This window comes from Pongo pygmaeus, chromosome 2 (assembly GCF_028885625.2).
Source record: "Pongo pygmaeus isolate AG05252 chromosome 2, NHGRI_mPonPyg2-v2.0_pri, whole genome shotgun sequence".
In the NCBI taxonomy this organism is placed as follows: domain Eukaryota; kingdom Metazoa; phylum Chordata; class Mammalia; order Primates; family Hominidae; genus Pongo; species Pongo pygmaeus.
In genome coordinates, this window is record NC_085930.1 from 152981339 (window position 1) to 153053427 (window position 72089).

The window sequence follows — 72089 nt, forward strand, 5'->3', positions numbered from 1 at the left end:
AGGAAATTCTGAGTTGTACCGTTACATGAGCAAGAAGTGAACTTTTGTTGTATTAATTCCTTAAAACTTTGGATTATTTCCAAACCAAAGCTTTTTTTTTTTTTTTTTGTAGCTTTGTAACCCTATCTATGAAAGAAACTATCACCTTTAACTGGAACATTTCTGTTACAAACATTTTAAAATACGTAGCAGAGGGTTGAAAATTAATGAGTGGGTGGTGAGTAAGCAGGTATTAGGCAATGAAAAGATGGATGCAGACTTATAGTATGTAGTATGGAAACATGTGACAAAACAGTTGCCTACAATAATTCAAATGGCAGGGAAAGTGTCCACCAGGCCTATAGCTCTATGGGAAGAGGTTGGAAAAGAGATTGCTAGTAAGGTGTGTTGGTTATCCCTTTTAAGGTATTATGAGAAAGAGGTGAGCTCAGGCAAAATTTGACGGGTTTGAGAATAGATACTAAAGAAAGAAACAAACAAACAAAAAATACCAAGACAGCTAAAAATTTGGGGCCTTTTAGAGTTGGATGAGCTTATTGCTTTTTAACCCCATATATTAAGAGTTAACACTTTTTAAAAGGCATTGAGCAAGACAAGCCTATTAAAACTTCGCAGTTAAACAAATGAACTAAAATCTAAATTAATATAGTTTCCTTCCCTTCTAAACCTATTATTTAGATGATCTTTAGGGAACTGCCTTTTTGTTGAGAGAGAAAGGCCTAAAAAAAGAATAACGAGATTAAATTTGTAAATTATGCCTCAGAAAAACATTTGAATGTAGTTATAGGTACATAAAATTGGCTAGATGCAACAATTCACAATATTTGAGGAGATTGTAAAACATCCTTAGGAACTCAAACTCACATCAGAAAGAGTTATGCAGTGATACCTATACAGCATGTAATGAGATCGTGTTCCACAATGTCTACTGTATCCATGGAGAATAATGAACAATGAAGAAACTTGTGCACAGTTGAGCTAGGGGGTCACATACAGTAATGGATAAGAGAAGAATCAGGTTCTAATCAAGGAAATACTACCAGGATATAGAGTTTTCAAAATGCTTGCCTACTGGCTAATGAGTAATAACTACTGTGTGTCATCTCCCTTTTCACCTGTCTCATAGTGGGAATTTTTACTTCAGAATAGAGTTGGTCAAACAACAAAAAGAAGACTCAAATGAGCAACTTAAAGAATGGAAAATAACTAAATTTACTGAGGTGATTAAAATTATTACAAAATTATAAGTATAAATGTATGCAAGGACTCTTGAAAATTTGCATAAAATGGAAAATTTCCTAAGGAAATGTAAATTACCAAAAATAATTCAAGAAGCAGTAGAATATCTGACTAAATAAATACTATTTAGAATGTTTTTAAGAATACCTGACTAAATCAATACTATTTAGAACATTTTTACTAGTAGTCCAAGTTCTACTCCTCATAACTGTATCAGTGCAACATGAATTTACTATCAAAGTCTATCAAATTTTCAAGGAAGATATAACTTCTATTTTTGAGAAAATGTTCTAGAGCAGAGGTCCCCAACCCCCTGGAACCTATAGGTCTGTGGTCTGTTGGGAACTAGCAGGAGGTGAGCTGCAGGCAAGTGAGCATTACCTCCTGAGCATCGCCTCCTGTCAGATCAGCAACGGCATTAGATTCTCATAGGAGCAGGAACCCTATTGTGAACTGCTCATGCGGGGATCTAGGATGTGCGCTCCTTATGAGAATCTACTTAATGCCTGATGATCTGAGGGGGACAGTTTCATGCTGAAACCACCTCCGCTCCAGTTCGTGGAAAAGTTGTCTTCCACAAAACGTGTCCCTGGTGCCAAAAGGCTGGAGGCCATTGTTATAGAGCATAGTAATATACAGAAAACTTTCCAACTCAGTGAGGCTAGCATTACCCAAATTCCAAAGTCTAACAAAGTTCTCATCCTTCCCCCGTGTACACATAGAAATACTGTGAGACAATAGCACTAATGAATAATACTGGAACACCCTAAATATTAGAAGAACAAATTCAAAGTTATATTAAAGAAAAATTGAACATGACCAATTAGGTTGTATTTCAGGAATGTAAAGATAGTACATTATTTAAAAATATGCTAATCTCCTCTCCTGAAAGATTAATAAAGGAAAATAAACATTATTATCTTATTATGTGATGAATAAGATTAAATACTCATTCCAGATTAAAAAACAAAAACAACAAACATCAAACTCCTGGGAATAGAAAGAAATCTTTTTCATCTGATGTAGAGTATATATCTACAAAAAGTTAGAAAGAGGACAAAGATGCCTGCTATTAACTGCTAACATTTGAAATTATGTAACAATTTGTAATTAATGTAAAAAAGTTAATTGTTGATATTGAAAAGAGAGAAAAAACTGTCACTACTTACAGTGATTATGATCATTAGACTAGAAAATTCAAGAGAATCAACTGAAACACTTAGATTAAAAATGCAAAAAGTTTACTGGGTCAATTTACAACAATCATTCATTTTCTTATACACCAGTGATAACAACTGAAAGCTATAAGAAAATAAAATGCAGCTAAGAACAGCAAAATAGCAATAATAAAAATTCGAAAATACCAAGAAACAAATCTTTTAAAATATATTTAAGAATACGATTTTCCAAATGAAACTTTACTGAGTTATATAAAAGGAAATCTTAATTAATAAGTAATATATACATAAGTAGAAAAATTAAAATAATATTGCAGAATTTTGAACGGATATGGAAAGTTAGAAAAAGTCTCTCTCATCCTAAGAACAAGAAAAAGCCAGAAAATCTACAAAATCATAATTTTTCTCAAAACCATGAGTTCAAGAATGAGACTCAAATGAGATTCAGGACAGCTAGCAAGCCAGAAATCTAAGGAAAGAAAGGCATCTCCAGGAAACATGAAGATGTCACCACTGTCTCACTTGTAGAACGAGGAAAACAGGTCCACCATAAAAAATAGGTAAGATGTTTTCAGCTAAGCTTTCAAAAAATTCCTACACATTAAGTATGAGTTTGCATGCACTTGGAGGCTCTTCTTAGAGTATTTCACGGGGTTTTCAAGAGGAACAGTACTTCTAGGGTAGGAGACTAGAGAAAGCTTACTTTAGTGGGGGCAGGTTTGTATAAAGGTAGTGGCTGCTGCTGTGAGAAAAGCATGAAGCAATTCATTGTCCTTTTCTCCTAGGGAACAAAAGCCTTAAGCCCCTAGAGAAGGGTTGCAAACAAAGATGACCCCAGGCACAAGTGAAATCTCACTGCTGTTTGGGAATAATAATGATTATTATTAATCTTCCCTCTTTAAGGGAAGGGCAGAAAAATGTCTTGGGCCTATAAATAGCCTATCACTAGGGAAAGAACAAGATCACTTAGAAAACCTCATCCTTAAGACCCAGGATATGTCAGAAAACAAACAAACGAAGACAATTTTTAAAAGATTAGACTATACAGAGACACCAGGGATATGTGTACACAGAGCAAACAGCGTCTTCCTACATGGTGAGAAGATGACTATCTGCAAGCCTAGAAGACAGGCCTTAGAGGAAAAACACCCTGTTAACACCTTGATCTTGACCTCTAGCCTGCAAAACTGTGAGAAAATATGTTTCTGTTATTAAAGCCCATCTAGCCTATGGTATTTTTTTATGGCAGCCATAGCAAGCTAATATAATTCATAATTCAAAATATATTATAGACCTAAATATAAAGCCTATACTGGAGAACTTCTAAAAGAAAATATAGTAGAAAATATATATGACTCTGAGTTAGGCAAAAATTTCTTAGAGAAGACACCAAAAGCATGATTCATAAAAGAACATATTGATAAATTGGACTTCATAAAGTTAAGAACCTGAGAGGTCTTTGATAGGCACTGTTAAGAAAGTGCAAAGGTAAGCCGCAGACTGGAGAAAATATACACATCTGATAGAGAACTCTATCCAGAATATGGAAATAATTTTCAAAACCAAATTTAAAAAGCCAATGAAAATGGACAAATTATTTGAACAGATATTTTTCCCAAGGAGATATGTGAATGGCAAATAAATACATAAAACATGTTTAACATCATTAGCCACAAAGGGAATTGAAACCACGATGTACTATCACTACACACTTATTAGAATAGCTAAAGCAACAAAACAAATCAAAAAACCAAATCAACAATTCCAAGAGTTGGCAAAGACGCAGAGCTACTAGAACTTTCATAAGCTGCTGGTGAGGATGCAAAATAATATAGCCCCTTTGAAAAACAGTTTAGCATTTTTAAAAAAGTTAAACATACACTTACCATATAATTTAGCATTCCCACTCCTGGATATTTACCTAAAATAAATAAAAACTTATATTTACATGAAAATCTTATAGTGAATATTTTTAGCAGTTTTGTTTCTCATCCAAAGTGAAAACAACTCAAGTGTCTTTCAACTGGTAACTGGCAAACTGTAATGTATCCATGTAACAGAATACTACTCAGCAGTAAAAAAGGATCCATGTTCTAGTACCTTCATCCTCAATCAGATGAATCTCAAATACCTTATGCTAAGTGAAAGATGCCAGCCTCTAAAGGCTACATAGTGTATGATTCCATTTATTTGACTCTATGGAGGAGGCAAAACTATGGAAACAGAAGGGAAGATGAGTAGTTGCCAGAGCCAGGGTTCTGGGGCAAGGGTTGACTATGAAATGACATGAGGGATGTTTTCCATGTTGATGGATCTATTCTGGATCTTGATTATTGTAGTGGTACCATGACTGCATACATTTGTCAAAACCTGTGCACTAACAACATAAATTTTACTTCTTGTAGTAAATAATACCTCATTAACTTGGCTTCAAAAGATAGGATTTGAAGAAAGAATAAGATAATAATTGAGTTAGCTTGGAGAGGGGCAATTCTTTCCAAAGCAGGGCACAAAGATAGCAACTATATAGAAAAAGGGCAGGTTTGAATACATAAAATTTAAACTTCTGCATTACAAAATACACTAAATATAAAGTTAATTTGTTTTATTATACTGGAAATATATTTACAACATATTCAACTGCCAACAGGTTGCTATCCAGAATATCTACAGTTTCTATAAAACAGTAAGAAAAATAAAAATTATGCAGTTGAAAAATGTCACAAACATGCATTTTAGTTCATCGAAGTAGATAAATAAAAAGCTAATATAATTAATTAGAAAAAAGTAAATTAAAAATGACATATCTTTACACATTAGATTGGCACAAGCTGTTGATGTTGCCAGGCAAGCAGGCTCTCTCATACACTCTGTAGGAGTGCAGTATGGTGGAGCCTATTAGGAAAGCAATTTTACAATATCTATCAAAAGTTTAGCATTAACTATTAAAGTTTAGCATAATCTATTAAAAGTTTAGCATTTAACAAGTTCACTACCAAAATTTTACCTTATAGATGTTTTTGTTTTTAATTTTTGTGGGTACATAGTAGCTGTATATAGTTATGGGATACTTGAGATATTTTGATACAGACATGCAGTGCATAATATCACATCATGGAAAATTCGGTATCCGTAACCTCAAGCATTTATCCTTTCTGTTACAAACACTCCAATTATACTCTCTTAGTTATTTTTAAATGTACGATTAAATTATTATTGACTACAGCCACTCTGTGTGCTGTCAAATACTAGATCTTATTCATTCATTCAAAAGCTATGTTTTTGTATCAATTAATCATCCTCACCACCCTCCCCGTTACCTTTCCCAGATTTGTAACCATCCCTCTGTTATCTATCTCCATGAGTTCAATCGTTTTTATTTTTGGATTCCACAAATAAATGAGAATATATAATGTTTGTCTTTCTGTGCCTGGCTTACTTAACATAATGACCTCCAGTTCCATCCAGGTAGTTGCAAATGACAGGACCTCGTTCTTTTTTTCTGGTTAAATAGTACTCCATTGCGCATATGTACCACATTTTCTTTACCCATGCATCTGTTGATGGACACTTAGGTTGCTTCTAAATCTAAGCTATTGTGAACAGTACTGCAACAGACATGGGAGTGCAGATATCTCTTCAGCATACTGATTTTTCTTTCTTTTACATATATTTTCTTTCTTTTACAATCCCATTTTACAATGGGATTGCTGGATCGTATAGCAGCTCTATTTTTAGTTTTTTGAGGAACCTTCAAACTGTTCTGCATCATAGTTGCACTAATTTACATTCCCACCAACAGTATATGAAGGGTCCCTTTTCTCCACATCCTCACCAACATTTATTATTGCCCGTCTTTTGGATAAAAGCCATTTTAGCCTTACAGATTTTCTTTTAATATTGTACCATATGTTTAATAATAAATATTTTTTAAACGAACTAAACAACTGTCAACAGGGGAAATGTTAAGTAAATAACTATGTATAACTATTCTGTACAACCAGTTAAAAGATAGAATAAAGGTATATGTATTTACATAGAAATTTTGGTGAATCACATTATTAAGGGAAAAATAAATTGTATTTTAATATATAGATTTTCATTTCTTTCGTGTTAAAAAATTAATCAAATGTGTATGTATTATCATATAAATCAAACAATTTTTGTCAACTTAGAGGTTACCAACTCCTGTGGGGATAGGGTGAATGAAGAGGAATGTTGAGGTTTTGTCCTATAAATTTTTCTATTGCTTGAACTGTTACATTGAGAAATTACTTATAACCTATGTAGTTGAAAAAAGAGAACAGAAAATGGGGAAAATAAATTGTAAAATATATATTGTGCTATGCTGCATAATGCCTGTGTTTTGAAATGCTTTTTTAAAAAAATTTATAGTTGTCCAAATATTTTGTTCAAATATTTTGATCTGGTAGAGTTTGAGTTGTGATCACTGAAAGCATCACAACTTATTACTAGCAATGTGTGCTTCAGTGTGTCATTATTTACAACCTTTACGTAGGAAATAGTTTGTCTCTACAGGAATTATTTCTGCTTCCTTCTCTTGGGACTCTTTACTAGGTAATGCAAACATTCTCATTGGGATATGTGATAAATATGATATTATGTAGCTAGTTCCTGATAATGCCTGTTTTACCACAGGGAAAATTCAGAGCCAGATTTGAGTGTATGGGTTTTCTTTTTCCATCAATGTGAAACCAAGAAGGAAATATGACATGCTCGTATATAATAACTCTTTACAATATAGACAGCCTGTCACGTAGGATTTGAAGCACTTTGCATGTCAGTGTTTTGTTTCTTCAGTGTCAGTCACTCAGCAGTTTAGGCTTCCATCTGATGGGAAGGTTTCACTATTAATCTCAATCACATCCTTACTCTGCTCAGAAATGTTCCACCATCAATCACTCATTACATCTCCTTATTTTCTTGAAGGATGGTGTTATTACACAACTTGCCTCAGGCCATAGAAGATATCAGATGTAATGCCTAGAGAGAAATACCAATTCCTACCAAACTTGTTGATACAAGCGCCAAACTATTTATAGTTTGCTCCCTCTAAGGAATCTCTCTCTTTTGCAGATCTAAGTTCAGATTTGCTACTCAAAGTATGGATGTGTCTTCTAATTCTAGAAAAATTTATTGTCTGTATGTTTTATAAGGACCATTGAGGGTTGAGGGATTCTTCCTATTTAAGGAGTCAAAGAAACTGGGTACTGAACTCTGAAAATGGATCTCAAGAGTGATAGATACCAGGGCTGTTCATAAATATTCAATTTCTCTCCTCTTCCCAGCATATGAAAGGGTTACATGATCGAATCCAGTTGCAATTATACATGGATATATGGAGAGCAGGGATTGCCGCTAGGATGAGGATGGACAGTAGGAGGGCTAGGACGCCTCCTAGCTTGTTGGGGACAGATCGTAGGATTGCATAGGCAAATAGGAAGTATCATTCGGGTTTAATGTGGGGTGGGGTGTTTAGGGGGTTGGCTAAGATGTAGTTGTCTGGGTCACCTAGGAGGTCCGGTGAAAATAATACTAGTATTATTAGGGTAAGAAGGAAGAGGAATAGACCTAGGATGTCTTTAGTTGTGTAGTAGGGGTGAAAAGTAATTTTGTCAGAGTGAGAGGAGATTCCTAAGGGGTTGTTTGATCCTGTCTCGTGTAGAAATAGTAGGTGTAGAGTTGTTAGAGCTGTGATAACAAAAGGTAGGATGAAGTGGAAAGTGAAGAATCGTGTAAGGGTGGGGCTGCTTACTGAGTAGCCACCTCAGACTCATTGGACCAGATCTGCTCCGATGTATGGGATTGCGGACAGTAAATTTGTAATTACTGTGGCCCCTCAGAAAGATATTTGGCCTCGTGGGAGGACGTAGCCCATGAAGGCTGTTGCTATGGTTGTGAATAGGAGGATAATACCAACGTTTCAGGTTTCTAAGTAGAGAAATGAGCCATAATATAAGCCCCGGCCAATATGTAGGAAGAGGCAGATAAAGAACATTGAGGCGCCGTTAGCGTGGAGGTAGCGAATGATCCAGCCGTAATTCACGTCTCGGGTAATATGGGCAATTGATGAGAAGGCGGTGGAGGCGTCTGGTGAGTAATGTATGGCTGGGAATAGTCCTGTGATAATCTGAATGGCTAAGCAGGCGCCGAGAATTGAGCTGAAGTTTCATCATGTGGAGATGTTGGATGGAGTGGGGAGGTCAATAAACGAGTGGTTAATTAATTTTATTAGTGGGTTGTTCTTGCGTGTTGGGGTCATTAGTGTTCTTGTAGTTGAAATACAACGATGTTTTTTCATATCATTAGTCATAGTTATAGCCTATGCAAGAATAATGACATATGCTTTATTTTTGTTAAGTGTAATTTTAGTAATGGGGTTTGTGGGGTTTTCTTCCAAACCTTCTCCTATTTACAGGGGTTTAGTATTGATTATTAGTGGTGCAGTTGGGTGTGTTATTATTTTAAATTGTGGGGGAGGTTATATAGGTTTAATGGTCTTTTAAATTTATTTAGGAGGTATGATGTTGTTTTTGGGTACATTACGGCGATGGCTATTGAGGAGTACCCTGAGACATGGGGGTCAGGGGTTGAGGTTTTGGTAAGTGTTTTAGTTGGATTGGCAATGGAGGTGGGGTTAGTGTTATGGGTGAAGGAGTATGATGGGGTAGTGGTGGTGGTAAATTTTAATAGTGTGGGAAGTTGAGTGATTTATGAGGGGGAAGGGCCGGGGTTGATTCGGGAAGATCCTATTGGTGCGGGGGCTTTATATGACTATGGGCGTTGATTAGTAGTAGTTACTGGTTGGACGTTGTTTGTTGGTGTATATATTGTAATTGAGATTGCTCGGGGTAATAAATAGGTTACGTAATTAGAAGGAGGGCCAGGAAGAGTGGGATGAGGAAAGAGAGGAAGTAGAGTTTAATTATGCCTTTTTGAGCTGAGGTAATGGTGGAGGCTGAGGTTTGGTATTGTGAAATAGTCTCGGGTATTAGTTTTTCTAGTCAGGCTAGGTCTAGAAGGAGTAGGGATAGATTCTGGCTTATGAGAAGGCCTAGGTGGGGGACCGTGCGGTGAATAATGTTGGGGTAGAATCCAAGTATATTGGAGAAATAAAATATAGGCAGGGGGGCTTTTAGTTTGAGTTTGCTGGTTAGGTAGTTTAGGTCTAGGGCTACTAGGAGGCCTAAGAAGGTAATGCTTAGGGCTGCGAGTTTTAGGTGGGGTGGGATTGTTGTTTGGGGGAGGGATATGGGGAAAATGTTGTTGGCGATTAGGAATCCTGCGAATAAGCTTCCCGTTGTGAGGCGTTTGATGGGGTTTAGTAGGGTGGGATTGTTTTCGTTGATGGCAGTTAGGGCTGGGAAGCGAGGTTGACCCGTAAGGGTGAAGAGGATTATTCGAGTGCTGTAGGCGCTTGTTAGGGAAGTGGCAATTAGAGTAATAGACAGGGCTCAGGCGTTGGTATATGACATGTTTGCGGTTTCGATGATAAGGTCTTTGGAGTAGAAACCCGTGAGGAAAGGTATTCCTGCGAGGGCTAGGCTGCCAATGGTGATAGATACCAGGGCTGTTCATAAATATTCAATTTCTCTCCTCTTCCCAGCATATGAAAGGGTTACATGATCGAATCCAATTGCAATTATACATGTCTAAACAACTCGTGTTAATCTTTGATATGTGAAGAAAGTGATGAGTATTTCTTCCAGGGGCAGTTTTAAGGAGCTATTATGTACTTTGCTGTATTTCCCACCCCCAGCTCCCATAAGAGTTATGGGCACTGTTCCAGACAGTGGCTCCTTCATCAGCCTGTGTCCTAGAGTCAAAATAGCATGAGGCAGAGCCACAAGTGTGATGACATGTGACAGGATGAGGAAAAATCTTCACAAACTGATGTTGTAAGCCTTTGAAATTTTTGGATTGTTTATAGCATAAACCAGCCCATTGTAATAACATTTTCCTAATATCATTTTCCCCTAGTCTGAAATACCAAAATTTCATAATGAACATTCTAAGCTAAAAACTTTATAATTGCCTTTAACAATTTTTGTTTTATAAGTTGGTGTAATGTAACATTGATGTTCTTAAAATTTGTGTGTTCAGAATCTTCTATTTAAGATGACATTTAGTATTTCAGTTTTCTGACTAGGGGATTTTCATACTGAGAAATAAAATTAGTTATTATTTTATTGGTGCATATTTCTCTTAAAAGTTAAACTGTGACTTTTTATTTTTTACTCATTCCTGGGAAACCTAACTAGGAATCACTGCAGGCATTATCTTTGTTATTCCTTCAATGAAAATTCTAATTGTTTCCCCATATGATGTTTGCTATTACTAAAAGTAATAACTATTATTCATTGAATGTCTGTGTTCTAAGCTTAATTTTTGGTTGTTTACATATGTTATTTAATTCAATCCTCATAATATCTATGCATGGTAGATGACAAACAGGCTCAGAGAGATTAAGTAACTGAAGTGTCCAGGAATGTTAGGAGAAGACAGCTAAAAATCTGAGAAAGAATGTTGAGGTAAAACACAGACCAAGAGAGTGGTATTTAGAAATCCAGTGGAAGGAATCCATTTTAGGAAGTGCTCCAGTGTGCAAAATGTTGCCGATAGTTGCAGAAAGGTGAGGAATAAAAAATGACCAATGACAACATGGGAGCCATTTTGACCTTGACAAGAAAAGCCTTGGGGTAATGCTGGGACAAATCTGCCTGGAGAGAATAGGAAGGAGACGAATTAAAGATGGCAAGAGCAGACAGTTCTTTCAAGGGGTTTGCTATAACCAAAAATAGAGAAATAGGACAGCAGCTGGAGAGAGAAATTATGCAGGGAATTTTTTATTTCAAAACATACACAGGAGAAATAATAACATAAGTGTATTTTCAAGAATGATCCAGCAGAGATCTCTGTAATTCTTATTGCAGAGATCTTTCACCTCCCTGCTTAGCTGTATTCCTAGGTGTTTATTCTTTGTGTGCCTATTATGAATGGGATTGCATTCCTGATTTGACTCTCAGCTTTGATGTTGTTAGTGTATAGAAATGCTACTTATTTTTGCCTACTAATTTTGTATCCTGAAACTTTGCTGAAGTTGTTTATCAGATATAGGAGCTTTGGGGCAGAGACTATGGAGTTTTCTAGGTATAGAATCATATTGTCTGCAAAAGAGATACTTTGAATTCGTTTCTTCCTATTTTGATGGCTTTTATTTCTTTCTCTTGCCTGATTGCTCCGGGTAGGACTTCCAGTACTATGTTGAACAGGAGTGGTGAGAGTGGGCATTCTTGTCTTATTCCAGTTTTCAAAAGGGAATTCTTCCAGCTTTTGCCTGTTTAGTATGATGTTGGCTGTGAGTTTGTCATAGATTGGCTCTTATTATTTTGAAGGAAGTTCTTTCAATGCTAGTTTGTTGAGGGTTTTTAACATGAAGGGATGTTGTGAGAGCTGCAGGGCAAGTTATGTCTTCTGAAAGAACCCAGGGTTCAATTAGAGCTAGAAGATGAGGAACACACTGAGAGATGAGGTTTAGGATAGACATAGGAATTTTTCTGATGACCTACTGTGAATCCTGGAGATCAGAGAGTAAGAATTTCAGGTCCTGGGGCAGGATGGGAGATGAGAGCACAATGCAGAGCCGTTGGGAATTAGAGTCTGGCCTAAATAGGAATAACAGCATAATGAGATTAGACTTGGTGGGCATAATCTTGGGGCAGGATGGGAGATGAGAGCACAATGCAGAGCCGTTGGGAATTACAGTCTGGCCTAAATAGGAATAACAGCATAATGAGATTAGACTTGGTGGCTAGGAGAGGGGCACTGCAATTTTGAACACACTGGCCTTCTTTTGACCCCTACAGGAGAAAGGTGGGAGGCCTTGACAGGCGTGTTCTTAGTGCATGGGACTCACTCAGCACTTCCGCTTGCTCTTGACCTTTGCTGAAAGGGAAACCCAAATGACTAAGTGTGTGGGGAAAGAAAAGGTTCAGATTCACTTTACACTTTGGAGAAATTAAAACATGAGAATAAATTATTCTCTATCCCATTAGACTTACAAAAATTAGAAGTTAGATAATATTAGATATTTAAGAAAATGGGAAGAAATAGGACATTTCATGTCCTCATGGTCAGAAGGCAAACTGTTGGAGCCATTCTGAAGAGCAACCTGGCTGTAATTAGACAAATTAATATGCTTATATCCTACCCTAACAATCGAATTCCAGGGCATATCTGTCAGAGGAAAAGTTTGGCTGATCTATGAGTTTAGCTGGCCTATGAAAAGATATTCACTATAGCAGTCACTTGTAGTAGTAAAAGTTGGAGGCGCCCTAGACATTCAGTAGGGGTGAGAATAAGAAAAATATTGTGTATGCACATGACGGAACTCAACATGTTTGTATCAGAAGAAATGAGCAAGATTTAGACACAGCACATGAATCTGTTTTAAAGATGCAGTGCTGGGTGTGAAAAAAAATGAACTGATATTTAGAATACAATTTGGTATAAATTAAGTGTCACATATAAGAATACCATATATTTCAGGAGATGTGCATACAATAAAGATGTGAGTTAAATATATTACAGTGGTCCAAGGGGGAGAATGGGGCTGGAGGGAGGGATGAAAGTGAAAACAAGCACATTCAAATAAAATAGAAGAGGGATTTATAAAGATGATAATAGCCCAGGATAGAAGGACTCTGGTTAACTCAACTATACACCTGAAGTTTTAAAAAGAAAAAGAAATTCTTAATGATCCAGGTTTTACTTATTAAACCAGTTTTAGATTATGCATTTTGTTGCCAATAGATTAACTTCATAGATTTAAACAAAGAACAAAAATTTAAAAGTCAGCTGGTTGAAACTAAGCATTTCTCATTACCGTTCTACTTCCACATAAATTATTTTTGCATTAAGAGTTTATATCAACATCATAAAGGTGTAAGCAATGAGCTTCTGTAAAACAGTGAGCAATTCAAGAATGAGGACAATGTTAACCATCAGTGGATCTTTAATGCTAACGAAGGTACATCCATAATAAGTTTTGCTGATCAAAATTAATTTTACACATAGAGGAAATAAGAGGCAAAGCAATCTTTATTAAATGGCAGAGAATTAAATCATTTGTGTGATGTTACAGAGGCTGCCAAGGTAGCAAGAGCAATCACTAAGTTGTATGGTTATTGGTTTCTTGGGCAAGAGGAGTGTGTCCCATGCAGTTCCTATCTATAGTTAATACTGCAACCTTATACCTACTGTAAAGCTTGAGTAGGGTCCGTTTAGTAATTTACATAGTAGTAGATTACATAGGCAAATGTGTGTCATAGTAGTTTGCTGCACAGACCATCCTATCACCTAGGTATTAAGCCCAGCATCCATTAGCTATTCTTCCTGATACTCTCCCTTCCCCTACCTATCTCCAACATGCCTCAGTGTGTGTTGTTCCACCTATGTGTCCATGTGTTCTCATTGTTCAGCTCCCACTTGCACGTGAGAACATGCGGTGTTTGGCTTTGTTCCTGCATTAGTTTGCTGAGGATAATGACTTCCGAGTCCATCCATGATCCTGCAAAGAACATGATCTCTTTCCTTTTTATGGCTGCGTAGTGTTCCATAGTATATATGTACCACATTTTCTTTATCCAGTCTATCATTGATAGGTATTTAGGTTGATTCCATGTCTTTGCTATTGTGGACAGAGTTGCAATGAACATACACATGCATGTATCTTTATAATAGTATGATTTATATTTCTTTGGGTATATACTCAGTAATGGGATTGCTGGGTCAAATGGTATTTCTACTTCTAGGTATTTGAGGAATGGCTACACTGTCTTCCACAATGGTTGAACTAATTTACATTCCCACCAACCGTGTAGAAACATTCCTTTTTCTCTGCAACTTTGCCAGCATCTGTTGTTTGTTGACTTTTTAATAGTAGCTATTCTGACTGGCATGAGATGATATCTCATTGTGGTTTTGATTTGCATTTCTCTAATGATCAGTGATGTTGAGCTTTTTTTCATTTGTTTGTTGGTCACATAAATGTCTTCTTTTGAGAAGTGTCTGCTCATATCCTTTGCCCATTTTTTAATGGGCTTGTTTGTTTTTCGCTTGTAAATTGGTTTAAGTTTCTTGTAGACTCTTGATATTAGACCTTTGTCAGATGGATAGATTGCAAAAATTTTCTCCCATTCTGTAGGTTGTCTGTTCACTCTGATGATAGTTTCTTTTGCTGTGCAGAAACTGTTTAATTTAATTAGATCCCATTTGTCAATTTTGGCTTTTGCTGAAATTGCTTTTGGCGTTTTTGTCATGAAATCTTTGTCCATGCCTATGTCCTTAATGGTATTATCTAGATTTTCTTCAAGGGTTTTTATAGCTTTGGGTTTTACATTTAAGTCTTCAATCCATCTTGAGTTAATTTTTGTATAAGGCATAAGGAAGGGGTCCAGTTTCAATTTTCTGCATATGGCTAGCCAGCTCTTGCAGCACCATTTATTAAATAGAGAGTCCTTTCCCCATTGGTTGTTTTGTCAGTTTGTCGAAGATCAGATGGTTGCAAGTGTGTGGTCTTATTTCTGAGTTCTGTATTCTGTTCCATTGGTCTATGTGTCTCTGTATCATGTACCATGTACTATGTACCAGGACCATGCTGTTTAGGTTACTGTAGCCTTGGAGTATAGTCTGAAGTCATGTAGCATGATGCCTCTAGCTTTGTTCTTTTTGCTTAGAATTGTCTTGGCTATTAGGGCTCTTTTTTGGTTCATATACATTTTAAAATAGTTTTTTCTAGCTCTGTGAAGAATGTCAATGGTAATTTAATGGGAATAGCAATTAATCTATAAACCACTTTGGGCAGTATGGCCATTTTCATGGTATTGACTCTTCCTATCCTGGAGCATGGAATGTTTTTTCACTTGTTGGTGTCCTCTCTGATTTTTTTGAGCAGTGGTTTGTAGTTCTCCTTGAAGAGGTCCTTCACTTCCCTTGTTAGCTGTATTCCTAGGTTTTTTGGGTTTTTTAAAACTATTTTTGTGTCAAATGTGAAGATTTGGCTCTCTGCTTACCTGTTGTTGGTGTATAGGAATGCTAGCAATTTTTGCACATTAATTTTATATACTGAGCCTTTGCTGAAGTTGCTTAAGCTTAAGAAGATTTGGGCTGAGGTGATGGGGTTTTCTAGATATAGGATTATGTCACCTGCAAACAAAGATAATTTTACTTCCTCTTTCCTATTTGAATACCCTTGATTTTTTTCTCTTGCCTGATTGCCCTGGCCAGAATTTCCAATACTTTGTTGAACAGAAGTGGTGGGAGAGTGCATCCTTGTCTTGTGCCAGTTTTCAAGGGGAATGCTTCCAGCATTTGACCATTCAGTGTGATATTGTTTTACCATTTTTATAGTTTTGTTCGCATATTGCATCTTTATTATTATCTCTGCTAACTATAGCTTAAAAATACAATACATCATATTTTGCAAATGGTGTGTCATTATTTCTCTTCTATTTTATTTATGATAGTTCTTTGAATGAATTTATTTTATCATGTTTTTCACATGTACCTATAACAATTCAAATAATGTAGAGACCTCTGTTCCCATGCATACACTTCCATGCCACCAACCCAAAATATAACCAATATTAACAATTTGTTGCATAGTCTTCTATATTTTATATTTTTATAAGAGTATTTACACAGATGTAGGTATTTTTCTTTTTAAAAATAAAATGTAATCATGTAATCATGAAAATAATTTATGCTTATTTTGAAAAACATACTAAGAAATAATCACTATTAAAATTTTCTGTATTTTATTTTTTATTCTTAACCTTTTATGTTCTAGAAATGCTGAACAATAGAACAATAAGATACATGATATTGCATTTTTAAAATGGAATATCGTGAAATATTAAAAAGTCATGCAGATATTTTCTTTTTAATTATTTAAAACACAATTTTAGATAGTTATTTCATATATATACAAATACATGCATTTTTAACCAATTTCCTATCATCAGACATCTTATTCATTGTAGAATAACATTGAGTAACAAATGTGATAGAAGCGTTTGTATTTTATTATTGCTTTTAATGAGAAGACCTCTAGTGCTTTATTATTGGTATACTATTAACTAGTGGATTTAGATGTTCTTTATCATGCTCCATAATTACTTTCTATTTCCACTTTGCTAAGTTCTTGATGTCCAGTTCATTAAAATAAAAGGTTTATTTGAGAATTTTAAAATGTTATTTCTATTTGTGCTGAACTGATCAATTGCTTTATTTTAAAAAATGATTTGTTGTCTCTAATAGATTTTCCACTTGTAAACCTATTTGTATTTGAAAGTCTTACCAAGTTCAAATTCTTCTGCCACAACACATCATCTGAAGAATTTAGAATCCCATCAGATTATATTAAAAGTTAAAAACTTAACTGTTGGCATGAAATAGTGATTCAGCTATTAGAATTTGTATTTACCATGAACTGGAAAAGCCTACTGTGCTTCATTTGGAATAACCCCTCTCTGAACTGCAGTCAGAAAGTGCCACCAGGCAAAAACCTCATTCTTTTTTCTTCTCTCAGGGATAACATTCCTACCTTGTATATTTTCTAATATCTGTAGAATTATTTGGTATAATTTTATCTAAATTTTTAGTTGGTTTTGGTGGGAAGCAAGCTGATTTGAATTACTACCTTGTGGCCAGAGTGGAAATCTAACAGACATATTCCTTAAGTAAAATGTAGATAAACTTTATCACAATACTGTTCATTTCATTCATGATTAGTGGATATCTATTGTATTTGGGCACTTGTTAGGAGTTCTTGATGCAGGTTCTATTATATTGTATACAAAATGAAAACATTCTCACAGTTCTAGATTATTCATTTTACTATTTTTATCAGAAAAGATCTTAAAAGAAACATTACAGCTAATTTTTACATAAAGGAAAAACTCAGCATCAATTAAAATTAATATAAGCTGAAATAATCTGTTGTATACTCATCAATATTTAAATAATCAAGATTAACCCAACTAATAGGTAGAGCTTAGGTAGCTATATAAGGGTGCATTTTTCAGCTCACTTATACTAATGGTGTCTTTGGGTTGGTGTTATTATTAATATTTAATCTTTTTTACATTAAAATTGAGAAATTTATTGATTTGTTTTACAGATAGTAAGCAGCATTAAAGAAATATACAGCTTAAAATAGTTAAAATGACCCTAAAATTTTAATGACAATTTTACATTTATGGCTAAATGAAAATAAATAGTTTTTAATAATTAATTCACTTAAAAATGTTTGCTTAATAATTCATCAAAATTAAAAAGACACAAGGATAACTGGGGTCTGGGCACCTTGTAAAATAAAGTAATGCCCCTTTATCCTTCTCAAAAAAGTTGTGATCCTAATAAAACAGTGGTTTTGTTCTCCCCACACAGGCCACCTTTCCATTCTGTCACTTCTCAGTGACAATGTATCAATTCTCAGTATCACTGGTTTGTATGAATTCAAATTTTGGTTCCACTAAAAATATTTTCAATAGACAGTCAGAGGAATATGATCTATTTACCCTCTACTTAGAGAGGGTAAATATGACCTATTTATCATCTACTCAGAATCAGTATCGTAACATATTTTGGTGAGGTCAAATGTTCTCACATAATTATAAATATTAAAAGGTAAAATTTTTAATATTTAAATTTTAAGAGACGTTACATTAAAGCCCTTCTATGGATGAGAATAACCAATCACACACACAAAAAAATCAAACACAAATAATTTATGCTTCAAAGACAATTCTTTTAGAGTAAATTTTTTTTCCCTACATTAGAAGTTACAGATGATAGAGTCTTCTCTGAGAACCTGTACAGGGCCAATCATACGAAAAACAGTTTTCTTAGGCTGGCATCTTTCCTGCAGTAAGACCACGTGTTTGTGATGAGAACAAATGTGGTTGACAAAAGTGACAAGTCCTGACTAATAACCAAGCAAGGAAGTTTCATTTTAACTGACAACTCAGAATACTTATACTGCAGTTTCTTGTGAGATTTAATCATGAACTGACAAAAATTTAGCCTCTGCCAGTGTAACCTAAGGAATCTGACATTTGAAAGAATCTAATTGATATCTTCAATACCTCACTATTTAAAATGATCCCATATCTTAATTCAGATCCTGTGAATGTGAGTCTTTAGACCACCCTGTCTTATTTTCCCCAGCCAACTGCTTTTGTTAAATTTTGCTTTAACCTTATGCTTGCTGTTTTTATAAAGGGTGGTCTGAATGGAATTTTTGTGTTTTCTAATCACATAATTGAAGTGATGTGTTCTGATGTGCCTTCTGCGTGTTTTCATGTCGTAAATTCCTGCTTGAGTTTAGTTCCAGGAAGTAACACAGACTGCAGAGACAAATCTGTGTACTTTTGTTTGTTAGATAATGAAAAGAATGTAGTTCAACATGTTATTCTTTGTGTTCTAACTGGCAGAAAATTTGGGGCTCAGTTCAGTGCCCAACCAAACTGTCACCCACTGCAAGAAAAGAATAATATCTACTTGCCTTTGGCCCATTTGTATGATTAAAACTATGTTGTATTCCTAATTGGTCTGCTACTGCAGGCTTCATTTTTGACATCATCTCATTTTTTTTTTTCTTAAATCAAGCTATCCATTTGTAAGCTACTAATTTCTTTCAGGCATTTTCCCCATAAACTTTTTGTAAAGCATCAGTGATTTCACCATTCTTCCACCCAAGATTCACTATAAATTTGATGATTTCTCTTACTTCAACTTCAGTAAAATTCATGATGTTCTGATAAGAGCTTTTTTCAAATTGATGTCTTATTCTTGGTAGTACTCCAAACTTGATCCTGTTACAATATGGTAATATTACCTGGGTGCGGTGGTTCACACCAGTAATCCCAGCACTTTGCAGGACCAAGGTGGGTGGATCACTTGAGCCCAGGAGTTCGAGACCAGCCTGGGTAACATTGCTAAACCCCATGTCTATAAAAAATACAAAAATAAGCCAGGCCTGGTGGTGCATGTATGTAGTCCTAGCTACTTGGGAGGCCGAGGTGGGAGGATCACCTGAACCTGGATAGTTTAGGCTGCAGTGAGCCATGATCATGCCACTGTACTGCAGCCCGGATGACAGTGAGAGAGACTTAGTCTCAAAGAAATGAAAATAGGAAAATAAAAACATGTCAATACAAGTTTATTTTGGTGCAAAAATATTTTGATGCAAACAATTTTGAAGTCCATGGATAGTTTTTTCATAATATACATTTTTCATGAACTTTTTGAAGACTCCTTGTGTATGTGTATGTGTTTATGTGTGTGTGTGTGTATTTGATTCCAAATATTGGCTACCATAAATGCTGCAAGGAGCTTGGAAGTGCAGATACCCTTTATATACTCACTTTATTTTCATTGGAAATATACTCAGAAATGAGATTGTTAGGTCTTATGATAGTTTCATTTTTAATTTTTTCAAAAACATTCACACTGTTTTCCATAACGGTTATTCTAATTTACATTCTCACCAGCAATATATGCAATATATAAGGGCTTTCTTTTCTCCATCTCCTTGCCAAACTTGTTACTTTTTGTCTTATTGATAGTGGCTATTTTAACAGGTTTGAAATGAAAATTCATTGTGGTTCTAAATTGTATTTCCCTAATTACTAATGATCTTGGGTATTTTTTCATATACCTGTTGGCTCTTTGTCTTTTGAGAAATTTGTCTTCAGATTCTTTGCCCATTTTTAAATCAGATTATTTGTTTTCTTACCATTGAGTTGTTTGCATTATTTGTATATTTTGGATATTAACTACTTATCAGATGTTTGACTGGCAAATATTTTCTCCTACTCTGTAGGTTGTCTCTTCATTCTGTTTATTATTTCCTTTGCTGTGCAGAATTGTTTTCGTTTGATGGAATCCCATTTTTTAAGTTTTATTTTTGTTGCCAATGTGTTTGGAGACATACTCCCAAAAATCATTACCCAGAACAATGTCAAGAATCTTTTCCCCTGTTTTCTTCTAGTAGTTTTACAGTTACAGGACTTACATATACCTATCCAGTCATCTTAGCATCAGTTAAGTTTTTAACACATTTTGAGTTGATTTTTGTATATGGTGTTATATAAGGGTCAAATTTTATTTGTCTACATATAGCTATCCAGTCATCTCAGCATCATTTATTGAAGAAACTTTCTCATTGTGTGTTCTTCACCACGTTGTCAAAGATCAATTAGCTGTAAATGCCTAGATTTATTTACAGGCTCTCTATTCCACCTGTTGGTCCACATGTGTGTTTTTTATGCCAGTAACATGCTATTTTGGTTACTATTGCTTTGTGTAGTATACTTTGAAGTCAGGTAATGAGAAGCCTCTAGCTTTATTCTTTTTGTTCAAGATTGCATTAGCAATTCAGGGTATTTTGTGATTCCATACAAATTTTAGGATTTTTTTTCTACTTTTTATATTGGTATTTTGATAGGGATTGCACTGAATCTGTAGATCACTTTGGGAATTATGAACATTTTAACGATATTAATTCTTCCAATCCATGAACATAGGATATCTTTCAACTTGTTTGTATCATTTTCAATTTATTTTATCAATGTTTTGTATTTTGTACTGTAAAGATTTTCACCTTCTGGTAAAGTATATTCGTAAGTATTTTATTTTTTTAACAGCTATTGTAAATGGCATTGCTTTCTTAATTTCTAGTTCAGATGGTTCACTATTATTGGCATATAGAAATGCTACTGATTTGTGTGTTGATTTTTGTATTCTGAAAATTTATGGAATTCATTTATTCTAATAAGTTTTTGTAGAGTCTATTAGGTTTTCCATATATAAGATCATGTTGTCTGACAATAGGGAAAATTTGACTTCTGTCTTTCCAGTTTAGAAGCTCCTTATTTCTTTCTCTTGCCTAATTGACTAGGACCTCCAGCACTATGTTAAATAACACTGGTGAAAGTGACCATCCTTGTCTTTTTCAACTTTTCCCCATTCAGTATTGAACTGTGAGTTTGTCAAATATCTCCTTTACCGTGTTGAGATATGTTTCTTTTATACATAATTTGTTGAGAGTTTCTAGCATGAAGGGATATTAAATTTTATCAAATATTTTTATTTCTGTGTATTGAGATAGGTTTTTGTCCTTCACTCCGTTGATGTGATGTATCATGTTCATTGATTTGCATATGTTCAACCATCCTTATATCCCCAGGATGAACCCCACTTGATCATGGTAAACAATCTTTTCTGATGAGCTGTTGGATTCCGTTTTCTAGTATTTCGTTGAGGATTTTTGCACCTATGTTTATCAGGCATATTGGCCAGTATTTTTCATCTTCTATGTTTTATTCTACTTTTGGTATCAGGGTAATGCTGGCCACATATAATGAGTTTAGAAGAATTCCCTCCACCTTAATTTTTGGAATAATTCAATAAAAATTGGTGTTAGTTATTCTTTAAATATTTTCTAAAATTCAATCATCAGGATCCTGGGTTTTTCTTTGATAGGAGATGTTTCATTACTTAATCTTATTACTTTTTATTGATCGTTTCAGGTTTTGTTTTTCTTCATGATTCAGGAAGTATGAATCTGGTGGTTGTATGTTTACAGGAATTTGTTTATTTGTCATAGGTTTTTCAGTTTGTTTGTATATAGTTGTTACAAATAGTCTTTAGTGATTCTTAATATTTTTGTGGTATCTGTTGTAATGTTTCCATTTTAATCTTTGATTTTGAGTCTTCTCATTTTTTCTTAGTCTGGCTAAATGATGATTTTGTTAAACCCAACTTTTTGTTGTATCTTTTTTTGTATTATTGTAGTCTTTATTTTATTTATTTCTGCTTTGAACATTGTTTCTTTACTTTTACTATTTCTATTTTACTATTTTATATTTCTATTTCCTTAGGTTCAACATTAGGCTGTTCATTTGAGCTCTTTCTACTTCTTTTTTTTTTTAATTTAGCCATTTATTGCCATAAACTTTTCCCTTAGAACTGCTTATGCTGTATCCCATAGGTTTTGGTATGTTGTATTTCCATTTTTACTTGTCTTGAGATATTTTAAATATTTAAACTTTTCTTCCCTTTTTTTTTAATGGCCTATTTGTTGTTCCAAAGTATGTTGCTTAATTTATATGTATTTTTATGTTTACAAAGTTCCTTTTGTTATTGATTTCTAATTTTAGGCCATTGTCAGAAAAGGTACTTGATATAATTTTGATTTTAAAAATTTGTTACAACTTGTTTTGTAGCCTCACATATGGTCTATCCTGAAGAATGTTCCCAGTGCTGTTGAAAAGAAAAGTGCATTCTTCAGATGTTGAATGGACTTTTCTGTAGGTAACTGTTAGGACCATTTGATCTAGAGTGCAGTTTAACTCCGATGTTTCTTTGTTGATTTTCTGTTTGGATGATCTGCATGTTGCTGAAAGTGGGATGTTAAAATCACTTACAATTATAATATCGCAGTCTATCTCTCCCTTTAGGTCTATTTCTATTTGCTTTATATGTTTAAGGGCTCCAGTGTTGAGTACATATATAATTGTTATACCTTCTTGCTGCATTACCTCCTTAATTATTATATTATGGCCTTCCTTGACTCTAACAGTTTTTGACGTAGGATCGATTTTATCTGATGTACTTATGGCTACTTCTGCTTTTTCTTAGTGTTCGTTTGAATTAAATATCTTTTTAGATGTCCTCACTTGGTCTAATTTTGTTTTTACAGGTGAAGTGAGTTTCTTGTAGACAGCATATAGTTGCATCTTGCTTTTCTTTTTTTTCATTCAGCCATTTTATGAATTTTACTGGACAATTTAATCCATTTACATTCAAGGTAATTATTTTTGGGTAAGAATTTACTCCTGTCATTTTGTGACTTGTTTTTTAGATCTTTTCTTTCCTTCTTTTCCTTCCTTCTCTCTCTCTTTCTCTTTCTTTTTTCTTTGTTTCTTTCTTTCTTTCACTGTCTTTGTTTGTGGCTAAGTGATTTTCCAATAGTATGTTTTGATTTATTGCTTTTTACTTTTAGTGGATTTATTATAACTTTTGCCTTGTAGTTACCATGGGGATTACAAAAATACCTTATCATTATAATAAGTTATTTTAATTTGGTAATGACCTAACTTTCATTACACAAGAAAAGATAAAAATTCTACACTTTAACTCCATTCCACTTCATTTTGTATATTTGATGTCACATTTTACATCTTTTCATATTGGCTATCCATTAACAAATTAATATAATTATATCTAATAGTTTTGCCTGTTAGGGTTCATACTAAGATATAAGTGGTTTATGCAGTACAATTACAGTATTAGAGTATTAAATTAAGTATAACTTGTTTGTGTACCTATTTTCCCAATGAGTTTTTAACTTTCGGATGTTTCCCTGTTACATGTTAGAATCTTTTTCTTTTCATTAGTTTGAAAAACTTCCTTTAGCATTCCTTGTAGGACAAGTCTTGTTGAAATTAATTTCATCCGCTTCTGTCTCCTTGGGAAAGTATTGAACTTGCTTTTATCTCCAGAGGACAGCTTTTTTAGGTACAACATTCTTAGTTGGCAGTATTTTTGTCTTTTTCTTCCCATTCAATATGCTGAATATATTCTCCCACTCCCTCTTGCCTGCAGTGTTTCTTCTGAGAAGTCTGCTGCCACGAGTATGGAAGTCCCTTATATGTTATTTGCTTCTTTTCTCTCACTCCTTTCAGAATCCTTTGTCTTTGACCTTTGAGCATTTCATTGCAATCTGTGATCAGGTAGTCTTATTTGGGTTGAATTTGTTTATTTTTTTAAACCTTTGTTTAAAACGTTTAACCTTCCTGTACTTAAGTGTTTATATCTCTCTTTGTTTGAAGGAAGTTTCTATTATTGTTTCTTTGAATTAGTTTCATACACCTTTGTTTTTCTGAACTCTCTTCTCTTTATTTTTGGAGACAGTTTTTACTATGTTGCCTAATCTGGCCTTAAATTCCTGGGTTCAAGTGATCCATTTACCTCAGCCTCATGAGTAGCTGTCATTACATATGCATGCCACTATGACTGAACTCTCTCTTGAACTCCAATAACCCATATATTTTCTCTTTTGATGTTGTTTCATAGATCCCATAAGCTTTTTGTTTCTTTATTTTTTCTCTTATTTTCTAACAGCTTGTCTTCAAGCTCACTTATTCTTACTTCTGTTTGATCAGCTCTGCTGTTAATGCTCTCTCACATTTTTCATTTCATTCATCAAATATTTCAGGTCCAGGACTTATTATTATTATATTGATCTGTTAAATTTCTCCAAGTTTCAGAATTCTTTTTCTATGTTTTCTTGAAGTTTGTTGAGCTTCTTTAAAACAGCTATTTTGAATTTTTGTCTGATAGATTACTCATCTCCATCACTTTAGAGTCATCCTCTGAAGGCTTATTCTGTCCGTTTGGTGAGTTCATATTTCTCTGAATGTTCATGATGCTTTTGGATATGCAGTATTGTTTGTGCATTGATCAATTAGGTATTTATTCCAGTCTTCACAGTCTAGCTTTGTTTGTGCCTGTCCTTCTTCAGAGGACGTTCTAGAGATTCTAAGCAGACTAGCTGTTATGTTCCCTGAGTCTGTGACAACTACAGCTGTTTCAGAGCTAGAGGACTATTTAAGCCCAGGATTGACATGAGTCTCTGGGGATTCTGAGGTTGACATGGCTTTTTAGCTCATATAGACCTGGGAAAGACCTAAGGACAGTACCTTGGCTATGTGAGAATGCTGGTCTGGGACCTGACCAGTTGGTCCCAGTGTCCCAAATGGGCATGCATCCCAGTAGCACCCTGTATTAGTCCGATTTCATGCTGCTGATAACAACATACCCAAGACTGGGAAATTCACAAAAGAACGAGATTTAGTGGACTTACAGTTCCACGTGGTTGGGGAAGCCTCACAATCATGGTGAAAGGCAAGGAGGGGCAAGTCATGTCTTACATGGATGGCAGCATGTGAAGAGAGAGAAAGAGAGCTTGTACAGGGGAACTCCTCTTTATAAAACCATCAGATCTTGTGAGACTTATTCACTATCATGAGAACAGCATGGGAATGACTTATCCCCATGATTCAATTACCTCTCACTGGGTCCCTTCTACAACACGTGGGGATTCAAGATAAGATTTGGGTGGGGACACAGCCAAACCATATCATTCCACCCTGGCCTCTCCCATATCTTATGTCCTCACATTTCAAAACCAGTCATGCCTTCCCAACAGTCCCCCAAAGTCTTAACTCAATTTCAGCATTAACTCAAAACTCCACAGTCCAAAGTCTCATCTGAGACAAGGAAAGTCCCTTCCGTCTACGAACCTGTAAAATCAAAAACAAGTAGTTACTTCCTAGATACAATGGAGGTACAGGCATTGGATACATGCACCCATTGCAAATGGGAGAAATTGGCCAAAACGAAGGGGCTACAGGCCCCATGTCAGTCCAAAATCCAGTGGGGGAGTCAAATTTTAAAGCTCCAAAATCATCTCCTTTTACTCCACATCTCACATTTGGATCACAATGATGCAAGGGGTGAGCTCCCATGGTTTCAGGCAGCTCTACCCCTGTGATTTTGCAGGGTACAGCCTCCTTCCCAGCTGCTATCATGGGCTGGCATTGAGTTTCTGTGGCTTTTTCAGGTGCATGGTGCAAGCTGTCGGTGGATCTACCATTCTGGGGTCTGAAGGACAGTGGCTGTCTCCTCACAGCTCCACTAGGTGGTGCCCCAGTAGAGACTCCGTATGGGGGCTCTGACCTCGAATTTCTCTTCCACACTGCCCTAGCAGAGGTTCTCCATGAGAGCCCCACCCCTGCAGGAAACTCCTGCCGGAACATCCCGGCATTTCCATACATCCTCTGAGATCCAGAGAGAGGTTCCCAAACCTCAATTCTTGACTTCTGTGCACCTGTAGGCTCAACACCATGTGGAACCTGCCAAGGCTTGGGGCTTGCACCCTCTGAAGCCACAGCCTGAGCTGTTTGTTGGCCTCTTTTGGCTATGGCTGAAGTGGCCGAGATGCAGGGCACCAAGTCCTTAGGCTACACACAGCAGGGGGACCCTGGGCCCAGCCCACAAAACCATCTTTTCCTCCTAGGCCTCCAGGCCTGTGATGGCAGGGGCTGCCATGAAGACCTCTGACATGCCCTAGAGACATTTTTCCCATTTTTCTTGGGGATTAATATTGGGCTTCTTGTTACTTACACAAATTTCTGCAGCTGGCTTAAATTTCTCATCAGAAAATGGGATTTTCCTTTGTATTGAATTGTCAAGTTGCAAATTATCCAATCTTTTATGCTCTGCTTCCCTTATAAAGCTGAATGCCTTTAACAGCACCCAAGTCACCTCTTGAATGCTTTGCTGCTTAGAAATTTCTTCTGCCAGATACCCTAAATCATCTCTCTAAAGTTCAAAGTTTAACAGATCTCTAGGGCATGGGCAAAATGCCACCAGTCTCTTTGGTAAAACATAGCAAGAGTCACCTTTTCTCCAGTTCCCAACAAGTTCCTCATCTACATCTGAGACCACCTCAACCTGGATTTCATTGTCCATATCACTATCAGCATTTTAGGGAAAGTCATTCAACAAGTCTCTAGGAAGTTCCAAACTTTCCCACATTTTCCTGTCTTCTTCTGAGCCCTCCAAACAGTTCCAACCCCTGCCTGTTACCCAGTTCCAAAGTTGCTTCCACTCTTTTGGGTATCTTTTCAGAAGCACCCCACTCTTCTGGTGCCAATTTCCTGTATCAGTCCGTTGTCACACTGCTGATAAAACACATACCTGAGACTGGGAAATTTACAAAAGAAAGTGGTTTAATGGACTTACAGTTCCATATGGCTGGGGAAGCCTCACAATCATGGTGAAAGGAAAGGAGGAACAAGTCACTTCTTACATGTATGGCAGCAGGCAAAGAGAGAGAGAGCTTGTATAGTGGAACTCCGCTTTTTTAAACCATCAGATCTTGTGAGACTTATTCAGTATCACGAGAACAGCATGGGAAAGACTTACCCCATGATTCAATTACTTCCCACTGGGTCCCTCCCACAACATGTAAGAATTCAAGAAACCATATCACACCCTGCATGGTTCCTCAACTGCAGCAAGAAGGGCTGGAGCCAAGACTGGGCCCCCTCAGGATATACTATGAGACAGAAGCTGGTTAGTTTGTCTCATTTGTTTTGCTGGGTAGACATCTCCCTGCAGGTCACTGTACATAAAGGATAGTTTCCTGACTGCAGTGAGAGTGGGGAGAGCTGAGAACTGGGCTCCCTCAGGATCTTCTGTGGGATGGAGGCTGGTGATCCTGTCTCATTGGTTCAGCAGGTACTTCTCTCTTAGCAGGTCCTTACATAAGAGTCCTCAACTACAGTGAGAGGGGCCAGAGCTGAGACTGGGCATCTTGGGATCTGTTTTGGAATGGACACTGGTGAGCCTACCTCATTAGCTCAAATGGGAGTGCCCCTTTGAGCATGTTTCTGCACAGGCAAGGTAGGTCTCTGACTGTAGCATGAAGGGCTGGAGCTATGACTGGCCCCCCTTGAGAACTGCTCTGGGACAGAGGTTAATGAACCCCTCCCCTTACTCAAATGGGTACCCATCTCTCAGTATGTCGCTGCACAGGTGAGGCAGGTCTCTGACTGAAGTAAGACTGGGCAGAGCTGAGATTGGATCCCCTAAGGATATGCTGTGGAATGGAGACATGTGAGCCTGTCACAGAGGTTCAGACCCTCAGGTATTGAGATATGGGCAAGTCTACCTATGGATCCTTTGGCAAGCAGTTCTAAGCCGGGACCTCAACTGAGAGGTCTGGAGCCATGCTACAGGAAAACTTTCAGGCCTCTGCTGAGACAAATGTCAGTAAGCACCTGAAGTTCTCCACTGAGGCGCTAGTGTTTGTGATTACTGCTAGACCCCTTGGCAGATGGTTTTGATTATAGGCTTGAGGACAAATGGGGTTGTAGCCAAGCTATTTTAGAAATAGGACTGTTTCTGGGTTTGAGCCTGGAAGAATGATCAGTGGGTCTGCTAGTTGGATGCTGCTCTTGGATTCCAAATGTCCTTCATAGGTCTTGGGTGTCACTGGAATTTCACAACTTCCTACTTGAATCCTGAAGCTCCCACAGAGAGACTTTTGTCTGTGGATGGGTGCAGAATTCTTGTTGTGGGGAAATAACCAGGTTGCCTCCCATTTCAACTTGCTGGCATCATTCCAGCTTTGTTCTTTATGCTCAAGATTTTTCTGCTACTTGGGATCTTTTGTGAGCTTTTATGGTTTTATACAAATTAAAAAATGTTTTTTCTATTTCAGTGAAAAATGCCGTGGGAATTTTGGTGGAGATTACTTTGACTCTATATATTGCTTTGGGCAGTATGGATTTTTTAATAATATTCTGATATCTTTCCATTTGTGTCATCTTCAGTTTCTTTCATCAGTGTTTTATAGTTTTCAGTGTGTAGACATTTTACCTCCTTGATTAAATTTTCTTTAGTATTTATTTATTAGATGCTATGATAAATGGGTTTGTTTTTTATTTCTTTTTTGCATAGTTTGTTGTTATTGTACAGAAATGCTGCTGATTGTTGTATGTTGATTTTATATCTTATAACTTTACTAAAATAGTTTATTGGTTCTAACAATTTTGGGGAGAAATCTTTAGGGTTTTCTATGATTTCTAAGCTCACGTCATCTGGAAACAGGATGTTTTTACTACTTTCTTTTTAATTTGGATGTCTTTTGTTTCTTTTTCTTGTCTAATTGCTCTGGCTAGGACTTCTAGTACTATATTGGTAGAAGTGGTAAGAGGGAGCACCCTTGTAATAGTTCTTAAATGTTGTGATGGTATAACTTTAGGACTATTAGTTTCAAGATCATGTCCTGTTTTAAACTGAGATATTCCTGCCTCTGCCACTAGACACAGGATTATTTTAGAGATTAAGACATGCTTAGAGGTGCATCTTCTATATGTTTTAACTAGTAGGCTTAGCATCTCCTCAAAGTGATTCACATTTGGGAAGCTGAGAGAATGCAGCATCTGTCATGAATTAGAAAAGGAGTGGGCTTCTCAGTATATGCTGCTTATGAAACAAGCAAATGACTGGTCTACTGTATGTTAGAAATCCTGGGCTCTAGCCTCACATCTGCTTCACTCTCAGCTGATTGCCCTTTAGCAAATCACTCCAGCTTTCTGAGCTTCAACATGGTATTCTACTAAAATGAGGAGCTTGCTTTTCTAATGTGCTTGTTATCTCCCAAGTTGCATGATTCTATTTTAGGGGTCAGGCCTGCAGTATTTTAGATAGTCACAAAGGCAGAAGCCACTCATTTCTTGCTGAACTGAGAAACCATCTACAGTTGTCCCACAGTATCTGCAAGGGGAATTGGTGTCAGGGTCCCCTGCAGGTACCAAAATCCGTTAATGACCAAGTTTCTTGTATAAAATGGTGTAGTATTTGCATATAACCTATGCACATCCTCCTGTATACTTTAAATTATCTTTAGATTACTTATAAGACTTAATAAAATGTAAATGTTATGTATGTTATGTAAATAGTTGTTACAATGTATTATTTTTATTTGTATTATTTCTAATGGTTGTATTGTTATTTTTAATTTTTTTAAAAAAACTTTTGATCCACAGTTGGTTGAACCACAGAGGCAGAACCCACAGATACAGAGAGTTTGCTGCAATGTTAGTCACTTTTTTCTTTTTGGTGAATTAGGCTAAATAAGGTCCCTGTTTGTCTTTTGTCCTTATTTGAGGGCACACATTCTCAGAAAATCTGCAGTGCTTTAGGTTTAAGGGCTGGCAGTATTGAGACTTCGATTCACAGCCAGGTAGTTTTTGTGAGTTTATAACTTAGTTTGCTGAGACAAGTGACATGCATAATAGAATTGCCACATATTTGTTTATGAGATCACTGTGTCTGCCAGCTGAGTTCAAAATGAAGAGAGCAAGACTGCATTTCACCACCTCTGCAAAACATAGGGTTGTTTTGTTGCTTTTAAAGTTTACTGTGTACTGACATACAAGTGTGAGATAGAGCAACATTTTATGCACAACCAGTAATATATCTGGGTTTAAAAAAACAAAACAAAAGGAATAACTGTCTTGTTCTTGATGGTGCCTGACAGATAAAGTGTTAGATATTTTGGAATGAATTAAGAAAGCTGTTTTCTTTTTCTGGTCTTTAATAACATTCTTTTTGCAGTAATCAAATGAAACAATGAATTTAAACTAAAAGAACAAATTCCCGAACCAACTTATTTTCATTTCCTGCCTTCAATGTCTAATCACCTCCACTTGCTTCTCTTTCTGCCTCTTTCTAGTTTCTCCCCTCCAGTGAGTATTTAAAAAGATAACATTTTCTTTTTGGGGAGAGGGAAGAATGATGAATGCAAGACTGGAGTCAGGGTGGTCAATTAAGAAATGATTGTGGTTAAAATAACCCAGGTAAGAAGTGATGAGAACCTCAATGAGGACAGGGTCAGTAGGAATGAGGAGGGAGCAGTTTTGAGAAATACCAATGAAGCAGAAGATCTAAACTAAGTGACTAGGAGAAATCCAGAAACCTTTTTATCTTCTGACTTGAAGGATTAAGGGTTTGTGGTAGCATCATCAACCTGCAGAGGACAGCATGTTTGGGGAAAGATTGTGAAGTCTGTTAAGAAAACATGATTTGAGCGGCCTGAGGCCTCTTTAAGTTGTGATGTCAAAGAAATAGTCGCATACGTAGGTCTGTTGCTTAACAGAGATTTGCAATACTACGAGCTTGATAATATTTCTATTTTTAAAGCCAGGAGAGTGAGTCAAAGAGGTCATTTACTTAGCAAAGTAAATTTACAGTAGATGGCAGATTGGGCACTAAAAGTCATATACATTTTGTCCTTGCTTTAAACAGCTGTAGTGAGTCTTTAAAACAAATGCCTAGAAAGTTGTCTGAGCATTCAAAGCTTTTTCTGTGAAAAATCTATATTAGAGTATCTTCCTGTCACCAAAGAAAACCATGCATGAGAAAAAGAAGAGTGGAAGAAGTTTCAATGTTAATATATAATGACATTTCATCTACGTCTCATCTATTCTCTTTCAAAATGTGGACTCCTTGCCCTAGAATCAGCACACATGCTAAAAACATAGGCTTTGGATGGGATCTGGGAGGCACGCAGACCTTGACAATTCTGGCGTCTGCTGATTCTACTTCCTATCAAATAAACCATGTTTGTTTGATGCTGTGGTTCCTGTGGTTATCATTCAGATAGGGGGCCAGAGAGTTTATAAGCAGAGGAACTGAACTCTTATATTCTAGCACTGTTGGTGACCAGATGGCTTCACTTTCTTCTTTTTCTTTCCTCTCCAGACTCCTTCCTCATCAACTTTTTTATTTTTCTTTCTCCCAAAAGCAAATCTGCCTCAACCCCAGCACTGATTGCTAGTTTCCTCCTCAGCTAAAAGCTTTCAACCTGTTTACTCTTTGCTCCAGCTAACCCAGAGAAAGTGAGAACCCTGTGCCAAGTAATCCCTGATCTTGACCAAGAAGCTAACAGCTGTGAGAGGAAAATATCTTGGGCCCCTTTAACCTGGGAACTGCTTAGGGCAAACATGCCTCCTATTCTATTCAAAATCATCAGCTATAGGCAGAAAGGGTCCAACAAAAAGTCCTTATTCCCACCCTGAGAAAAATTCTACGCCCTCCCCTGGTTACACATGGACTTGCATATCAGGACTGCCACGTGTTTAATAGAACATTAGATCACCGCCATTATACTTGAAGAGATGGTTACAGAAACCTTTAACAAGTATTTTCCTTCCTTGATTCTTAGCTCTTTGCTCTAAATTTTACTTGTGCCATCGACATAATCTCAACAACTATTTTACATTTCAAGCCGTTTCATTCCATTACCTAGAGTTGAGTGCTTTGAAGCTGCCATGAAATTTTTATAGACTAATTTTTTAAAGTACCACAAATGTGAATGAGAGGAACTATATGTTATAATATCAGAATGCAAAAATACTACTTTCTATTTTCAGATTGCTTTGAATCTAATGATTCTGTGGGGCTTTACGGAATACACAGTAAATGTAGCATGATTAGAAAGTTTGCGTCCCTAAGCTGGCACTTCTTGTTAGCCCTTACTAAGGGCTTTGGTAACTATATAAAACGGGATGCTCAGTAATGCATAAAATAAGTTTAAAATGCCTATTTTAAATTCAATAAGTTTAAGTACAGTTTTCCCTTGGTATATGTGAAGGATTGCTTCCAGGATTGCCCACATTTACCAAAACCCACACAAACTCAAGTCCCACAGTTGGTCTTGTGGAACCCATGTATATTCGGGTTTTGTATCTGTAACTACTGTATTTTCCATCCATGTTCGATTGAAAAAAAGCCACGTGTAAGTTGACCCATACAGTTCAAATGTGTTGTTCAAGGGTCAATTTAGGGAACATGTGAAGAACACACTACTGATTAAAGTGAATAAAGACAAGCTTTATACCAATAATGCAAAATTTGTCAAGTGGTAATGAGTGAGGCAAGATAGGCAGAAAAATTCACTCCAATGCCCTTCTAGTAGTGTCTTTTCTTTCAAGATAATTATCAGGCTTTTGTTGATTTGCTTTGTTTTTAAATTTACTTCCTCTATGGGACTTTTCTGATAATGCTAGTCTTTTGCAGTAATTAGAGCTGTTACAAGACTTCGCTCTTTATACTGCATTGTCCTGTTTGTCCGTGATTAACTGGGCTTTGGCAAATAATATCATTCAGTGATGTGGGTTGAAATGATCTGGCAGGAGCTAGTGGTGATATGGAAGATTTTATCCAGGACATCTCATTCCCAGTTCATTCTGCGACCCATCAAGTGCCATTTTCTTTCTGCTTAACAAATGCTGTTCTGTATTGTTCTAATCTTATTATTTATTCCATTGGCCTTAATATGCCTATTCTTCTGTGAATTTCATGCATGGCATTAAAATGACTGTGAATAAAAATTAACCTTCACTTTTACTATAAATCACTTAATCCCGGAGTTGCAAATTACTTAAATACGTCTGTCTTAGTCTTTTAGCCCTTGTGCCCCACCTTTCTTTATTTTTTGGTGCAATGGGGTAAGATATAAGAAGAAATTGTAACTGTAATAAAAAGTAAAAAGGATGATGAGAAAACTTCTCTAACTTGGTGATTCTCACAATTTATATGCAACAATGTCACTTAGAGATGACAGATTGCTAAAGCCACCGCTACCCTGTCCCAACCCCCAAGGTTTCTGATTCAATAGTCTGGAGTGAGCAGATAATTTGTATTTCTATCAAGGTCCCAGGTAAACTGATATTGCTGATCTGCAGATCACACTTTGAGATCTGCTTTAGTGCGGTGAAGCATTGAATGAATTAAAATTACTCTTAATCAAAGATCAGATAGTTGTAGATATGCGGCGTTATTTCTGAGGGCTCTCTTCTGTTCCATTGATCTATATCTCTGTTTTGGTACCAGTACCATGCTGTTTTGGTTACTGTAGCCTTGTAGTATAGTTTGAAGTCAGGCAGTGTGATGCCTCCAGCTTTGTTCTTTTGGCTTAGGATTGACTTGGTGATGCGGGCTCTTTTTTGGTGCCATATGAACTTTAAAGTAGTTTTTCCAATTCTGTGAAGAAAGTCATTGGTAGCTTGATGGGGATGGCATCGAATCTATAAATTCCCTTGGGCAGTATGGCCATTTTCACGAGATTGATTCTTCCTACCCACGAGCATGGAATGTGCTTCCATTTGTTTGTATCCTCTTTTATTTCATTGAGCAGTGGTTTGTAGTTCTCCTTGAAGAGGTCCTTCACGTCCCTTGTAAGTTGGATTCCTAGGTATTTTATTCTCTTTGAAGCAATTGTGAATGGGAGTTCACTCATGATTTGGCTCTCTGTTTGTCTGTTATTGGTGTATAAGAATGCTTGTGATTTTTGTACATTGATTTTGTATCCTGAGACTTTGCTGAAGTTGCTTATCAGCTTAAGGAGATTTTGGGCTGAGACAATGGGGTTTTATAGATATACAATCATGTCCTGTGCAAACAGGGACCATTTGACTTCCTCTTTTCCTAATCGAATACCCTTTATTTCCCTCTCCTGCCTAATTGCCCTGGCCAGAACTTCCAACACTATGTTGAATAGGAGTGGTGTGAGAGGGCATCCCTGTCTTGTGCCAGTTTTCAAAGGGAATGCTTCTAGTTTTTGCCCATTCAGTATGATATTGGCTGTGGGTTTGTCATAGATAGCTGTTATTATTTTAAGATATGTCCCATCAATACCTAAATTATTGAGAGTTTTTAGCATGAAGCATTGTTGAATTTTATCAAAGGCCTTTTCTGCATCTATTGAGATAATCATGTGGTTTTTGTCTTTGGTTCTGTTTATATGCTGGATTACATTTATTGATTTGCATATATTTAACCAGCCTTGCATCTCAGGGATGAAGCCCACTTGATCATGGTGGATAAGCTTTTTGATGTGCTGCTGGATTCGGTTTGCCAATATTTTATTGAGGATTTTTGCATCAATGTTCATCAAGGATATTGGTCTAAAATTCTCTTTTTTGGTTGTGTCTCTGCCTGGCTTTGGTATCAGGATGATGCTGGCCTCAAAAAACAAGCAATGGAGAAAGGATTCCCTATTTAATAAATGGTGCTGGGAAAACTGGCTAGCCATATGTAGAAAGCTGAAACTGGATCCCTTCCTTACACCTTATACAAAAATTAATTCAAGATGGATTAAAGACTTAAACGTTAGAGATAAAACCATACAAACCCTAGAAGAAAACCTAGGCATTACCATTCAGGACATAGGCATGGGCAAGGACTTCATGTCTAAAACACCAAAAGCAATGGCAACAAAAGCCAAAATTGACAAATGGGATCTAATTAAACTCAAGAGCTTCTGCACAGCAAAAGAAACTACCATCAGAGTGAACAGGCAACCTACAAAATGGGAGAAAATTTTCACAACCTACTCATCTGACAAAGTGCTAATATCCAGAGTCTACAATGAACTCCAACAAATTTACAAGAAAAAAACAAAGAACCCCATCAAAAAGTGGGCAAAGGATATGAACAGACACTTCTCAAAAGAAGACATTTATGCAGCCAAAATACACATGAAAAAATGCTCATCATCACTGGCCATCAGAGAAATGCAAATCAAAGCCACAATGAGATACCATCTCACACCAGTTAGAATGGCAATCATTAAAAAGTCAGGAAACAACAGGTGCTGGAGAGGATGTGGAGAAATAGGAACACTTTTACACTGTTGGTGGGACTGTAAACTAGTTCAACCATTGTGGAAGTCAGTGTGGCGATTCCTCAGGGATCTAGAACTAGAAATACCATTTGACTCAGCCATCCCATTACTGGGTATATACCCAAAGGACTATAAATCATGCTGCTATAAAGACATATGTACACGTATGTTTATTGTGGCACTATTCACAATAGCAAAGACTTGGAACCAACCCAAATGTCCAACAATGATAGACTGGATTAAGAAAATGTGGCACATATACACCATGGAATACTATGCAGCCATAAAAAATGATGAGTTCATGTCCTTTGTAGGGACATGGCTGAAATTGGAAATCATCATTCTCAGTAAACTATCGCAAGGACAAAAAATCAAACACCGCATGTTCTCACTCATAGGTGAGAATTGAACAATGAGAACACATGGACACAGGAAGGGGAACATCATACTCTGGGGACTGTTGCGGTGTGGGAGGAGAAGGGAGGGATAGCATTAGGAGATATACCTAATGCTAAATGACGAGTTAATGGGTGCAGCACACCAGCATGGCACATGTATACCTATGTAACTACCTGCACATTGTGCACATGTACCCTAAAACTTAAAGTGTAATAGTAATAAAATAAAATTAAATTAAAAAAAGGAGAAAGAGATGATGTATATCAGAGAATAAAATTATTGTGAAATGGCAATGAGTTTGTAGAAACTATCCCAACTTTATAAGTTTTTTAAAAGCATAAGGAGAAAAAAAAATTGTAATTATTTGAAACTAAGAAAGTTGTTAACCCAAAGCCAGAAAAAATAAAATGGTAAACAAATGTCAAAAAAAAATTACTCTTAATCTTTCATTTTTCTATTCCATGAAATATATATTTTCTCTTTCCTTCCTTCCTTCCTTTCTTTTCTTTTCTTTTCTTTCTATCTTTTCTTCTTTCTTTCCTCTTTCTTCTTTCTTTATCTCTTTCTCTTCTTTCCTCTCTCTCTTTCTTTCTTTCTTTCCTTCCTTCCTTCCTCTTTCTCTTTCTTTCTCCTTCCTTCCTTCCTTTCTTCCTTCCTTCCTTCCTTCCTTTCTTCTTCCTTTCCTTTCCTTTCTCTTTTCTTTTCTTTTCTTTCCTTTTCCTTTCTTTTTCAAATGCTCACTCTGTTGCCCAGGCTGGAGTGCAGTGGCATGATCATGGCTCACTACAGCCTTGACCACCTGGGCTCAAGCAATCCTCCCGCCTCTGCCTCCCAAGTAGCTGGGAACACAAGTGTGCATCACCATGCCCAACAATTTTTTTTTATTTCTTGTAGAGACAGGGTATCCCTATGTTGCCCAGGCTAGTCTTGAACTCCTGAGCTCAAATGATCCTCCAGCTCTGGCTTCTCAAAGTGCTGGTGTTGCAGGCATGAACCACTGCACCTGGCAATTTATCTTTTTCTACTCACTCAGTTCAATCACTTTAAATAAATAGTGGTGTCCTTTAGCATATATATTAGCAAGACATGAAAACCTTATCAATTTTTGCCACCTTAGCTCTTCACAGATTCTTTCTCCATCCCTTCAACCTGTGTCCACCTACCCCTTTGGCTACATAGTTGGGCTTCCCCAATGTTTCTCAATCCTGCAGCCTCTTAATGATTTCTTTGAGAATAATTATCCTGGGTTTAACCAGAAACTCTCTTTAAGGTCAAAATCTAATGTTTTCACAAAATAGTGGATAAGACACTTGGCTATTTCCTGGTTCTTCCTCTTGACTATAACACATGGGTCGGGATTGACCAATGAACAAGATGAAGCCCCTGGGTGAACATACATCTTTTTTCCCAGGGAAAGGGTATTAATTTTTGATCTATCCCTTTAGTTACTTCATCCCCACACTCCCTGTTAGTCAAATAGCTAAATAGAAAGCAAATATATGGAAATAAAATGAAACAAACCTATTGCTCAGGGGCAGCAATCTTGCTGACATTTGGGCTCTTTCTCCACATTCTGCAGTTTATAGGAACTAAAAAACATTCCGAACTTACAATAATATAAGATGTAATAAATAATCCTGATTGCTGTCATTTACTGAAGGTTTTAATAAGTGCCAGTAGACTACTGTTTTTCCATGCATTCTCCTTTAAACTACAAAACAGCTCCACAAGGCAATTATTACTATTTTTCACTGAGAAAAGTGAACCTTAGAAATTTGAATAGTTTGCTCAAGATCTCTTAGTTAATATTTGGTAGCACTGACATTTGTGCTCAGATCTATCTGATTTCAAAGTCTATCATGTTCTCAACTCTATCATGTGAAGGTCACCAGGACACTTGAAAAATATATAACCACTCTGATGAAAGGGAAGCATAATTTTGCTATGAGAAGCCAGCTGCAGCAAATGTTAAGTGACTGGTAAATAATGATAATAAAAGTAATAATCACAATAACATTTATTGTAGGCTAACTCTCTTTCAGGCCATATGCTTCACATGATTTTTCTTATTTAATCCTCTGAACAACAGTATGATATAGGTATTGTTATTATCATTCTATAGACGTGAAGACTCAGAAAGATTAAGTAAGTTACTCAGGGTTCTATGCCCCCTTACTCTAATACCCCAGTAAGTCAAAATGGTATATCATAGTCAGTTCAGATGGTCTACTTTAACAAAATACATTACAAAATACATTAGGCTGGGCTATTTATAAACAACAGAAATTTATTTCTCACAGTTCTGTAGACTGGGAAGTCTGAGATAAAGGCTCCAGCAGATTTGGTATTTGGTGAGGAGGGCTTGCTCTCTGCTTCAAGATGGTGCTTTGTTGCTGTGTCATTGCATGGCAGAAGCAGTGAAAGGGTGAAAGGAACTAAAGCTGTGTCCTAAAATCCTATTATAAGGGCACTAATCTCATTCATAAGAGCCCCACCTTATAGCCTAATCATCTTCCAAAGAACCAACCTCTTAATCAGTTCTAGGTTTGGCTCTGGCATCAATCACATCAAAGCTTGCATTTGTACAGTGCTTTAGAGTTTCAATGGCTTTTCAGTGCATTTTAATTAGTTTACTTCCTGACTCTATGCAAGTTTCATAGAGTCAGAGGATCTGTGAAACTTGTAAAACAGGGTGGTGAGATAATAAGTTTTTTCAGGCTACTGTCCCGACATTCTCTAATTACGTGGGTCATTCTCATAAATTTTGTCCAAAATTCTGCTTTCATTTCTAGATAAGCAGAAGATGAGAGACATTATTTTCATGTTTTATAATGAACTTTTACTTACACAAATCTCACATAAGCATTTAAGAAAATAAAAGGTGCTCATATGAAAGCAAACAGTACAGAATTCTAAAAGGTAAACACTAACTTTGTACCCCGATTCTCATCTTCCCCATCTCATATCCAGAAGAAAGAACTCTTAGGTTTATTTAGATCTTTTAAAATATATTCTGTATAACAAAATCAATTTCCAAACCTTCTTTCCCATAGACACCCAGACTTCCTCCTATCTGAAGGGTAAGTAAAAAAAAAAAAAAAAATATATATATATATATACACACACACACATATACATATATATATATACATATACATATATATACATATATATATATATATATATATATATATATATATAAAACACCTACCTGGTGTTAGCCAGGTAGGCCAGCACCACCCCATGGGGGCAGGGGAAGGCAGCAGCCATAGTGGCCCAGAGCACAGACCTTCCACCTGGACCATGTGGATTTAGGTCTCAGTGCTGATCCTCACTACTTGTGTGCTTTTGAGCAAGTTACCTTTTTTCCTCAGCTTCCCCATTTGTAAGGTTGTTATGGGTATTACATAAATTAATATTCAAGAATTTCAAGTGCCTAGAAAACCGTAAGCACTGAATAAGGGCCTATTAAATAGAGAATGAAGAATCCCCTTCTGAAATCATTTCTGATAGATCATCTTGTTCACGGTTGTTCCTGAATGCCTAACATGAATCTAGGACAATTTTAGTTGCTCAATTAACTTTTTTTTTAAAGGAACTATATTTGGATATTTTCAGAGTTAGGAATCAGAACTCCATGAATATACTCATTTCATAGTTGAATAGTTCTAGAAAATATTTTCTTCTAGTAAGTCAAAAGTTGCCACCCTCTTATTTCTACTCATTACTCCTAGTTCCAAATGCTGCAACACCTCACTACTACTCCAGACCATTAAATTGGTGGCAGCTCTTTATGTATTTTGAAGTTTGCTTTCCATTCTTTCTCTTCTTAGGGCTAAACATTGCTAAAGAATTATATTATAATCTAGCATCCAGATACCTTATCTCCTGGACTACCAACATTTTCTTCTCAGAACTTTCCTCCTTCTAGCTTTACTCACAAAATTTTTTAGCTATTTGAGAATCCTTAATATGGCTGAGTAGTGATTTTTTAAACTTTATCAAATGAAGCTTTATCTGACTGTGATTCATTTGTTAAAACTCATTTGTTTGATAATTTGATGAATTAACTCAAGTTATTTGTGCTTTATAGAAGTTTCATTTGGTGTCAAGAAATAAACTGAATAAACAATTACAAAAATATGTTACTTTAGGCTTTTGATACATTTGATTTTTGTTTTTATTGTTCTGTAACTTGGTAAGCAAGACACAAGAGTAAAAAGCTTTGGGCTTTGGAGTCAGGCTGACTTGTTTTCACTTCTAGCTGTGTTATCATGGACAGTGTGCTATTCATAAAGCATTTGGAAGAATTACATGCAATAATGGATGTGAGATCAATTAGCTCAGGTTTTGCCACATAGCAGGACACTTAAGAATTTTAGTTGTCTTTCAAATGTGTCTCTAGTTTTTTGAATTCCAGAGAACTTGGATCAGACCCTAATTATGTTTTTACCTTGATAGTTGTTTGCTTCTCTCCTTCCAATCTTTATTATTACCAGAATTATATTTCTAAAATACAGATTTTGTCATATCACTGGCCATTGTAGAAACTTCTGGTGACATCTATTGCTTAAACGAGAAAGACTTTCTTGCTTAACAAGACACTGTAATCTATTTTCCTAGCTTTACATCTGGCCATTTTCCCCTTTTCCTAGTCACATCGGGCAGGCAAGACTGACATATGGCAGACATTTTTACATCTTTGGACCTTTGCACATGTAGTTATTTTTAACCTAGAATGCTTTCCACCTTCTGCTTTACAATAACCTGTTACCTTATGAAATCCTTCCTGTTCTTCTGTGTTCAATTCAGATGCCATCTTTTCAATAAAGACGTCCTTCCTGGATCTCCTAGACACAATAATTTGCCTTTTTTTACTGGCTTAACATTGCTTACATCTCTTTTATAATTCATTGTATTTTAGGTATTTGTTCATTGTATAATTACAGTTGTAATCACATTTCATGTAGTACCTTATAGTTGTAAAATATTTCCACTTGCATTTGATCTTTGTAATCATTCTGCAAATCAGGACTCTCATTTCATGTATGAATCAAGTTGGAAACAATAGAGTCTCTGTTGAAAAAGGTAGAATTTCAATAATTTATATAGCATTTATATAAACTTACTATGTGTGAGGCACGAGTTTAAGAGCCTTGCAGGTATTAATTCCCTACTGTAGCTCCGTAAGTTAGATATTACTACCGTATTTCACTTATTTAAAGATATATCTTGTTCCAGTAACCTATTATTTCATATAAAACTCCCCTAAATGTAGTACCCTAAAATAATAAGCATTTATTCTTTCCATGAGGCTAGAGGGTGGTTCTGTTGATCTGGATAGGCTTGGGTGTTCATAGATGAGCTTGATCATATAACTGTGGTTAGCTATCTATAGGCTGGGGAAAAGGCCATCCTAGCAAGACCTTGGTTAGGATTAATTGGCTCTATTCCACATGGTCTCTCGTCTTTCCAGCAAGCTAGCTGGGGTTTATCTTCCTGGAGGCAGCAGACTTCTAACACCCCAAGCAGAACTGTGAAAGACCTCTTAAGCCTAGTTTTGGAATGGGTGCACAATGAAGCTTGTCACATTGTATTGTCACAAAAAAGTCATGAAACAAGCAGAGATTCAAGCGTTGGAGAAGTAGATGCCTTGATGGGAGGAGCTACACATCATCTAGCGAAATCTATGGATTCGGGGGACGAAGAATTGGGGCCATGATTGCAATTCATCTACCACACATCTTTTTTCCTCCCATTGTAGCATCTCTAAAATTGGTCTTATGATTAATATTGTCTTGGAGTGGCTTCAGCCTGGATTTTCATCAAATTCTTCCAGAGGCAATTGGGATTTGCTTTTGCCAGTCACCTGTAGCATGATCAACCTCAATTTTCTTTTGAGGTTTTTCAGACCACACTAGCAGTGTTAATTTAGCCTGCAGAACTACATGGCTACTGGCTATTGTTCATGTCATCAGGGAACACAAATTTTCCCTTTCGCCATTCTGGGCCAAAGTGGAGGCATGTAAGTTTTCTGGTAACATTTTCTGTGGGTCAGATCTTTTTCTCATTTTCTGTGCATTGAGGATATCGCCCTTTGGTATATGTACTTTATGAAGGGTTTGCCCTTTATCTCCCCGTTTTTGGTGATTTTTCTTTTGCAGTAGTAGAAAAATAATGGTGTGTCTTAACAATCAAAGGCGCCTTAGATAAAATACAGTATATCTTTACTTTAAAGAAGAGAAATTTGACCCAAGGTGAGTTTAATTAAATTGACAAAGACATAACAGACACAGCTATTAAGTACTAGAAGAAGAAGAATTTAAGTCCAAATAGTCTATAGCCACTGCCATTACTGAATTTATGAAACTAAATATTTAATCTTAAAAATTACATTATAACTTAGAAGTATCCTTATATTATGCTTTTTATCACTGTTGTTTGGATAATCTTTTTTTCTAATAGTAGATGGGGATTATAGTATAAATAATTTAATATATAACACATATATATGGGATGTAAAGTAAATAATATGCTTCACCTTCCAAGAAATACATACTATTAGTGACCTAACTTAACGAAATTAATAATATGTGTGATTCAAATTGTGTGGTAAGGCCATTAAGACAGACTTCCCTGCATTTTTTTTAACATTTCTATAGTCACCCCAGTGTAATTATGTCTGTCTCCATCATCATATAATGCTGAATTCCCCATTAGGCCTATCACTTTATCTTTTGACTAACAGCATTGTTTATCTACAAAATTATTCACTGTTAACTACAGAGGCCACATAATTACTTGACTCACCCAAACTCTTTAATTCAAATAATTCATATACAATGAGCAATCAATAACTATTACTTAGAAGGTAATTAATTAAACCCCCAATAACAAGAACATTTTTATATAGCTGTATAGTTTTCTGATGTAAACATTTTAATATTAAGTTTTTTAATTTTGCAAAGAAAGAACTATCTTTTTGCCTTAAGCTGTTTTTTTTCTACCTAGCTTTAGAGTTTAGGAATATTAAAGATTTTTTTTAATTCCATACATGTTGAGATAAGCTCTGAAATATTTTCCAATAAAGAAGCACAAGTTTTCCTTAAGCTGTAAAGCAACAGTGGGATATTAAATATTTAAAACCCCCACAAAGTTTTCTCTCTTAGCTGCCAACCCTCTCTAAAAAAGTGCATTAAAAGAATTCCCTCCAGTCTCCATAAGATCCTCACATTTCATTAATAAAGGTAATACCTTTTCCTCTATGCTGTAAATAAATCTAAAATTTCTTCTTACTGAAAACTCCTAAAAGTAAACATATACAATTTTTTTTTTTCTTATCAAGCTATAAGGAGGCTCCCAAGTAGATTTTTCCCACCTACAAATAACCAGGCGGTAGTTATTGGGAAGTGCCATATGTTTCTCGGTCTGGCACCTTGGTAAGTGGGTGTTTAATTTTCTTCCAGTTGGAGATGTGCCACGTCAAACTGTAATACTAATAAATAAGACAAATAATTCAGCATCTTTTTAATTTCTTAAGTATATTTTTGGGCATATTTAACTCACCAGATTTGGGAGTTGACATATGTAATATCCATATTTCTTTTGGGTAAATAAAACAGTGATTTACTAATGAATAAACATTCTTCAATTATTTTTTGACACTTAAGATTCTCTCTGAAATGCTGTATTTTAAAATTTTGGCCTCATTTTTTTTTCTGCTGGCCTTTTACTTGGTAGTTCTCTCTTCTTGCTTTTTGCACCGCGTTATGTTAGCTCAAAGAGACATTTCTTTCAGTCTCAAAGTGTGACTAAAACATAAAATATTAAGCTGTAATTTTTGATAATCATTTAGTGACTATGGTAATATGTAAATGTTTCTCTTTCAGAGTCAACATTTCAGGTAACTTCTGTTCCCTTTAAAATTCATTTTTCAGTCTAAATTCATTTATGTTCAGCATAAATCTTTAAAAGTTATTTTTGCTCAACGTATTATTGGTGGGTGATATTGTAACATTAAGAATAAAAGTAGTAAATAACATCACACTAGGAAATGTTTTAAATGATTTATTTGCCACAAAATAATACAGTTAAATCAAAGAAAACATGTAATACTTTTTACTTTCAAAAACTAAATGAAAAGACTGCTTAATACACACGTACACAAACTGCACAAGGAGTAGATGTGTTGTATCGATTTGAAATTTACAGAACTACCATAGTGTAGAGAAATTCTGAAAGCTTTTCTGTTTTTTCTTAACCTGTTGAGAAGTGGAATGAAATTCAGCCTTGGTGGTAGCCTCCGAAGATGACTGCCATCACTTCTGTCTGTGTCTGTGCATGAAAACCACTCCTCCTTCCAAAGGTACAGCTGAATTCTTCTCCCTGCAATTCTGAGCTGGCTCTGCAACTGCTCCAATTAACAGAGTGTGGTGGAAGTAGCATTCTAGAGGCTTTAAGAGGACAGAGAGCTTCCTATTCCTTCCTTTTGGAGTATTCCCTTTTGGAACCCAGTTGCCTTGCTATGAGGAAACCCTAATAGTTGTATTGGATAGCTCCATATAGAAAAGAACTGGGTGCTCTGGCTGACAGCCCCAGCTGAGCTCTCACCTGGTAGCCAGCATCAATTTTCAGCCATATGATTAAGACTATTTGGACCTTGCAGCCACCTCAGCATCCCACCTGTGTCGTAGGAAGCATACACACACAAACACACACACACACACATCAAGCAACCCAAATGTATGGACATGTGACTGGTGTGAGCATGTGATTCTGAGTAAGGGAAAAGACAAGACTAGGTCAGATAATTGCAGTGATCTCTGAGGGACCAGGGAAACCAAGGGACAAGGGAGTGTGCAAAGCAAGTTTAGCATTCTCAACTCTTCACTGGTTTAGTTTCTCATAATGAATCTGAGGTGTAGTAATGTCCTTATCAAGTGCTCAGGATTAAAGAGAAAGGACTAGATAATTATCTAAAAAGTTTGTCTTACTTTTAGCCAATCAATATGCAGCAAAGCTCTTCTTAATTTAATAACAAATATATATCCGAAGTACACCTGGGGTTGGTCAAGGGTCAGGGTATCCTTCATCCCATCCACTGCCCCAATGTCTTCTCAAAGAATGCTGATCTTGTCTTCTTTCCTCCTTTAGAACAAATTCTGTGCTATCAGTTTGTATTCTTCCCCTCTACAACCCCCTTCTTGTTGTTCTCGAGAGAGCTCCTAATCCTCTCATTTGGAGAAGGTATTTTGAGGGAACCTCCCTTTAGGAGTGTAACCTCAAAGTCTGCTGTCTCCAAGACAATCCTACATTTCACTGCTGGTTTTAATGCCAGTTTTTCTTAGCATTATTAAGGGTGGTTATGCTAAAATGGTCCCAGTCTCTCTTTTCTGTTCTCAGTTGCTTTATAGAAGCCTTCCTTGTTTTTCTTTGCACTTTGTATTCTGTATCTTAGGCAACCTCTCTTGCCCCCGACCCCACAAACCTTCACAAAAAGACAGCCTCAGATTCAAAATCAGTGTTTTATTTTTTAAATTGAGTTTTATAAGAATAGTTTTAGGCCGTCAACTCTTTTGATGAAATTAGTCTACTTATGTAGATAAAAACTGTTTTTCTCCCCCAGAAATGAAAAATGCCTTTGCTTTTGTTACTGAGAGACCAACAAGACCTTGTTAAATTTAAATTTAAATTCTGTAGAGTTCAGAACGACTCATCTGAGTGGCCTACAGATTTTTCTGGATTAATGAATCTTTTCCTTTAGTAATATCTCTTCACAGGCTGAGCATGGTGGCTCATGCCTAAAGTTTCAGTGTTTTGGGAGGCTGAGGCAGGAGGATTGCTTGAGGTCAGGGGTTTGAGACAGGCCTGGGCAACATAGCAAGAAATTTAAAAAATTAGCTGGACATGGTGGTGCATGCCTGTAGTCCCAGCTGCTTGGGAGGCTGAGGTGAGAGGACTGCTTGAGCCCAGTAGTTTGAGGCTCCAGTGAGCTATTGATACAGGAGATAGAAACAAATTATTTAGGCAGATAATGAGGGCAAAAGATTCCTTAGCAGAACTTCCCTTCTAACAAACAGCAGCACCCAAAATTATTGTTTTTTCTAACAAAATCATCTTGAAAGATTGAGCTGCAAACATAGATCAGGAAGCTGGAATCTTGCATGGGGGAATGTTGGCAGCTGCACCAATAGAAAAGCATTACCTGGGGGCCATGCATGTCTACCATGGAAGCTCCATCTTCCCTTTTTCATTAGCACATGTATAGTAAAAAAGAAATGGGCAACATGGTGCAGCTCAGGCTGAAAACCTGCCTGCATAATAAAAGACTCTGGTGGCGGCTGCCAGAAATTCTCAACCTATGCAAATGACACACCTGTTTCTAACCAGTTTTTCATGTCCTGTGTAGATCAGACACTGCCTCCCCACCAGCTCATCTATAAAGCCCCCTGCATTTCATGGAAGGTTGACAGTTGTTTTTCCAGGACCCCTGTCTGTACCAGAGAGCTATTCTCTCTCTTTCACCTATTAAACTTCTGCTCTTAACCTCACTCTTTGTGTGTCCATGTCCTTGATCCTTGTGGCCATGAGACAATGAACTTCAGGTGTCACTCCAGATAATGAAGCTGGTTTACTATGATTGTGCCACTGCATTCCAGCCTGGGTGACAGAGAACTTGTCAAAAAAAAAAAAAAGAGAGAAAATATCTCCTCACAAATTTTTGGGATGCCAAAGCCTCTGAAAGAGAATTTTCAGGGACAAGAGACTAGATATTAAGGTATTCTTTTCACATTATGGTAAAACTTCTCCTTGCCCAACCATGTGAGTGAGGACTACTGCTTTGCTTATGTATCCCTGACTCCATGGTCTCTCCTGGCTTCTCACTGGTCTGGTTTCTGAACTTGGTGGCAGTGTGAGACTGTTCATTTAGTTCTTTTGTTAACTGCTACTACTGGCTACTTTACACTTTAAATAAACGGTTCGGTGAAGTATACTTGTCCCTGAAGATATTGAGACTGTAGGAAGTAACTTTTAAGAATTTTAAAGTTGGTTAAAACACATACAGAAGCATGACTTAACAGACACTTCTCAAAAGAAGACATTTATGCAGCCAAAAAACACCTGAAAAAATGCTCACCATCACTGGCCATCAGAGAAATGCAAATCAAAACCACAATGAGATACCATCTCACACCAGTTAGAATGGCAATCATTAAAAAGTCAGGAAACAACAGGTGCTGGAGAGGATGTGGAGAAATAGGAGCACTTTTACACTGTTGGTGGGACTGTAAACTAGTTCAACCCTTGTGGAAGTCAGTGTGGTGATTCCTCAGGGATCTAGAACTAGAAATTCCATTTGACCCAGCCATCCCATTACTGGGTATATACCCAAAGGACTATAAATCATGCTGCTATAAAGACACATGCACATGTATGTTTATTGCGGCATTATTCACAATAGCAAAGACTTGGAACCAACCCAAATGTCCAACAATGATAGACTGGATTAAGAAAATGTGGCACATATACACCATGGAATACTATGCAGCCATAAAAAATGATGAGTTCATGGCCTTTGTAGGGACATGGATGAAATTGGAAATCATCATTCTCAGTAAACTATCGCAAGAACAAAAAACCAAACACCGCATATTCTCACTCATAGGTGGGAATTGAACCATGAGAACACATGGACACAGGAAGGGGAACATCACACTTCGGGGACTGTTGTGGGGTGGGGGGAGGGGGGAGGGATAACATTGGGAGATATACCTAATGCTAGATGACGAGTTGGTGGGTGCAGCGTACCAGCATGGCACATGTATACATATGTAACTTACCTGCACGTTGCGCACATGTACCATAGAGCCTAAAGTATAATAATAATAAAGAAAAGAAAAAAAAAGAAAAAACTAAAATAAGGATATTATAGCAGGAAGAAAATACTTTTCTATAAAAAAAGCAAGATGAAGTCAAAGCTCAAAAATCATTGAAGTCCATTAAGTCATCCAAAGTAGTTTATGCATTATTGGTATGAGACAAAAATGTAGACAGTTAATGGGAGGTACTGACGCCGACACAGTAACAGCAGGATCAATATTAACTGTATGAAAGGTTTTATAAATGGAATCTAATAGCAAATCAATCTATTTGAAAAATATTAAAACATATTATGAAATTATACACTCTAAATCACCAATTATGACCTAGTTATTAGATTATACTGATTTTTTGATAGGGTATTCAGAAATATAGGTGTCATGTAAAAGTAATTGCTTAAAAATGCAGAGGAACTGTGAAGTATCACTCTTTTTCTGAAGAAAAAAAGAAAGAAAATTATATTTCAAACACTTAAAAATAGAAACAAAGCTGGCAGATAATAAGTCAGGGCAATTTAAACATAGATTAAATCAATTTCTTAATTTGATAAAATGCCCAGCTCTCAAGCATGGAGAGAAGCTTATTTGAAGAACTGGGACCCTTGGGTATATAGAGGTCATTTCTGTATTAAAGAGGGCAATACATTATTTGCAAAATGCCACTCTTTGTACACATATGTGATGAGTTTCTTTAAAATTAGTAATAGTCTTCAGAAATAGCTACTGTCAGTCTCTGTGGATTCTCACAATGTATATTGTACCATAAATACCACTTTCATTACTGGTAAGAGTGAAATAATATACTGGTAGGACAAAAATGGCTGATGACAGATGTTCTAACTCTATATTGGCATGCACCAATGGGGAAAAAAAGGTATTTTATTTAGACAAAGAGATACAATGAAGGATGATAGGAAAAATAATTTATTAAAAGTTTAAATAATCTTAGTTGCAGTTAATCTTATATTTCAAAAAACTCCAATTTTGGGAGAAGCAGAGCAAGATAGCAGAATAGAAGGCTTCACCAATTTTCTCCCCACACTCCCACAAGGACACCAATTTAATAACTATCTACATAGAAAAAAACACCTTTATTAGAACCAAAAGTCAGGTGAGTCCTCATAGTACTTGATTTTAATTCTGTATCTCTGAAGGAGGTGCTGAAGAGGTAGATAAAACAGTCTTGAACTGCTGACACCACCCCTACCACCCCCTGGCAAGGGTGGCAGGTTGCAGAGAGCATCTCTGGGCTCTGGGGGAGGTAGAACACAGCAATTGTGAGGCATTGAACTCAGCGCTATCCTATTAGGGCAGAAAGGAAAACCAGACGTAACTCAGCTGATGCCTGTCCACGAAGAGAGCATTTAAACCAGCCCTAGCCAGAAGGGAATCACCAGTGCCAGCAGGCTGAACTTTAGTTTCCACAAACCTTGTCGCCATGGGCTATAGTGATCTGTGCTCCAAATAACTTTGAAAGCCAGCATAGGCCATAAGGACTGCAACTCATAGGCAAGCCATAGGGCTGAACTGAGCCCAGAGACAGTGGACTCGGATAGAGCACGTGACCTGCTGAGGCACTAGGTAGGGTGGCTAAGAGAGTGCTAGCATCATCCCTCCTCTAACCCAGGCTGTACAGCATGCAGCTCCCAAAGAGATCCCTTCTTTTCACTTGAGGAAAGGAGAAGAAAGACTGGGGAGAACTTTGTCTTACATCATGGATACCAACATAGCTACAGCAGGATAGGACACCAGTCAGAGTCATGAGGCCTCTGTTCCAGGACCTAGCTTCTGGATGACATTTCTAGATACACTCTAGGCCAGAAGGGAACCACTGCCTCAAAGGAAAGGACCCAGTCCTGGAAACATTTATCATCTGTTAACTGAAGAGCCCTTGGACCGTGAATAACAAACAGTGATACCCAGGTACTATGTCAAGGGCCTTGAGTGAGCCTCTGAGAATTGCTGGCTTCAGGAACCATCATGGCCACAAAGAAGTATAGCTCCAAGTGGGCTCTTAGTGTCCCTGAATCCAGGACTAGACTCTTAGATGGCATCTCTGGACCTGCCCTGGGCCAGAAGAGAGCCCACTCCCTGAGGATGAGTCCCAAGCCAGGAAGCATTCACCACAAGCTGACTTAAGAGCCCTTGGGCCTTAAGGGAATGTTGGTGGTAGTCTGGCAGCACTCTTCATAGCCTGTGGTGGTGGAGGCTATGGGGTGAGTCTCCTCTACCTTTGGAGAGGGGAGGGAAGCATGGAAAGGGCTGTGTTTTGTGGTATGCATGCCAGCTCAGTCGCAGTAAAATAGAACATCAGGCAGATTTCTAAGGTCTTGGACCATAGTCCCTAAGTCCCAGATGGCACCTCTGGACCCACCTGGGGCCCGGGGGCACTCACCACCCTAAAGGGAAAGACACAGGCCTGACTAGCTTTGCTACCTGCTGATTTTATGTCCCCAGGGCCTTGAGCAAACAGAGAGAGTAGCCAGGGAGTGGTTATAGCTGGCATTGGGCAACACCCAGTGCTGTGTCGGCTTCAGGTCTGACCCTGCACAGTCATAGTGGTGGTGGCAAAAGGGGTGATTCTGTCACTCCACCCAACCCTAGTTTAGGTCACAACACAGAGAGACTTTGCTTGTTTAAGAGAAAGTTAGGGAAGAGAACGAGAGTCTCTGCCTGGTAATCTACACAATTTTCTCAGATTTTGTCCAAGACCATCAAGGCAGCACCTCTGTGAGTCTGCAAGAACCACAGCATTACTGGGCTAAGTGTGCCTCCTAAAGCAGATACAGCTTAGAGCACAACACTCAAATTCTTTTAAATATCTGGGAAGTCTTCCCAAGAAGAATTGATACAAATAAGCTCAAACAGTGAAGACTGCAATTAATGTCTAACTCTTCTGTGCCCAGACACCAAAGAACATCTACTAGCATCAACACCAACCAGGAAAATGTGACTTCACCAAATGAACTGAATAAGGCACCAGGGACCAATCCTGGAGGAAAAAAACAAAAAATATGTGACTTTTCAGATGGAGAATTCAAAATAGCTGTGTTGAGGAAGCTCAAAGAAATTCAAGATAACAAAGAGAAGGATTTCAGAATTCTATCAGATAAATTTAATGACGAGATTGAAATAATTAAAAAGAAGCAATCAGAAATTCGGGGGCTGAAAAGTGCAACTCGCATACTGACGAATGCATCAGAGTCTTTTAACAGCAGAATTGATCAAGCAGAAGAAATAATTGGTGAATTTGAAGCCAGGCTATTTGAAAATACACAGTCAGAGGAGAAAAAGTGAAAAAAATAATTAAAAAAACAATGAAGCACACATACAGAATCTAGAAAATAGCCTCGAAAGGGCAAATCTAACAGTTATTGTCCTTAAAGAGGAGGTAGAGAAAGCAATAGGGGTGGAAAGTTTATCCAGAGGGATAAAAATAGAAAACCTCCCCAACTTAGAGAAAGATATCTATATTCAAGTACAAGAAGATTATAGAACACAAAGTAGATTTAACCCAAAGAAGACTACCTCAAGGCATTTAATAGTGAAACTCCCAAAGGTCAAAGATAAAGAAAAGATCCTAAAGAAGCAAGAGAAACGAAACAAATAACATACAATGGAGCAGCCGACTTCTCTGCGGAAACCTTACGGGCCATGAGACAGTGGCATGACATTTAAAGTGCTGAAGGAAAGAAACTTTTACCCTAGAATAGTATATTTGTTGAAAGTATTCTTCAAACATGAAGGAGAAATACTTTCCCAGACAAACAAAAGTTGAGGTATTTAATCAACACCAGACCTGTCTTACAAGTAATACTAAAGGGAGTACTTCAATCAGAAAGAAAAGGACTTTAATGAGAAGTGATCACCTGAAGGTATAAAACTCACTGGTAACAGTATACAGAAAAACCCAGAAAATTATAACACTGTAATTGTGATGTGTAAACTACTTTTATTCCAAATGAAAAGACTAGCCAATGAACCAATATAAAATAATAACAATTGTCAAGACTTTGACAGTACAATGAGATTTAAATAGAAACAACACAAAGTTAAAAAGTGGGGGAATAAAGTTAAGGCATAGAGGTTTTATTGGTTTTCTTTTTCTTATTTATTTGATTGTTTATGTAAACTGTTAAGTAGTTATCAAGTTGAAATAATGGGTTGTAAGATAGTATTTTCAAGCCTCATGGCAGCCTCAAGAAACATGCAACTAATACACAAAAAATAAAAAGCAAGAAACTGAATCATATCACCAGAGAAAATTACCTTCACTAAAGGAAGACATGAAGGAAAGAAAGAAGGAAAAGACCACAATCAGCAAGCAAGTAACAAGGCCGGGCGCAGTGGCTCAGGCCTGTAATCCCAGCACTTTGGGAGGCTGAGGCAGGTGGATCACAAGGTCAGGAGATCGAAAACATCCTGGCTAACACGGTGAAACCCCGTCTCTGCTAAAACCACAACAAATTAGCTAGGCATGGTGGTGGGCGCCTGTAGTCCCAGCTACTTCGGAGGCTGATCCCAGCTACTCGGGGGGCTGAAGCAGGAGAATGGCGTGAACCCAGGAGGCGTAGCTTGCAGTGAGCTGAGATCGCGCCATTGCACTGCAGCCTGGGTGACAGAGCGAGACTCCATGAAAAAAGAAAAAAAAAAAAAAGCAAATAACAAAATGGCAGGATTAAGTCCTTATTTAGCAATAATAACCTTGAATATAAGGGGGTGAAACTCTCCAATCAAAAGACATAGAGTAGCTGAATGGATGAATAAACAAGACACATTGATCTGTATTTACAAGAAACATACTTCACCTATAGAAACACACATAGACTGAAAATGAAGAGAAGGAAAAAGATAATCCATGACAATGGAAACCACAAAAGAGCAGAAGTAGCTATACATATGTCAGACAAAACAGATTTCAAGACAAAAACTATAAGAGACAAAGAAGTTCGCTGTATAATGATAAAGGGGTCAATTCAGTCATATATTGGCCACCAGTAAATATATATGCACCCAACACTGGAGCACCCAGATATATAAAGCAAATATAATTAGAGCTAAAGTGAGAGATATGTCCAAGACAATAATAACTGGAGACTTTAACAAAGAAACTTCAGGCTTAATCTGCACTATTGGCCAATGGGATCTAGTAGCTATTTACAGAATATTTCATCCAGCAGCTGCAGAATACACCTTCTTTTTCTCAACACATGGATTATTCTCAAGGATAAACCATATGTTAGGTCACAAAACAAGTCTGAAATCATTGCAAAAACCTGAAATAATATCAACTATCTTCTTTGACCATAATGGAATAAAACTAGAAATTAATTACAGGAGGAATTTTGGAAAATATAAAAATACATGGAAATTAGGCAATATGCTCTTGAATGACCAGTAGATCAATGAAGAAATCAAGAAGAAAATTTTAAAATTTCTTGAAACACGTGATGATGGAAATACATCACACCAAAACCTATGGGAAACAGCAGAAGTAGTACTAACAGGGAAACTTATAGGTACAAGTGCCTACATCAAAAAAGTAGAAAAAACAAATAAGCAATCAAATGATGCATCTTAAAGGACTAGAAAACCAAGAGCAAACCAAACCCAAAATTAGTAGAAGAAAATAAATAATAAAGATCAAAGCAAAAATAAATACAATTGAAATGAAGAAAGCAATACACAAAAATCAATGGAATGAAAAGTTGAATAAAAATTGATAAACCTTTAGCCAGACTAGTTAAGAAAAGAGAGAAGATACAAATAAATAAAATCAGTAATAATAAAACAAGACACAACTGGTACTGTACAAATTTAAAGGAACATTAGAGTCTACTATGAGAAACTATATGCCAATGAATTGGAAAATCTAGAATAGACAAATTCCTATACACATACAACCTATTGAGACTGAACCAGGAAGAAGTCCAAAACTTGCATAGACCAATAACAAATTATAAGATCAAAGTCTCCCAGTAAAGAAAAGCCTGCAGCCCAATGGCTTCACTGCTGAATTCTGCAAAACCTTTAAGGAAGAGCAAACAGCAATCTTACTAAAACTATTACAAAAAACAGAGGAGGAGGGAATACTTTCAAATTCATTATATGAGGCCAATATTACCCTGATACTGAAATCAAAGACACATCAAAAAAAAAAAAGAAAACTATAGGCCAATATCTGTGATAAAAATTGATGCAAAAATCCTCAACAAAATCCTAGCAGACTGAATTCAGCAATACATTAGAATGGTCATTCAACGTGACTAAGTGAGATGTATTCCTGGGATGCAAGTATGGTTCAACATATGCAAATCAATCAATGTAATACATTGTATCAACATAATTAAGGATAAAAGTCATATAATCATTTCAACTGATGCTGAAAAACATTTGATAAAAGTCAACATCACTTCATGATAAAAACGCTTGAGAAACTGATATAGAAGTAACATTACTCAATATAATAAAAACCATATATAACAGACCTACAACTAGTATCATACTGAATGGGGGAAAACCGAAAGCCTTTCCTATGAGATCTGAAACATGACAAGATGTCCACTTTCACAACTGTTATTCAGTTGTTATTCACAACTGAAAGTCCTAGCTAGAAAAATCAGACAAGAGAAAGAAATAAAAGGAATCCAAGTTGGAATGGAAGAAGTCAAATTATCCTTGTTTGCAGATAATATAACCTACTTTTGGAAAAAATCTAAAGGCTCCACAGTTTGTTTGAACTGATAAACAAATTCAGTAAAGTTGCAGGATATGAAATCGATATACAAATATCAGTAGCATTTATATATGCCAATAGTGCAAAATCTGAAAATAAATAAAAATGTAATCCCATTTACAATAGACACACATAAAATTAAATTTCTAAGAATTAACCAAAGAGGTGAAATATTTCTATAATGAAAACTACAAAACACTGATGAAAAGTACAGGACACTAAAAAATGGAAAAGCATTCCATTTTCATGGATTGGAAGAATCAATATTGTTAAAATGTCCATACTACCCAAAGCAATCTACAGATTCAATTCAATTCCTATCAAAATACCATTGATATTCTTTAAAGAAATAGAAAAAAGAATTCCAAAATTTTATCTAGAACAACAAAAGACCCCAAACAGCCTAATTTATCCTGAGCAAAAATAACTAAACTGGAGAAATCACATTACTTGACTTCAAATTATACTACAGAGCTATTGTAATCGAACCAGCACGATATTGGCATAAAAACAGACATGTAGACCAATTGAACAGAATAGGGAACCCAGAAACAAATCCACATGTGTATAGTTAATTTATTTTTCACAAAGGTACCAAGAACAAACACTGTGGGAAAGACAGTCTCTTCAATCAATAGTGCTGGGAAAACTGAATATCCATAAGCAGAAGAATGAAACGAGACCCCTATCTCTCACCATATACAAAAATTTAGTCAAAGGGGATTAAAAACTTACATCTAAGACCTCAAAGTATGAAACTATTATAAGAAAACATTGGGGAAAATCTCCAGGACATTGGTCTGGGCAAATATTTCTTGAGCAATAACCACAAGCACAGGCAACCAAAACCAAAATGGACAAATGGGATCACATCACGTTAAGAAGCTTCTGCATAGCAAAGGAGACAATCGACAAAATGAAGAGACAATTCACAGAATGGGGGTAAATATTTGTAAACTGTCTATCTGAGAAAGGAATAATAACTAGGATGTATGAGTGGCTCAGACAACTCTAATTTGTTGTTAGAAAATCTAGGAAAAAATCTAATAATTCAATCGAAAAATGAGCAAAAAATTTGAACAGACACTTCTAAAAAAGACATACAAATGGAAAACAGGCATATGAAAAGGTACTTAATATCATTGATCATCAGAGAAATGCAAATCAGAACTGCAATGAGATATCATCCCATCCCAGTTAAAATGGCTTATATCCAAAAGACAGGCAATAGCAAATGATTGTGAGGATGTGGAGAAAAGAGAACCTTCATACACTGTTTGTGGGAATGTAAATTAGTACAACTACTAAGGATAACAGTTTGGTGGTTCCTCAAAATGCAAAAGATAGAGCTACTATATGATCCAGCATTCCCACTGGTGACTGTATATCTACAAGAAAGGAAATCAGTATATTGAAGAGATATCTGCACTCCCATGTTTGTTGCAACACTATTCTCAATAGCTAAGATTTGGAAACAACCTAGTGTCCATTAACAGATAAACGGATAAAGAAAATGTGGTACATATACAAAATGGAATACTGCTCAGCCAGAAAAAAAGAATGAGATCCTGTTATTTGCAACCACAGGGATGGAATGGAAGATCATTAGGCTAATTGAAATAAGCCAGGTACAGGCCAGGCACGGTGGCTCACACCTGTAATCCCAGCACTCTGGGAGTCTGAGGTGGGTGGATCACCTGAGGTCAGGCATTCAAGACCAGCCTGGCTAACATGGCGAAACCCCATGTCTACTAAAAATACACAAGTTAGCCAGGCATGGTGGTGCACACCTGTAATCCCAGCTACTCCAGAGGCTGGGGCAGGAGAATTGCTCCAACCCAGGAGGCAGAGGTTGCAGTGAGCCAAGATCGCACCACTGCATTCCAGCCTGGACAACAGAGTGAGAGACCATCTCAACAACAACAAAAAAAAAAAAAAAAAAAAAAAAAAAGGAAAAGAAATAAAGAAATAAGCCAGGTACAGAAATATAAACTTCACATTTTCTCACTGATTTGTGGGTTCTAAAAATCAAAACAATTGAACTCATGAACACAGGGAGTAGAAGGATGGTTACCAGAGGCTGGGAAGGACACAGCAGAGGTATAAAGAAATGTGCTAGGCATGGTTTTAGGTCTAACATTTAAGTCTTTAATCCATCTTGAATTAATTTTTGTATAAGGTGTAAGGAAGGGATCCAGTTTCAGCTTTCTACATATGGCTAGCCAGTTTTCCCAGCACCATTTATTAAATAGGGAATCCTTTCCCCATTGCTTGTTTTTCTCAGGTTTGTCAAAGATCAGATAGTTGTAGATATGTGGCATTATTTCTGAGGGCTCTGTTCTGTTCCATTGATCTATATCTCTGTTTTGGTACCAGTACCATGCTGTTTTGGTTACTGTAGCCTTGTAGTATAGTTTGAAGTCAGGTAGAATGATGCCTCCGGCTTTGTTCTTTTGGCTTAGGATTGACTTGGCGATGTGGGCTCTTTTTTGGTTCCATATGAACTTTAAAGTAGTTTTTTCCAATTCTGTGAAGAAAGTCATTGGTAGCTTGAACGTTAGACCTAAAACCATAAAAACCCTAGAAGAAAACCTAGGCATTACCATTCAGGACATAGGCAAGGACTTCATGTCTAAAACACCAAAAGCAATGGCAACAAAAGCCAAAATTGACAAATGGGATCTAATTAAACTCAAGAGCTTCTGCACAGCAAAAGAAACTACCATCAGAGTGAACAGGCAACCTACAAAATGGGAGAAAATTTTTGCAACCTACTCATCTGACAAAGGGCTAATATCCAGAATCTACAATGAACTCAAACAAATTTACAAGAAAAAAGCAAGCAACCCCATCAAAAAGTGGGCGAAGGACATGAACAGACACTTCTCAAAAGAAGACATTGATGCAGCCAAAAAACACATGAAAAAATGCTCACCATCACTGGCCATCAGAGAAATGCAAATCAAAACCACAATGAGATACCATCTCACACCAGTTAGAATGGCAATCATTAAAAAGTCAGGAAACAACAGGTGCTGGAGAGGATGTGGAGAAATAGGAACACTTTTACACTGTTGGTGGGACTGTAAACTAGTTCAACCACTGTGGAAGTCAGTGTGGCGATTCCTCAGGGATCTAGAACTAGAAATACCATTTGACCCAGCCATCCCATTACTGGGTATATACCCAAAGGACTATAAATCATGCTGCTATAAAAACACATGCACACGTATGTTTATTGTGGCACTATTCACAATAGCAAAGACTTGGAACCAACCCAAATGTCCAACAATGATAGACTGGATTAAGAAAATGTGGCACATATACACCATGGAATACTATGCAGCCATAAAAAAGGATGAGTTCATGTCCTTTGTAGGGACATGGATGAAATTGGAAATCATCATTCTCAGTAAACTATCGCAAGGACAAAAAACCAAACACCACATGTTCTCACTCATAGGTGGGAATTGAACAATAGGTGGGAATTGAACAATGAACACTCTGGGGACTGTTGTGGGATCGGGGGAGGGGGGAGGGATAGCATTAGGAGATATACCTAATGCTAAATGACGAGTTAATGGGTGCAGCACACCAGCATGGCACATGTATACATATGTAATTAACCTATACATTGTGCACATGTACCCTAAAACTTAAAGTGTAATAAAAAAAAATTAAATGTGCTAGGCATACGTTTTTGAAAAAGAAGACATTGTTATTGGAGTTCTGAATGTAACTTTAAGACAACTAATCAAATAAACAGTTAAAATCAGTGAAACTTAGAATTCATTCCGAGAAGCAAGATTTATAAAATATTGCATAACAGAAGTTATCTGATTCATAATTTGGGAAAGTGTACATACCATGTTCTCTTTTGGAAGATTCACAATGTGAATTTAACTAAAACATCTGCGAAGTCCTGTAACAAAGACATTTATCAGTGTTTTTGAAAACATATTATTTTTGTCCAAAATGTGTGTTCCTCAGTCCCGACAGGTTCATAAGACACTGTATAAAATTCTTTCAGTGAGACTAACTTTGTCAGAGTCCTTAAAAAAGAATTATTGTAGTAGGAATGATCAAAAGGAGAAGGAAAGGTACATTAAGTCGAATTGAAAGTACAGAGGAAAAACAAAAAAATATAGTTATGGTCTATAACTATATAACTAAAATATGGTCTCAAGGATCCTAGCTGCCAGTAAGGGTCCCTTCTCAACAGAGATGGCTGAGAGGCTCTGCAGCATGTGGGACTTACTACTGGGCTTGGAGTTGAGGTGTCCCAGGTCAGCTTAATTTTGGGAAAAGCTGGTGAGAAGCTTGGTCCAAATCACCTGAAAAGAAAATCACTTGCATAGTTCACCTGAAGAACGGATCTCTATAATGGAATCAAAACACAATGCTGGACAAAAATCTAATACGCAAAAGCAACAAACTGAAAAGGAAATGCTGAGTAAAAAAGAACTTAAAAATTAGAAAAATAAAAGAAAAAAGTTCAAGAAGGACCAGTAACCTCAGCCAAGCCAGGGACTTATATACGTGCTTGGAATTCCAAAGCAGTGGTTCCTTATGAGGAAGAACTAAGCCTAGTAACAAGGCTGAGGATAATCTATGTGGCTTTCTCATGCTTTGGTCTCATGCTTTACTCTTAAAGAAAATATATTGAGGACCACGAAGAGGATTTTTTATTGATATGGGTTACAGTTATCAATATTTACCTTATTAGAATTAAAACCTCTAGGATGCTTCGAATAAAAGAAATTGTGGAGGAAAAAAAAGTACAGTATCATGCAAGACAAGAATAGTAAAGAGAGGGACAATTAAAACTCATCAAATAAATGGGCTTACTGGAGAATGAACAAATTTGACAAGGGTCACTACCAGAAATTAAAGACGTTTTCAAATTAACATATTCATTGAACAGAAATGCACCTTTGTGCACCTGTGTGTTCTAGGTTCTATGCTAAATACTAAGGATGTCCAAATGAATTAATGCTGATCTGTTTACAAACTAGCAAGGGATGAATAAACTGACATTTATAATGATGATCTAAGAAGATAAGAGTGCAACAGAGGTATAAACCAAGTGTCTCAGGATCACAGTGAAAATTTAATATGTTTGTATTGTGTGGTTCAGAGTTATCCTGAAGGAATGTTATGAGCAATATTCAAATCTTACAGGCAGGAGTACGCCAAGCAAAGTTAAGAAGACTGACTTTTGTGATGTCATCTTAGAGTTATTCGATGTATTATCTGAGGGACAACTTTGAAGGCCAACTGGCAGAATATGAACATTAAATATTTTAATACGAAAGCATTTCTTTCCTTTCTTTGCTGTGTTAGCTAAAGCCCAACATCTGGAGATTATACCTCCCTGCTCTTTTGAGTTTCCAATAATTTGGGATCTGGCATTATTGAGCCATCAACTCCTACTGTGAAAGAACTAGAAAAGAATAGACCTAAGAAGATAAAAGAAAGAAAGAACTACTTTCTCAAGAAAAGAAAGGGAAATAATTTTCTACATAGAAGTCCTAGGGAGGAGAGCTACATTAGGTGGACCCTGGTCTCCTGGGAGCTGTTCTTCAAGGAGCTTCCAAGATAGGAAAGGGACCCAAGGAAAACTAGTTGGATGAGCTCTGGGAAGAAAAGTTCTAGGGTATATTGTTCAAGTTCCCTACAGCTTAGTAGGACTGAGACATAACCTCCAGATTACTAGCCTTCACTAAAGCAAACACTTTACAGAGTTTGAGCCCTTCTTATTATTGTTCATTAAAAACTTCACTTAGCATACGGCACTTTACTTCCTGAATTTCTAGGATGAAGGATACCCATCCATACTATATTAGTTAGCTATTGCTGCAATAGTGCTGCCTAACAAATCATCCCTAAACTTGATGATTTACAACAACCATTGTTTATTATTTTTCAGGAGTGTGTATGTTGGCTGGGCTTCGGTTTTCTGCTGGTCTCCTTCATGGACTTGCAGTGGGTTGGTAGGTCAACTGAGGGATGGCTGATCTAGAGTGGCCTCAGCTTTGATAAATCAGATATTTTCCATGTGGTCTCTCATCTTCTAGTGAGCTAACCTATGCTTGTATTCATGGCAATGTCAGGAAGCTGAAAAAGAGGAAGTGCACAAGGCGTTTTGAGGTCCAAACTCCTATTCTGTCACATTCTATTGGTTGAAGCAACTCAGAAGTTCAGCCCGGATTCAGTAAGTGGGGAAATAGATGCCACTTGATGGGAAGAGCTGCAAAATTAAGAGCTAGTTTAAGGGAGGGGAAGAATTGGGGCCATTTTTATTAGCACTCCACTACATAGACTTTTTGACTTGGCCCAGTTCCTATCTGCTTACTTCTCAGTCAGTTCAAGGGCACCAAAAAATCAAAGGAAAATGGAGTGGTGGCCTGGCTTCCTAGTGATAAGTGGAGCATCAGTCCCCTTGCACTTGGGTGAGATCAGTTGACTGAGCTCAGACCCCTTGACTCTGGACAGAGATTAGTGGCATCTTATTTTAAACTTTAAAAGCAGTAATCAACATTTAAAAGGGAAAGCAGCCTAAACTGCGATGTGGTGCACACATAAGACATAAATTTAGGACAAAGTAATGGCCACATTTGTAGGAAAATAAGTTTTAAAGCTAACGGCAGAATTTGGAAGTAGAGAGAGGAATAACAGAGAGCAAAACCTAAAAAAGAATTAGACACATTATCCTTTAGGCACAAACAAATTAAAAAGTTGGTTGAAAAGTAGATGAAGCTCGTTACAGATTCTATGCTGCAGCCTGTGAGTGAAGGTGTTGCTCTGACAATGCATGCAACTTCAGCAAAACATTCTCTAGATTCAGCTGAGTGCTCTTTGTCCTCTTAGTGTTGCTGTCTTCCCTGCATCACTGAAATCCTTAAAAACCCCACACAGAATATTAAAATGTTGGTGGTTGTATAGAGTAACTATGTAATATATTATTTCTATTCATGATTAATCAGAATAAATACCATAGGCTTCATCTGTATTTAATCAATATGTGCATGTGTTAGCAAAATTTCCAACTTTCTCTATGTTTTTTTAATAGTGATCAGGAAACCAAAAAGTTTTTTTTTTAACCTAATTTCTGATTAGGCAAATTATAAAGACCATAGAATATTGTATTATGAGAAAAGACTAAAGAGACTAGAGTAATTGAGACTTTGAAGCATTAGGTTGTTAATAAAGTTATTAAAAAATGAGATAGCTTATTATACAGAAAATGATAACCATTTGCAACTTGTTGGAAGTGAGAAAATTGGAAAGTGGATAAAAACTGTAGCATTAGGGAATCTGGATATAGGGAAGACCCTTCTGGTTGTGAGAATAAATCTACTATGAACATCTTTGAATGTCAGGGATAGTGAATCACAGTATTTCTAAAAATTTGAGATTTATTTCTTTTATTTTTTATCTTATTTTTTTACTTTTCAGTACTGTTTCTTTCCATTTGGCCCATAATAAAAATGGTGTACAAAATACCCTTCTGTGGAGTCTCCTGCTTATAAATTTATTTTACATAATATTTTTGCGTATCTTGTTTCATACATTTTCCACATTTTCCTTCCTAGAATGTGAGGGATAGACTTTGTCGTTCTTTGTGTACGTGTGTTTGAGTGTGTGCATGTTTAAGATGTGGAAATGTGAACATCAGCGTCTTAATCATGTGTCCCACCTTATGTTAAATACATAGTATTAAATATGATGTTTTTTAAATGTAAAGTTTTGATCTAATTTGCTATTCAACTATAATATTGGATTGCAACAAGAATAGACTATTTTTATTCATGGCTACCTGGAGAATTGTGGCATCTCTTTAGGATAATGTTACCATCCTGCAGAATATATTGGATATTTCCTAGTTGCCTATCAAACAAATTCCAGACTGCTCACCTGGGACTAAAAAGCCACTCCTCTCCAGAACCTCCCCCTCCTAATCTTCCATGTACGTAGTTCCCTAGCATCTCTGTGGCATTCTCTTCTTCACTTCCTAGAACCAGCCTGAAAACAGGGTAGATGATATAGAATGTTAGGAATTGGGGACCCTTAATCCATATGTGGACTTCCTCTTTTAAAACGATAAGAAATCCTCAATGAGAAAGAAAAAAATTGCCTACATATTTGTAAGGGGCACTGATTTGGAAATAGCAGAGATGTCATTTCTCCAAGCAGCTTCTGCTGTTCTTCTGGAGAAGTGGTCATCAGCTGGCATCTGGGAAGCCACACTTTCTTTTGTCTAGGCATAAATCCTGGAGTGGTAGGTGACAAGGTGAAAGTCTTTGTGCTTGAAAAAGATCATGGCTGGTTTCCTTTCATACACGAAAAGGATAACAGAGGCTAGCATTTCATTATCTAATTTTTGTATGTATTCTCCATTTTAAAAGTCTATTCTCTTCTATATTTCTAAATCCTATCTAATTAGGCAGAAAAAAATAACACCGTACTTAGAGTGAGACAAACCTTGAGATGTATCTTGGTCCTACCATCTATCAGTGGACAGTCTTGGGCAAGTCAGATAGCTTTTCTTGAAGTCATTTTCTTTGCTCTCAAATGTAGCTAGTTAATTACCTACCTACATGGTGGTTGTGAAGATTAAAGAGGGGACAGTGTGATCATTTAATCAGTGTGTGTCCATTGACTCAGTGTGTTTCTTACACATACTAGGTACTTAGCCAAAATATAATTGGAAAAATGAAAATGTTCTTTGCTTCACTTTCAAAAGAATTTCAGTTTTGTAAACACTCATTAATCTTCATTTCTACCCTGTACTTCAGGCCTTGACTTTAGTATATATTAGAACACTTTTGGTATTAATAGATTAATGATTTAAGCATAGATTTAGTGGCTTCTACATATTGAACTGGCTACTGTGTGGGTGGATATCAATATACAGGCAATAATTATAGTAAGAACATATATTTAGTGCTAAGTGGACAGGTTTAGACTGTAATTACAGTTGAATCCCAGTAAAGAGAGACTCTAAGAAGTAATGATAATCTAAGAAAACAATAGATGCAAGGTGACTTAAGCAGAAGCTAGTTGAATGAATTGGGTGTACTAGGTGGCATAAAGATTAAGCCTTTCCAGGTGGGGAATGGCATGAGTCAAAGCACAGATATCAACAGGTATGTGGTTTTGCTATGATGAGATTGTTTTTCTCGAGCCTAGGATGCATTTAGATGACAAGGATGTGGAGAGCACTTGTATTTTTGATAGGAAGGGGAGATGCAGATTGTAAAGAGCTTCAAAACCAAGCGAGATTTAACTTTGGTTCAAAAGCAGCAGGGAGGTGGTATGGGCTTATGAACAAAAATGTGATATAAACAAGACCTTTTGTTTACTGGCCGTGTGTAGAATAAATTGGATGAGGAAAGCAAAGATTATTTAGCAGCTTTTAACACAATGCATGCTGTGATAGTGCAAGTCTGTACTTAGTTGTCCTGGGGATGAGCTGAGAAAGACCTTAAAAGTTAGAAAGAGGCTGGGCTCATACCTGTAATTCTAGCACTTTGGGAGTCTGAGGTGGGAGAATCACTTGAGCCCAGGAATTCAAGGCCAGCCTCGGCGACACAGCGAGACCTTATCTCTACAAAAAAATAAACAAAAATTAGCCGGGCATAGTGGCACACACCTGTGGTCCCAGCTACTCAGGAAGCTGAGGTGGGAGGATCACTTGAGCCCCAGAGGCAGAGGCTGCAGTGAGCCCTGATCACACCACTGCACTCCAGCCTGGGTGACAGAGTGAGATTTTGTCTCAAAAAAAAAAAAAAAAAATTGATGGTATGGATATGACTAGGAAATTTTCAGACAAACTACTGACAGGATTTAGAGACATACATTTTGGAGGGAGATAAGACAGCTGGTGATTATAAGTTGGAAGACAAAGTAATGGTGGAATTCTTATGTAAAGTTGGAAGAAGGGTCTGTGTTTCAGGAAGATCATGGGTTAGGCTTTGAGAATGCTGGGGTAGTAGAAGGACACCCACATGAAAATGTCCTATAGGCACTTGTAGATATTGAAATCAATATAAGTTTAAGGTAAGTTTCTTACTACTATTCTGATCCCGAACTCAAACCCTAACCTCAACCCTAATTCTTACCATTGTACCGATATCATTCATTAGTGATGACAAGAAACAACTGGCACAAGAAAAAGAAAACAATAGAAAAAGCCTGTCTCTTAAGGCAAAGTAGATTGATTGCATTCTGTCTCTGCTTCTAGGCAGCTCTTTCATTAACGGATTGGATAATTACTATAATTTTGATGAAGGAAGAGTCTTCCTTGTGTCTCCCTCTCAGATATATTGAGTGATATTTCTTCATGTAGACATGCATTTTGTAGGATCCAGGCATCCCAAATCTTTTAAAACCATACATTTAAAAAGAGCACAGCTTTCCAGTTTCTGGTTCACTGAGGCCCTAAATAGAAAAATCCATGTTATATCAAGATTCAAGATTTATTTTCCTTCTCTCTCTCTCTCTCTCACCCTGCTCCCTCCCTCTCCTTTTCCTTCCCCCTCCTTCCTCTCATGCTTCGTATTAACTGAAATGAGTAAATTGAAAATAAGTGAATAGTTGAATTAGTCAAAATCTAATCAAATGCATCATTACACTGTTCTAAACCTTCAATATATAGATTATTCAGCATATTCCTGAAGAATTCAAGGCAAACTGAGTCTTGAATTTTGTGTTGCCTACAGCAGCATCCAAAAACATTTTTTTTTATTTTAATTTCATTTTATTTATTTATTTTTTTTTTGAGATGGAGTTTTGCTCTTGTCACCCAGGCTGGAGTGCAATGGCATGATCTTGGCTCACTGCAACCTCTGCTTTCTGGGTTCAAGCAATTCTGCCGTCTCAGCCTCCTGAGTAGCTGGGATTACAGGTGCCTGTCACCATGCCCAGCTAATTTTTTTTTCTTTGTATTTTTAGTAGAGATGGAGTTTCACCATGTTGGTCAAGCTGGTCTTGAACTCCTGACCTCAGGTGACCAACTCACCTTGGCCTCCCAAAGTGCTGGGATTACAGGTGTGAGCCAACTTTTATTTCTTCTTCATAACACAGCTAAGTAGAAATACCAAGTTATCTGGTCTTCACCTTCATCTTTTAAAAATAAGTCAAGTGCTGAGAAATGTGCCTTTATCACTTTTTGGTTTTTTTTTTTTTTTTCCTTTTCAATAAATAGTCCATATCACAGATGCCATTTACTAATCATTAAATTTGTTTTGGAATATTGTCTTTGTTTCCTTAAAGCTCAACTCAACTCTGTCAAAGCCTATATGTGCTTTTTGAAGGATAAATATCTCCAGATTCCTGCTAAAGATGCTGCATATTGAAGAAAATGTGGTAGGGTGCCCTGAAGGCCATTATTCAGAGAATCCTCAAAGGGAATGTAATTAAAAAGGATTAGATGAGGCTGGTTCCTCTCCTGCTTCTCATGGGAAGGCTGTGAACCCCTCATGTTACATTATTACAGTGGATTCCATCATTTCCCAATGCTACTGACTCCCTCCAGCAGGACACCTGCCCCACTGTCACTAAGCACAATATTTGTATAAATGGAAAAACGGATGCTTCAGTTCACCGATGGTCTCAGCAGAGGAGGGGAGAATGATGTAGCAAACAAGTAAGTCCCCAATTCCATTTCATGGGCAAATGAAATAGTCTCTGTTGTAGTAACTTATAGAGTATCACAGGTAACCTTTCTTTTTCCGAGAGAGAGAGTGAGAGACCAAGATAAAACTTTTATTCCATTTGCTGAACTGGGAAGCACATTGCGTGGTAACTCACTTACTCAGCTACTGTATTTGATTGTAGTGACTCTTGCTGTTCAGGACCTTAGTATATTATTTCTAGAAAACCATATGCAGAGATTGCTTCTATTTATGATTGCTTGATGGTTTCTGCTGCCTCATATGCTGTATTTCTCCTTCTGATTGATGGCAGTGGAATAATTCCAGGGTGAAAATGATATAAGGCTAAGAGATCAACATTATTTCCATGGTGAATTGATTACTTTCCTCTGAGTTTATAGTACCTACCAGCATTGCAAATTAATATGGTTGATGCACTTAGTTATTCTGATTGTGTCTTCTATTTAAATGCAGACAGCTTAGACTTTAAATATTGCAAGTTTACAACTCATAATAAGATGGTAGGTCCTGTGAACAAGAAGAGGTATTTGTATCATGTCTGAATAGAAAATGTTTTTGAAATAGTTGTGGGTCACTACCTTGGATACTATATTCTACAACACGAAATATGTGCCTAGCAGCCGTCTATTATTCATTAGATAAACAAACATTCAATTTTAACATCTGACTTTAGGTTCATATCTAGGAGAAATGAACAAATGTACCAATAACATGGGATAGTTATACATAATGTATATACACGTAAATAACAAATTATATATGCAAATATGTCAAACTACTACGTAGTTTTAATGTGATTTTAAAATTGTTCTTATGCATATGTTATAAATTTAGATGTAATTAAAACTTATAGGTTTTGTTTTTTGTTTTTAGATGTGCAGCCTTCCTATTTTTGAAGGTGAGTTACTGAGAGAGGAATCATCAATTGTAAAGGTTTTGATTTTTGCAGGAAATGGAGTTGTTGCTACTTTGCAACTTATAACTTAACATACCTCCATATAAGACTTTAGAACTATGAAGACTTTTGTAGTTACCTCTTTTAATGACCTCAGATTCCAAGCGTGTTAGTGCATTTTGCATTGCTGTAATGGCATACCAGATGCCGAGTAATTTATAAAGAACAGAGGTTTATTTTGTCTCATGGTTCTGTAGACTATACAAGAGGTGTGGTGCCAGCTTCTGCTTCCAGTGAGGCCTCAGAAAGCGTACAATCATGGCAGGCAGAGAAGGGAGAGAAGACATATCATACAGCCAGAGAAAGAGTAGAAGAGATGTCAGGCTCTTAGAAACAACGAGCTCTCATGTGAACTAACTGAGTGAGAATTCACTCATCAGCAAGGGAATGACACCAATTCATTCATGAGGGATTTACCCCCATGAAACCAAACACCTGCCACTAGGCAGCACTTCCAACATTGGAGACCACATTTCAACATGAGATTTGGATGGGATAAACATCCAAATTATATTTCCAGGTCGCTAAACAGAGGTTCCAAGCATCAAGTGACACACAGCAGGTCAGGCCACTCTTAGCTGGCAGTGCTGGCATTCTGACCCAGCTCATTGTTCTTCCTACCTTGTTATGTTTTATAGATGCTTTAACTGCCTGCAAAGTGGAGTCTCAATTTCCATATTCTGTAGCTATTTTTATTATGATTGTCTTCAGGATGTTTCATCCTAAACTTGATCCCTACACAAGAACAAAAGAAGATGTCATTATAAAGTGTCATTATTTTGAAAAGAAAAAAAAACCGTGTTTGCTTTAGGTTTATGGATATTAGTATGAAGAAATATTTGGTCAAACATATCTTTAATAAATATTGATCATCAAGGTTGTGAAAAATAAAATCCTACATTAATCTTGCTGTGCAGTAGAAACCTTTGTTTCCTCAGTTGAATTCGGAGGACACATTCAAGTCAGGATCTGGAAGCTGTCTTGTTAAATGGCTAAAATCCTAGTGCTGTTCTGAGGCATTGTTAATACACATGAGGGTTTGTTAAAAACAAAATTTACTCTGGGTTATTTTTTGTAGGAGTGTGAAGAAATGACCTTCAATTCATAATATAATTGATGTCACCTGGGTAAATATAATTGTAACAGAAATCTGTATACATATATTTAGGTAGAACCTGATCTTTGGCAACTTTACTAGTACAGCCATTACAGGTTGGAATTTATCACTTTCATATTACTCCGTTTTATGTCAAAAATGTAGAAACTGCTAGATACTATGTGGACATTTAAAAAAATGTTGATTAGCTGCTCTTTAAGTAATTTGCATAGTCATCCTCCAAAGCCGAAAAGCTAGCTCCATAGCATAGAGCTGGCACCTTGAACACCACATAACACACATTTGAGTAAGTGGCACATTCACTGTTATCCAAAAGTATAAACAGCAGTTATAAATCTGCAATGTGCTTATTATCTGATACATTATTTTGGATTTACCTTTCAGGATATTATATTTCTCAGGACTGTACAGGAAAGGTCTGGAGAAACTAATTTAACACAGTGAATTACTTAATGGTCAAAAATTAATGTTTGCTGCTTATAGGATTACATATGTTGGTTTTTGTTCTATTTTGCTGTTCAGTTTTTACTTAACAAGCTACAGAATATCTTCTTATGCAATGAAATATTTGAATTCAAATCATTTTTTTTCTAAAATGTATCTCGAAAAAACAAGATATTTTCTTAAAATCTTTGGAAACTGTGTTCCTCATTTGTCTCTTTCTGATTTTTAGCTTCTTTTATTTTCTGTGCTCTACTTAACTCAAAGAAGCCGCAGTTTGAAAAAGTAAGATGTTATATATTTGTTCTCATCAGCCATTTCGAGCTAAATATTAGCAAAGGCTACTCTGTCACCTCAACAATGTCGGTCCTTTGGAATGATGGGACTTCAGTCCCTAAATTTCTGCTTCTTCTGTCGTTAGCTTTCAGTAGGTTCAGGGAAAAAAAGAAGGAGGGAAGAAGCGCTTTCCATGAGGTCCAGAACTCTGAGCACTTGCCTGCTTTGGACCCAGAGAGTGTATTGCTGGGAGTGCTGCTATCTGGGAGCCAGTGCTCATGGGTGATAAAAGCTGCTGCACTTCGCTCTTTCTTGTCTTGGGAGTGATCTGTGTTCCTTGTGTTCTCATTTCACTGGCCAGAAATGAGCAGAAGCTGTGTACAGAAGCAGCGGCAGAGAGCCCTCCATTTACAGTTCTCCATGTTCTTCTTAATTTCTGCAGTTAAAAGTCTCAGTTAATCAGATTGGAGCTTTCAAAGATGGTACACTATGTCTTCTCCTCATAATCAATTACAACCTCCATAAAAATGCTCCATATTACTCTGACACTCCTTCTCCAAGAATGAAAAATATGTATAAAATGGAAACTTTAATAATTATTAACATGAGCACAGTATTTAGAAACATATAAAGAATTTTACATACTCAAAAAACATTGCAGTAGGTATTATGATGGAGGCTAACATAATTGAAGTAATTTTTACCTTCCAAGTTCCACAGCTATAGAACTTGAATCTCTATATATCTTCTGACTCCAAATTTCTGACTTGATTCCAAGGATTATACTTCTTCCTTTGTGAACTATAAATCACGTGTATCATAAAGTACCTATGTGTTACGGCTTTTATTAAATTAAATGTCCTTTTTTTGTATAATATTCAAAGATTATATTTAATGAAAGGGTATCTTATCAAGTTTCATTTTTTTTGTAGTTCTGCATTTTATTTTATTTGACTTTTTGTGTTTGGGGCATTAAAATGTTAACATCTTCCACAGCATAACCTGTGCCTGATTTTATAGGTTATATCAACTTTGGTTATCATCATCTTACTTGTTGATATGCTGAAATATATAATAAAATCCCATCTGCTTTTATAATTGCTCAAGAAATATGCATTATTGGTATCACTTGGATGAAGTGGAATTCACAAGAAACTGTCCTGATGTACATTATTGCTTTTGGAACTTGCTTTTGATATTTTATGAATACCTAATTCAATCTATCTTCTAGCTTGTATAGTGCTTCTGAATTTAAATATATTATATTTGATAGAAAGCTATATCAATTACATCAAAAACTTTTTTTTTTCACTAAGATGAAACATCAGGGTAGAGAGAAAAACAAAGAAATGTCTATTCTGGTTTTTTCTTAGTAAATCATGTAAACTTCTCTGTCATTCTTTAGTTTAGGAGATAAGGAGTTAAATGTAAGTAGAAGAAATAGAACTAATGAGATTTTTCAAATCAAAAGTAACGTTGTTTTGTTAAATCTCTTCTTGTTCCTCTAGTTAAAAAAATAATACATTTAAGGAAGTATTCTTCCATCTCTAGAAAGGTAAGTTTGACAGATGCATGACATTTATGATTACTTTCAGGTAACTAAAACTTTTAAAGTCACTTTCTGTTGCTCATTAAATTAGCAGTTCAGAAATTAGAAGGACAGTCACATGTAGAAATGAACACTTTGGAACTGAATTATCACTAGATCTTCTCCTTTTCCTTGGCTGGATTTCTGCTGCAGGCTGATGGTTGGCAATGAGAGACAGAGAAAGACCGTCTGTATGTCAAATTATTTTGTTAAAAGTTTAAAACATGATTCTTATGCAATTATAAAGTCTGCACATTTCAAAACTGTATGTAACTTATTAATGAGGGAGTCAACAGAATGATAAAGCTGGTTTAACAATATTTGAGGAATAGACATGTTCATTTAAGTAAAGAAAGTTGAATTAAGTTTTCTAATTTCCTAAGCAGTTGTTGTCCTTGAACTGAACCATTTCAGGTTATATTTTTTCCTGGACAGAAATCTGTAAGTTAATTTCAAATTCCAGAGTTTGACCCGTAATCAGGAGAGATAGTTAAGTCAAATAAGGATTCATTCCTCCTCAGTAAACATTTTAGATAATGTTCCAGTGTAACACTGACAGGACATGCAGTCATTTTGTGCCCTGTTTTCTAAATTTTTTGACAGAGGCTCGCTCTTGTTGCCCAGGCTGGAGTGCAGTGGCGCGATTGCTCACTTAAACCTCCACCTCCCAGGTTCAAGCGATTCTCCTGCCTCAGCCTCCCGAATAGCTGGGATTACAGGTGCCCACCACCACACCCAGCTAATTTTTCTATTTTTAGTAGAGACAGGGTTTTGCTGTGTTGGACAGGCTGGTCTCAAACTCCTGACCTCAGGTAATCCACCCATCTTGGCCTCCCAGAGTGCTAGGCATAAGCTACCCCACCCAGCCTCCAGGATTTTTATTTATTCCTCTTCTTCTTTTGCTCTATTTGGTTTCTGACCCTGCAGGCTGAGGGAAAGAAGAGGAGGAAGAAATTAGGAAATTTGTACTTGATTGGTAGTGTCAAAAGCTGGCATGCTCTCTGTGGACTTGGCAACTGTTCAAAGTTGACTCTTTGAAAGATTATTTTCTGCGTTTCTAGAGGCCCCCACTGCGTATGTATGGTCACCCTTTCCCTGATGTGAGTGCTGCTTTTTCCTCTTGTTTACTGTTGGCCTCCTAAGTTCTAGTGTTTCAGAAGTCTCTTCTACCCAGATTCTCTCTGTTGGAGTTTGAATGCCTTCCCAGATGGTATCTCTCAGGCTAGTTCTTTTCAGCAATTTTAAATACTT